This window comes from Pseudophryne corroboree, chromosome 4 (genome assembly GCF_028390025.1).
Source record: "Pseudophryne corroboree isolate aPseCor3 chromosome 4, aPseCor3.hap2, whole genome shotgun sequence".
In the NCBI taxonomy this organism is placed as follows: domain Eukaryota; kingdom Metazoa; phylum Chordata; class Amphibia; order Anura; family Myobatrachidae; genus Pseudophryne; species Pseudophryne corroboree.
The window spans coordinates 876,954,939-877,027,027 of NC_086447.1; the positions used below are offsets into that span (position 1 = coordinate 876,954,939).

Below are 72,089 nucleotides of genomic sequence, written 5' to 3' on the forward strand. Positions count from 1 at the left end.
GCACATAGGGTAACCTGGATATCCCAGGTACATGCGCATAGGGTAACCTGGATATCCCAGGTACATGCACATAGGGTAACCTGGATACCACAGGTACATGCGCATAGGGTAACCTGGATAACATAGGTACATGCACATAGGGTAACCTGGATACCACAGGTACATGCGCATAGGGTAACCTGGATACCACAGGTACATGCGCATAGGGTAACCTGGATACCACAGGTACATGCGCATAGGGTAACCTGGATACCACAGGTACATGCACATAGGGTAACCTGGATATCCCAGGTACATGCACATAGGGTAACCTGGATATCCCAGGTACATGCACATAGGACATAGGGTAACCTGGATACCACAGGTACATGCACATAGGGTAACCTGGATACCACAGGTACCTGCACAAAGGGTAACCTGGATACCACAGGTACATGCACATAGGGTAACCTGGATACCACAGGTACATGCACATAGGGTAACCTGGATACCACAGGTACATGCACATAGGGTAACCTGGATACCACAGGTACATGCACATAGGGTAACCTGGATACCACAGGTACATGCACATAGGGTAACCTGGATACCACAGGTACATGCACATAGGGTAACCTGGATATCCCAGGTACATGCACATAGGGTAACCTGGATACCACAGGTACATGCACATAGGGTAACCTGGATACCACAGGTACATGCGCATAGGGTAACCTGGATACCACAGGTACATGCGCATAGGGTAACCTGGATACCACAGGTACATGCACATAGGACATAGGGTAACCTGGATACCACAGGTACATGCACATATTGTAACCTGGATACCACAGGTACATGCACATAGGGTAACCTGGATACCACAGGTACATGCGCATAGGGTAACCTGGATACCACAGGTACATGCACATAGGGTAACCTGGATATCCCAGGTACATGCACATAGGGTAACCTGGATATCCCAGGTACATGCACATAGGGTAACCTGGATACCACAGGTACATGCACATAGGGTAACCTGGATATCCCAGGTACATGCACATAGGTTAACCTGGATACCACAGGTACATGCGCATAGGGTAACCTGGATAACATAGGTACATGCACATAGGGTAACCTGGATACCACAAGTACATGCACATAGGGTAACCTGGATACCACAGGTACATGCACATAGGGTAACCTGGATACCACAGGTACATGCACATAGGGTAACCTGGATAACATAGGTACATGCACATAGGGTAACCTGGATACCACAGGTACATGCACATAGGGTAACCTGGATACCACAGGTACATGCACATAGGGTAACCTGTATAACATAGGTACATGCACATAGGGTAACCTGGATACCACAGGTACATGCACATAGGGTAACCTGGATATCCCAGGTACATGCACATAGGGTAACCTGGATATCACAGGTACATGCACATAGGGTAACCTGGATACCACAGGTACATGCACATAAGGTAACCTGGATACCACAGGTACATGCACATAGGGTAACCTGGATACCACAGGTACATGCACATAGGGTAACCTGGATACCACAGGTACATGCACATAGGGTAACCTGGATACCACAGGTACATGCACATAGGGTAACCTGGATACCACAGGTACATACACATATGGTAACCTGGATACCACAGGTACATGCACATAGGGTAACCTGGATACCACAGGTACATGCACATAGGGTAACCTGGATACCACAGGTACATGCACATAGGGTAACCTGGATACCACAGGTACATGCACATAGGGTAACCTGGATATCCCAGGTACATGCACATAGGGTAACCTGGATACCACAGGTACATGCACATAGGGTAACCTGGATACCACAGGTACATGCGCATAGGGTAACCTGGATACCACAGGTACATGCGCATAGGGTAACCTGGATACCACAGGTACATGCACATAGGGTAACCTGGATATCCCAGGTACATGCACATAGGGTAACCTGGATAACATAGGTACATGCACATAGGGTAACCTGGATACCACAGGTACATGCACATAGGGTAACCTGGATATCCCAGGTACATGCACATAGGGTAACCTGGATAACATAGGTACATGCATATATGGTATCCAGGTTACCCTAGGTACATGCACATAGGGTAACCCGGGCACCCCAAATGCATGCACATAGGGTAACCTGGATACCCCAGGTACATGCACATAGGGTAATCCAGGCACCCCAGGTGCATGCACATAGGGTAACCCAGGCACCCCAGGTACATGCAGAGGGGCACACCAGGTACATGCAGACAGGATGACCCAGGCACCCCAGGTACATGCAGAGAGGGTGACCCGAGCACCCAAGGTACGTGCAAATGCAAAGAGGGTAACCCAGGCACCCCAGGTACGTACACAGGGTAACCCGGGCACCCCAGGTACGTGCAGATGGATTAACCCAGACACCCTAGATACCAGCAGAGAGAGGGTAACTCGGGCACCCCAGGTATGTGCACATAGGGTAACCCAGGTATGTGCAGAGGGGGTAACCCGGGAACCACAGGTACGTGCACATCAGGCACATAGGATAGCCCGGACACTCCAGGTGCATGCAGATGGGGCACCCCACGTACCTGTACAGAGAGGGTAACCAGAGCACTCCAGGTACGTGCACATATGGTAACCCGGTCACCCCAGGTGCGTGCAGAGAGGGTAACCCGGGCACCCCAGGTGCGTGCAGAGGGGGCACCCCCACGTACCTATACAGAGGGTAACCAGGGCACCCCAGGTGCGTGCAGAGAGGGTAACCCGGTCTCCCCAGATACGTGCAGAGAGGGTAACCTAGTCTCCCCAGATACGTGCAGAGAGGGTAACCCGGTCTCCCCAGGTGCATGCAGAGAGGGTAACCCGGGCACCCCAGGTGCGTGCAGAGAAGGTAACCCGGGGACCACAGGTACATGGGAGCTGCTCTCGCTACTCAGGTTTGTTGTTTAGAAACTTTTCGGAAAGTTTGGCTGAGCAGCAGCAGCGGGAGGAGGAGGAGGGCGGGGCAGAAGTCACTTTTTGTCCCCGGTGTATCGGTGCCTGGGGCGGGCCTCGCCCTCTCCCCTCCTACCCTCTCGGACTCGCCAGTCACTACATATAGGAGAAGCCCAGGAGGCGGCTGCAGTGAGTGAGTGTTCCGCAAGACACGTGTGTCCCAGCACTACCGCCACTCCGCAAAGTGCTTCAAGTCTCACCAGCAGCCGCCTAATAAATGCTGGGGAGCGTCCGGGCTGCCGAGGTGTACATGCCTGGGCCACTGAGCCAGAGGGGGCCGGTGACAGGGACCTCTCCCCAGTGACAGAGCTGTGAGAGCTTCCCATGCCAGGGCACTGTTCTGCTGCCACTCTGACCACAGCTGTGAGGCTCTGACCCAGCTGCTGCCATGGTGGACAGGGGTCCTCTCCTCACCTCTGCCATCATCTTCTACCTGTCCATAGGGGCAGCCATCTTCCAAGTCCTGGAGGAGCCCAACTGGAAAAAAGCCACTAAGGAATTTGATGAGAGCAAAAGTAAAATCCTGGACAAGTACACCTGCCTGACCCTGAGGGACCTGGAGGACATCCTGGAGGTAAGATGTTCCTCAGCGCTTGTCTTTACACTCTGGTGTTGTGACTAATAATTTAATTTCTAAGTATAATTGCAAATTCCTGGTAGAGAGCAGAGATCTGAGGTCCCTAAGTGTCTGATGCAATAATGTAAGAGGGGGCAGGTGCAGGTTGTGCTGCAGCTGTACCCCAGGCGTTGCAGGGTGAAGGTTCTGTGTGCTAAAACTGCAGCGGGTTCAAATTCAGAACATGGGAACCCCTGAGGTTGGCATAACTAAACTGCTTCAGGACATCAGTAAACTGGAATATTAAGTAAACTAATGTAACTGAAACTCCTGCTTCTTAGTAATGTAACTCCTACTGCAGTTACTTAATATTCAAAACAAGTTTACTCATGTTCTGAAGAAGTTTAGTTATGCTAATCCCTGGGGGTCCCATGCTCAGAACACAAACTGCTGTGCTGCCTGGGCAGGAGCTGTGTGTGTGCGGAAGCTGTGCCGCCTGGGCAGGAGCTGTGTGTGTGCGGAAGCTGTGCCGCCTGGGCAGGAGCTGTGTGTGTGCGGAAGCTGTGCCGCCTGGGCAGGAGCTGTGTGTGTGCGGTAGCTGTGCCGCCTGGGCAGGAGCTGTGTGCGTGCGGAAGCTGTACTGCCTGGCAGGAGCTGTGTGTGTGTGTGTGTGTGTGTGTGTGTGTGTGTGTGTGTGTGTGTGTGTGTGTGTGTGTGTGTGCGCGCGCGCAGAAGCTGTGCTGCATGGCAGGAGCTGTGCTGCCTGGGCAGGAGCTGTGTGTGTGTGTGTGTGCGCGCGGAAGCTGTGCCGCCTGGGCAGGAGTTGGTGTGTGTGTGTGTATGTGTGCGCGCGTGCGGAAGCTGTGCCACCTGGGCGGGAGCTGTGTGTGTGTGTGCGCGAGCTGTGCTGCCTGGGCAGGAGCTGTGTGCGTGCGGAAGCTGTGCCGCCTAGCAGGAGCTGCGCCACCTGGGCGGGAGCTGTGTGTGGGAGCTGCGCCACCTGGGCGGGAGCTGTGTGTGGGAGCTGCGCCACCTGGGCGGGAGCTGTGTGTGTGTGTGGAAGCTGCGCCACCTCGGCGGGAGCTGTGTGTGTGTGTGTGTGTGTGTGTGTGTGTGTGTGTGTGTGCGCGGAAGCTGCACCACCTGAGCAGGAGGGGTGTGTGTGTGTGCCGAAGCTGCTCCACCTGGGTAGGAGCTGTGTGTGTGCCGAAGCTGCTCCACCTGGGCAGGAGCTGTGTGTGTGCGGAAGCTGTGCCGCCTGGGCAGGAGCTGTGTGTGTGTGGTAGCTGTGCCGCCTGGGCAGGAGCTGTGTGCGTGCGGAAGCTGTGCTGCCTGGCAGGAGCTGTGTGTGTGTGTGTGCGCGCGCGCGCGCAGAAGCTGTGCTGCATGGCAGGAGCTGTGCTGCCTGGGCAGGAGCTGTGTGTGTGCGGAAGCTGTGCCGCCTTTCAGGAGCTGTGCTGCCTGGGCAGGAGCGGTGTGTGTGTGTGTGTGTGCGCGGAAGCTGTGCCGCCTGGGCAGGAGTTGGTGTGTGTGTGTGTGTGTGTGCGCGGAAGCTGTGCCACCTGGGCGGGAGCTGTGTGTGTGTGAGGAAGCTGCACCACCTGAGCAGGAGGTGTGTGTGTGTGTGAGCTGTGCTGCCTGGGCAGGAGCTGTGTGCGTGCGGAAGCTGTGCCGCCTAGCAGGAGCTGCGCCACTTGGGCGGGAGCTGTGTGTGGAAGCTGCGCCACCTGGGCGGGAGCTGTGTGTGCGCGGAAGCTGCGCCACCTGGGCGGGAGCTGTGTGTGTGTGGAAGCTGCGCCACCTCGGTGGGAGCTGTGTGTGTGTGTGTGTGTGTGTGTGTGTGTGTGTGTAAGCTGCACCACCTGAGCAGGAGGTGTGTGTGTGTGTGTGTGTGTGTGTGTGTGTGTGTGTGTGTGTACCGAAGCTGCTCCACCTGGGCAGGAGCTGTGTGCGGAAGCTGTGCCACCTGGGCAGGAGCTGTGTGTGTGTGCGGAAGCTGCGTTGCATGGGCAGGCGTTTTGTGTGTGCGCAAGCTGAAGATGTGCCACCTGTGTAGGTGCTGTGTGTGCGGAAGGTGCTGAAGCTGCACCCAAGCTTTGTGCTGAAGCCACACTGCAGGTACTGTGTGTGCTGAAGCTGCTCAGCAGGGCAGGTGTTGTGTGTGCAGATACTGTACCCCAGGTGCTGAAGCTGCTCAGCAGGGCAGGTGTTGTGTGTGCAGATGCTGTACCCCAGGTGCTGAAGCTGCGTTAGAGTGCACACAATCCAGCAAAATAGTGTTTTGTAATCCCAAAAGCAAACACACAGCTACTTAATGTGGATGAAATGATACTTCGTTCAGTGTTTGTGCTTACCATCAGGGTGGAGTCCCACAGGTGGTTTATAGCCGTCGTGAGGAGGGTTCTTGCCTCATTTCTTTTCTTTATAGTATTTTTATTGCATCCTATAGTGAGCACTTACATTTCCTCTGTGTGACAGGGTCTGACCAGATCTCCGCATATTCGCTAAAGGATGTTTTTATTGAGCACTTTTAGATACTTCGGACTTGCCCTTAAACTTAAGGTGGGTACACTCTATATGATATACTATGCCATCTTGGTAGTTTCCTCCAATTTGCACAACCATTGTATAGAATGTACACACAATCTACCGTTTACACACTTCGTTCATCCCCTCCTAGCCCCATCTGATGCGCTGCACGTCAGATGGGACACTGCATTGTACAATGTGGGGAGCATTGTATAGTGTGTATGAAGGACCACACAATATGTTGGACTCTGAAGTTTGGCACTGTTCTACCGCGTACTGTCTACAGGAGCAGAAATTACAGTCCCTGGACACAATATATTGGAACGACCGTCGCGTTGTTACAGTGTTCAAGTGTGTACCTACTGCAGTAGCTTTATACTTAGAAACGGTGACATTACGTTATTGCAGGTAGGTGTTGGGCTTGAAACATCCTGCGATCCCACCACTGAGTGCCGCTAGTGTCTGGTAATGGGGGCATGCTGTCCAGCTTTCCTCATAAGTGTCTGTGGGGAATATCGTCAGTATCCCGACGGCAGCATCCCGCACGCCAGAATGCCGACAGTAGGGCGATCGCTTGTCGCACTGCGGGCACTGTGGCTCGCTGTGCTCTCCACAGGATCTATTCCCGCTCTGTGGGTGTCGTGGACACCCACGAGTGGGAATAGCCCCTGTGAGCCGGTATTCCGGGTATCAACATTGTCTGCTGTTGGGATTCCGGTGTCTATATCCTGACCACGGGGATCCCGACAGCCGGCAAATTGCTTCCTGTCCGGGGATCTCTGTAAGAATATAAGTCATGTGTTCCTACTGTAATATGAATTTTCCGGACTTGTTTCAGCCTCTACAGATGTGTAGTAAGTTTGTTTGCAAATGGCTTTTTATTAATCTAAAAGCTAATTTCTGTCGCAGCTCATTTGGCGTTAGCCGCTGCACGTTCCTTAGAGGGAAAGCGAATCCAAGGATATTATAGAATTGTTTGTCCAAGTTCTAATGGTTTTTATATTCTAGACTTTATTGGCTGACTGGCCAAACGCGATTCATGCTTCCACCTAAACTATAATTTATGTCCACGTTACTTCTCTTCTAGAACCGGGTACATAGTTTCTGTAACACTTGTAATAATAAGTTTATGTCCTCTTTTCTTGGAGGGAAAGCTGTATGATGCAATGTGATGTCATACTGTGATCTAATACACTGTCTCTGCCTGTAAGTCTTCCGGATGTACCTAATTCTCTCCTTATACAGTACATGCACAATATTGGATTATGGTTACTGGAGTTGGTGAAGTCCTGTGTATGATTCTCCTACATAAAAGAGCTTATTTGAAGTCTTCCCTCCCCCACGTTTATAGGGACAATCTGTCAGCCCTTGTCTTCTAAACAATACTAAAGAAAAGTGTTCAGCTCTTTGCATACCAGACAGTAAATTTGTCCCCAGCAGAACAGAGGTTAAATCTGAGCCTGAGGCAGAGTGAGTACCCTCTGGTGTTATGTCCGGGCGCAGGAGGGGATTATATTACAACTCCGCAGAAAGGACATATTTAAAACGTCCTCCACTTTTTATTTAAAACTTTTTTCTTTTTCTTTTATGTGATTCTCCTCCTCCCTTTTATAAAGGGGTTGTCAGTAACCTTTGTTACTGGGTGGGTGGGGGTTGCTGAGTTCCCTGTAACAGTCTCCCCGCAGACTCATTTTTGAGGTGTGGTCAGTGAGATAATCTCTTGTCAGGCTGTGGGTTAGAATTGGGCTATATCTAAGGTTTTCTGCGGTCAACAGCTGACGCTTTAGTAAGACCCAGATACTGGGTGCGAAAAGTTAATGCAATCGGCAACATAACTTCAATATAATAAGTATTTTTACATGACTTGGACTTGTTACGTTGTTAGGACAGCAAGTAATAGTATACATGTTTTCCAGATGTGCGGGTCCACTCAGTGGTATCACTACCTGCATACGTATGACTGTAAGGTTCTATCAGTATGTGGTGTTGGGTGAAATTGCAGAGTGGCTGCTTTATCAGGAAGTGACACTACACATCTGTTACTCTGGTCATGTGTTCTACTTACGGGTTCTCTTGTGATTAATAACGTCCTGCAGACTCAAGATCTTTGCTACTGTTATACACCATGATATCTATATTTTAGGTACATGGAGATGCAACACAATTTATTATGTCCAGTCCTGGGAAAGTCTACAGGTCGCACACCTTGATCCTAATCTTCGCTGGTACTGGGTCTTGAGTATTGCTAGAGATTAGACTGTATTTCTGATCGCTTTCTAGTACAGCAAGTGTTTAAGAGGATTCTGTACTAGAAACTACAACTTTGTTTAAATTGATGTGTTCTGAACACCCACGGTCCTCTGTGGAGGGAGGTGATGGGTAAAGAGCTACATTTGGAAGTTACACTTTAAGATGTAACCTCCTGAGCGCCTTTACTTACGCCACACACACACACACACACAACATCCCTGTTTAACTTGTTGAAGCTGTGCACACTCATTTGTCGTTTCGTCAGTTCAGTAACTGGAAAAACTGGTTCCCCAACTTTCAGTTTATTCAGTGTCTGGATTAATAAAGAATGCGGCACTTGCTGAACAAAGTGATTTAAGTCTAGCAATGTATAGGGAGTTCTGGAATTAAATGGAGTTTGTTTTGCTGCTGTTTAAGATTTGTGTGACCGGATTAGTTCTTTCCCTTTTCATTTTACACCTGGATGGATTATGGTCTGTACTCCGTTATTTGTACCCAATAAGGAATTGCCTTTTAAAGCCAGTAATGTGGCTTATTGCAAACTACTTTATAAACTGTACCGGGGCTGGTCAGTTGGCTGTAATGTCTCCTAGATATTTTTTGTTTTGCTATAAGTTATTTAATTTTTTTTATATTGTGTTTTTGCAAGCACAAAATTGGTGTTTTCCAATAGAAAATGTTGCATTCTTGGCAATTGAGGGACCTTCATGGCCAGCATGCAGGTGATGGGATGGCTGCCTGCAACCTGACTTCAAGGTCTATGTAAGAACCTTCTCTAATCTTTCCTCAGTAACTTAAGACCCCCATCCACTAGTGCGAGGTATCGCATGCGATACCACCGCAACTCACCCGCCAGCTCCTGGGCGGCTGGCCTGCATACAATACATTGTGTGAGGTCCTTTTGCGTACACTGTGTCGTATTTGATCCCAGTCATGGCTGCGGGGTCAGACAAATCCTTGTTGCAGCCATGGCGATCTGGGTATCCGATCCGGGGAGCACGGGAACGCCTTCGGAGTCTAAAGAAAATGATCCGAATCCGAAAGCTCGGAATTGGATGAGAAGTGGCCCTATCGCACTAGTGGATGGGGGCCTTAACATCTCATCACATTATTTGCGATATGCGACAGTATCGGGACTATTAGTTTCATACCAGGACCTCTGCTCTGATAAGTAGCGGTCATGGGGAATGATGGCACAGAGTCGTTTCCTGCTGATCACAACAGGGAGAGATTCCACCACTAGGCTCTGTCTCTGATGTATTTCATAAGTCAGGTACTGTGCACCAAAAGAATTGTGGGGGGGGGGGGGGGGGGTCAGGGGATCTGAAGGGCTCCCAGTAACCCTTCTAGCTAAACTTTTAGGACCTTGGTAAATTTGACAAGAGCACCAATTCCATACAGGATTATGGGGATGGCCATATTTGGCGGTGCATGGCTTTAACACTGGTAATATCTCCTGTGTTAAATATATTTGCTACCTAAAATGTTGTTCATTTCAAATCAGCCGTTTCCGCATTAAATAGCACCATGTGTGTCTGTGAGGGATACCCAGCAAAAATGCTCTGGGGCCCGTGTCCCTGTACTGCAGTGTGCTGACGCTCTGTGGGGCCCACTTATTAAATGAGGCAGATTTATAAACCTGGATAAGGGATAAAGCACCAGCCAATCATTATGGATTTGAAAAATGACAGGAGCTGATTGGCTGGTGCATTATCACCTTGCATTTACCACTGCTTTATCACTTCTCCAGGCTTAATATATCTGCCCCAATATTTGCAGCTGTCCCCCTGGAAACGCCCGTTAAGGGATAGCTGCAAATATTTAGTATTACCCTCCATTTTCAGCAGCAGCTGCTGTTTCTATGGGCGGATGTGATGCTGTGTAGATGGTGTTAGCCCGTTGTAGCCTCTGGGCTGAACTCTGCAAAAGTAACCGGTAGAGGGTTCCACTAAAGTCTGCAACGCGTGCATGGTCGGCACACATCGCAGGGTGTCGAGTGATACATCCGAGCGGAATATTTGCATACTCCAATGCAATTTTGAACGCGAATATTGCATTGAGAATGCAATTTTTGATAAATAGACACCTGTAATGGTGTAGATTTGTCAGGAGAGCAGAGTAACCTTCCTCAGAGTTACGCTCTGTCTGTTCACCGCCAATGCAGCATTGTCTCCTTCATCACACTCCATAAAGGTGCAAGCTTAGGGAGTGCTAGTGTTCGCTGTGTTCGCATCTGTGACCTTGCCGGATTATAGCGCACCTGGTGTTCCAGCGGCTGCTGGCGGATAACCCGGAGCTGTGTCATCCTAAGACTGTCTGTTGTTCTTGGCCTGCGTCGGAAGACTTAGCAGATCGCCTTGCTCGGTGGGATTGCCAGGGCTTTGTTTCGCTCCGGCTGTGGAAGTGGAACAAGGTCAGCCTGCACTTCATGGCTGGGAGTGGCAGAACTGTCTGTGTGACCTACTTCTTGCTCTGATAGTTGTTCCAAGAGCTAATATCTGTCTCAGCGGTCTGCTAACATGACTTAATGCCACGCTGTTCATGGAGAGGCGGAACGTTGTGCTGTATTGTTATGGAGAGAGAATGTGAGTAACTGTGTGCCAGATGGGCATAAACGCAGGGTAGCGATTACATTCCAGTATGGCGATGAGTTGCAGTGTACTTGTCTCCTACACATGGCAATGGAAACGGTGGAGTGAATATTCAGGCTCTCTCTGTACCTCATGCCTCAATAACCTCCTTCATTTTTATTTTATTGATAGGGCACCCTAAGTACAACGCAACCATTCACTTCAGATTCCTGAATAGTGTCCATTTTGTCTGCGTGTATGGTTTATATCTGTCACTGCCTAATTGATTCGGAGCAGCTGCTTAACCCCCGTCCCACATATCTTCACATGCTGCAGTGTGGAAGCTGTTCAGTGTCATATGTATTCTCCCTGCTCAGTGCCAGCCCTGTGGAAGTCCTCAGATCTCTCCAGGCTTGGCTCTTCTGCAGGGTTTCTTCCACTGATGGACCCTGAGGTGTAATGTAACGTCCTCCTGGTGACAGCATCTGGTTCTCCAGCACCTGCTGCTTGAAGGGAAGTCTGTTTTGCTGACCTCCATTTGGGGTTTCCTTCCTGCTACAGATGTGCTGAGGCAGGGATGAGCTTGCACGAGTAAAAGTGACACTCAGCATCTCCACTCAAGGGGAAGCGTATCAAAGCTTGGAGAGAGATAAACCAATCGGCTCCTAACTGCCACCTTACAGGCTGTGTGTGAAAAATGGCAGTTACGAGCTGATTGGTTGGTACTTTCTCTCTTCAAGCTTTAATAAATCTTCCCCTCAGTATCATGTGGTGTGTAACCAGAGTCACGCTATAGAGAAGTGGCTTTTACAATGCCGTAACTAATGCTGGTAATGTGTTAAGAGACTGACAAAAGCCCTCTGCCCTACACGTGTGTGTGTCAGCAGGATCCTTTCTGGTGCAGTGAGTAGGCCATAAAGTGTTAAAAATAAAAGGCCCCCTTTAGGCAACTGCTCGGATTGGGTATTGGATGTCGGTCGTCAGAATACAGACCGCGCCAAACCAATGGTCCGAATCCCAACACCTTTCTGAAGGTAAGCTAATCCCTCTCCTTCGTTTCACCCCAATCCACCCTCCCTGCAGCCTAACCCTAACCCTAACCTTCTAACCCGGTCTACGTTTGCAGGACAAGAGAAGTAGTACTGTGCATCTGTCCGTGCAGAGTAGGAGCTCCTACAGCACAAAACTAGATGCTTGCAGCCAGACTACATGTACTGTGTGTTCTGGGTAGTGCTGAAGGCATGGCCCCACCCAACATACATTTTCCTTATCTAGGCGTCCAGTAACCCAGATCTAACTCTATAAAATTCCCACAGTAAACCTCAATGTGAAATGTTCATTAGAACACGCAGCGAGATAGCATGAAGTGGCCATTTATCTACAGTAAGAATCCAGTTGTTCGCCTGTTGGAGCAACTTTACTGTATACATCGCTCTTGTATCTCACAGCCACACGAGTCCAGGATATCCTGACTTCTACACACACATCCTATTCCCATGCAATGAATGTATTATGCCTTGTTTATGCCGTGTTCAGGGCTCGGTGCTCTGTGTCTCCATAGAGGAGTGCGGTCACGAGACCGCTTTCAGCTCACGACTATGGGTGACCTCGGTCATGTATGACCGTTCTCATGCGCTTACCTTTTTGGGGTTGCCCAATAATTTTCTGCTTTTAAAGCAAAAAAACAAGCCCTGCTCCTGTGCTGGGAAAAGAGCGATTTATTCTATAGATTGTAAGCTTGCGAGCAGGGCCCTCCTACCTCTGTCTGTTTTTACCCAGTTTTGTTCCATTACTGTTCTAATTGTAAAGTGCAACGGAATATGCTGCACTACATATACACTGTTAATAAATAAATTACTGCTGAAGACATGTGCCGCTATTAGAGGCAGCTAACAGACGTGGGCGCTGTTTACACAGCTGCTGCGTCTTTGAACCCAGCTGTTGTGCAAACATATGCCAATGCCACAGGAGGCACCTCTTGCCGCCTTCTCTGATCCACTGCTGTGCCTTTGGACGCAGCATTGAGTAATCTGCGAGAACGTTGGACACCATCATGCTGGCGCTTAGATGGCACTGCAACCATCGTCTCAATAATCATCGGTAACCATCGGAGATGTATGTAGGCCATCCTGTTGGTTTACATCTGAGACAGCCCCTTAGTCCTTGTCTAATGTTGGAATGAAGACTATAGGACTTGGTTAAAAGTCCACTACTTAAGATCAGCTTATTTCTCTGACCCTTTGTGGAGTTGGCTGAGACCTGACGTGACACAGATGATTCCCGTTTATTTTGGTGCTGGGAGAACATACTGAACCAGACACCCATAATCCTTTTCTCTTCACTCTGTCTTCTTTCCTTGAGTAGTAGAACCACAGGCTTGTCAAATGCTCACTGGTGATGGTAACTCTCGTTCCTTGCTGGCCAAGATAAATTAGACTTTGAGCAGGTGTATTGGATTTTACATATCTGTATTTTCAGTTCCATCCATTTAGATCCTGGTGACCGCCGGCCATCAATATCCAAGGTCTCAGTGCGACTCTCACCAGCCCTTTATATCAATGGGATTTATTAGTATTTAAGACCATTGAAGTGCAAGGAGCTCTCAAGTCATTACAGTACGAGGTGGACCTACATGCAGGACGGAACCTGTCTTGTACTGCAGGTCCTGGACGTGTAATCCACTTGTGTCTGTGTCCTTTTGTATATGCTATACTAATTTCACATACAGTGTGCCTAATTCTCACAAAAAAAAACCATCCTGACTTTGAATTGTTGTGACGTGGATGGCCTGGAATCGGAATACCGAGCTAGCTCATGACAAAGACCTATTTAGCACATACGTACATACAGAACGCCTGGCCTTGCAGTGGGTTTGGCTTGACCTGTTTGTTCCCACAGTGATGACGTGTGTCGGGGAAGAGACACATTGGATTTGAAAAGGCCCCTTTGTTGCTCAGATGTTCCAATCCTGCAGCCCTGCTCTGGGTACAGATGGAAACGGACCATAGATGAAGGCAGGGGGGTGGGAATCTCCGAACCTTTGTGATAGCTGTACCCTGTAATGTATCGCTCTCATTGTACTGTGTCTACGTTCTCAGTACACTCCTTGTAGATGGATGAGTGTGCGAGTGATTCATTGTTAATGTTCCCACACTGGGCCTGATTCTGAATTGGGAATAAAGTAAGACCGAACAAGTAACTGTGCAACTGGACAAACCATGGTGCACGTTGAAATTAAAGGGGTGCAGATGCATTTTTTGCATGCAGGGTGAATACTGGCTGCTTTTGCATGCAGCCCACACATGCTGGGCAGCTCTGGTTTTACACTGCAATTTAGATTGCAGCTAGGGCACGCCCCTCCCTCACCTAAATCTCCCTGCACATGTTACATTTGCCCCACCTGCAGTGCTGCATGGTTTTATCAAGGTCCAAAGTTACTTGTCTCCTCTTGCTGTATTCCCAACTCAGCCCCACTGACGTTACAGTTTTACCTCTGGAAGCTTTACATAAACTTCACTTCTCAAAGTGGCAGGATTGCAGGGGCGTAACCCGAGTATCTGGCTTGTGAGATAGCTGATTTATTAATGATCAATGCCTAATGTATGAACCATTAACCAGACCACAGTAGTTTCATTAGAGGACCACAGTACCCACACACTGAATTTGTATCTAAACATCTTATCACAAACACTTTCCATAGAATGATCTGTACATACGGCTATATTCAATTGATATCGGATCCTCTGATGGTGCGGATCCAACATGTCACTATTCAGTGCTGGCTGGAAACTGGCAGCATTCCGACAGTGCAGACTCGACTTGATTACAAGACAAATCTGCATCAGCGGCAAACTGTCAAACAGCCACGTTTTCAACAAACACTTGGATCTGCGATCAACTTGCCAAACCACACGTTTTCCGACAACTGCCGTTGTTTTTTATTTTTTACTGTCTGGAAAGACTGTCACGAATTGAATATACCCCATAGATGGTCTATACTGCCTACGCACAGAAAAACTATTATCTAACCCCATAGCCTTACAGTGTGATCAATGGGGCTGATTCTGAATTGGATGCAAAAATAAGGCAAGTAAGTTACTTACCTAGCAGAATCCTGACACCTGCTAGGTAAGTATTCCAACCCTCCCACTCTACTCCCCTAACCCTCCCCCTTTCATGCCTAATTGATTCAGCACTGGCAAGGCGTCGCGTGCAGTTTCATGTGGTTTACTTGAACGCATGCCAGCCTAAAACAATGGCGGGGACTGGGGAGCGTAACCAAGATACTCCCTATGCATAACAAAGGACCTGGGCCAATGCTAAAGCCATCTGCTGGCTCAGTCCTTGTTGAGCTTATCACTGCAGGCTCAGACTGGCCCACAGGTGTACATGGTAAATACCTGGTGGGCCCCATTCCCGTCCTCTAGGTGTCTGTAACTTGGTGGAGCAGGGCCATGGATGTGCTTGGTTTGTTTCTGCGGACACTACACTTTGATTAGCCCTTCTGCCAATCATAGTGGGTGGTCCTGACGCTCCCCTATCCCCTCCTTTATAAATTCACCCTCTTATGTGCATGTCCTCTCCAATGTTGGGCAAAGTCCCTCTGTAGGGGTTGGCCACTCCCCTTAAACTTGGGCCCCTACCACTGCATTCTCAGGTGGGCCCTTTATGCCCCAGTTTGCCCCGACTGCAAGAAAGGGTTTTCCGTTTCAGCACTACCAGGGGCTAAAGCATACTTGCCTACCTGACCCTCTCCATGAGGGAGAAAAGCTCTGTTCCTGGACTTTCCTGGTAATGTATGATTGCCATCACCTGTGGTGAGCTAGTTAATTGATTAGAAAGGTGTTTCACCACAGGTGATGGCAATCATACATTACCAGGAAAGTCCAGGAACAGAGCATTTTCTCCCTCATGGAGAGGGTCAGGTAGGCAAGTATGGGCTAAAGCATTCACTGGAGGATTGCTAGGTAAGTTGATGCTCCGGAATTCTGTTCTCTGGAAAAGGAAAGGCTTATTTGCTTAGTGAAAGTGTCCCTATTCGGGCACAATCCCAGCTCACTGACGTTTGGTTGCACGTAAAACATTCCGTGTATACTCTAGCTCAGAGGTTCTCAAACTCGGTCCTCGGGGGCACACACAGTGCATGTTTTGTAGGTAACCCAGCAGGTGCACAGGTGTATTAATTACTCACTGACACATTTTAAAAGGTCCACAGGTGGAGCTAATTATTTCACTTGCGAATTCTGTGAGGAGCCCTGCAAAACATGCACTGTGTGGGGTCCTGAGGACAGAGTTTGAGAACCTCTGCTCTAGCTAATAGCTGTTGTGGCATGTACGTGACACTTTATTTCTAACCTCTGACATAACCCATACACTATGCTGATGTTATCTAAACGAGGTTACGCATGGGTTCTTGTTCCAGTTTACTTTTCTTGTACATGCTCTATGAAGCATTACACTAGTTTCCAGTATTTCGGGGTCTTTTCTCCTGTCCAGACTGGTTTATCTCTGACATTATTTCCTTTTACGATCGATCATCTCGTTCCCCACTTCCCACGATGTTCATTTTCATGCGTGTCCGTAAAGCTCAGCACAGATATTCCGCTTTCATGGGATTTTCCAGACACGGGAGTGGGAGCCACCCTTAAAATGATGCATTAGGTGGACAAGTGGACACTTTCTTACATACGAAAAGTAAATGACTCAAAATCTCATACGCTTTCATTTAAGACTGGAGTGTCTTTAAACTAATAGATGTGAAATCATTAATCATTTACACAGAATAGTACAGTGCTTCACACAGATGGAAGAACCATGGGTTCCGCATCTGGACAGTGATCTGCTGAAGTGGCATTAATGGACTACAAATCCTATTTATTTATTTTTTTCCTTTGTAAATTTGTATCTCTAAATAGGTTCCACATTTACATCTTTGCTCTCTTTCTGCCAAACTAGAATTTGAATCTGTTTGCCGTTACCCAGCCCATTCTAAGTTCTTTGTGCAAGTCAGATGGCGTATGTCCAAATTCTACTTACAAAGGTCGACGTTATGTGGGATAAATGGATATTCTCTGTATGGCCTATCTTCGTTGAAACCTGCCAATACCCCCATAGTTTGCATCCGATGAGAATTTCCCGGCTCTTGTTTGCTAGTGGAAGGTGCATATATACGTGTATGATGTACGGAGCTGTCCGCGTGGCCATTGGTGCTCCGCTACCTGAATCGTAACCCAGTGACTGTCACGGTCTTCAGCTGCTGAATGTGTCACTATTCATGTAATCTACATGTCCGCAAATACTGCAGCCTTGCACGGCTTGTAACAGTCAGAATGACAGTGCAGTGTTACATTAACTGTGCTTCTGCTTTCATCTGATGTAGTATTACATTAACGACACTCCATTTTATATTAAAATATATATTTATTCACACACACTAATAATTTATTTCCTTTACTTGGAAATGGCTCCACATTGGGTACCTTTTTAAAAGCACACCTCCAATTACATAGCGTTCTCTATTAACCAGGTCAGATGTGCTACTGTGCAATACATTTATTTGTAAGAAGGGACTATTGACAAGGTGAGTGTTCACCAGGCTTGAGAGACTTCTCCATACATGGCTTGCATGACGGTCTGCAGGGTTTGCCAGGTAGCATGTTCTGCCCCAAGGAATCTTGTCTACGTTTTGGCACTTTCTATACAGCAGCCAAGCCACTGAAAAGTTGTCAAGTAGGTGGCCCGTATATGGGGAATAAGCTCCTGGACTATGTGCCGGGTGGTTGTGTTTTGGGGGAGGAGGGGGGGGGGGGGGGGGGGGTGGCGGCGCGGTTTCAGCCATAGAAAATATTTAGACTTTCCTGCAAAGCTACAATAGAAACCGCAGCTGCTGCTGTGTTTTGTGGTGATGGTCAGTAATTATATACAGATCTGAGCAATTAGCGACATAGCAGCAGAGAGATCAGTCTACAAATCTGCTGCTTGTTTGTTGGGGTTTGGGATTCCAGAGTTGTTTGTGTAGACTCAGGGGTTAGAAGCTGGATGAACATTTTAATAGTTGTGGTTAGATGCTCACTGTATCTTCCACACAAGGCCCCTCCCCCTTTTATACTTTACCCAGGTATGAAAACTTTCATTTTGCATTGGGAGTGGTTCCTAGCGAAAACTGTTATTACGCTTCTGTAACTTAACCCTCTGTGGACTTTGTAAAGGAAAGCTCATTGTTAAGCACAATGCATTTTATTTAACTGAATTCAATCTCTCAGAACAATGGCTTTTGGGGCAGCTCTATACTAGGTGATTACAGCTCTTTACAGGAACTAGTCACCAGTAGCTAATGAAATGTTTACTTTCACACTGTAAACTATGACAAAATGTAGTTAGTGGGCTACAAAAGTTGTCGCCGACTTGACTAAATTTGCAAAGAAAATCTTGATACAGGAGTGAGAAACCAGAGGCCCCCCCCAGCTGTTGCCTACCGCTGCCAGGGCAGGCATTCATATTAGCACAACAGGTGGCTGCATCCCAGTACGCCGCTTTATAGAGGAACCATAGATCTACAGATGTCCATTTGTTTGTAAAAGAGACCTTTCATTTTTCTTTATATTTCTTCTGCAAGATTCCATTCTCGGTCCCTGAATGGTCGGCGTGGAGTTGGCTTGATCAGTTCCCAATACACCCAAAGATTAAATCTTCCTCTTGACAATAAGGTCACACGAGAAGAGCCGTAATTTCCCAGGCCATTTTCCATTTCCTTTTTTATTTATTTATTTATTTTTCCATCTTCTTCAATGTTTGGTTCTTTCATGCCAAAGGCTGTAAATAGAACTGAGATTGTTACAGCGCCTTCCATCTCCGGGACAACGCTACTTTGTCATTCGGAGAAAGTTGTTCCGTGATCACACAGGCTGCTCCGTGCAAGAGCCGGTAACCTACTCTGTATGCAATCAAAATGTCAGACAATGATCTCTTTGTCCCGCACCACGTTCTTCTACACAACTGCTAGTAATCTGTTGAAGCTTGGAGAGATGGGAGAGCTGCCAGGAGGCCTTCTGTTTCGCTGACTCCCGCACCTTGTTCCTTACTGTATTATGGCGATCCCTCCCATGACTGGAACTGCAACACCCGAATACTACCCTGCCTGGTCCATAAACATCAGTGCCTCCCTGACATCAGTTGTCCCCCTTATCTCATGGATGGCACTGGCACTCTGATTCCAGTCGGTCTAATAGGATTCCTCCCAGAATCCCCCGCGGCTCGCACATGCGTTATCCGACCGCTGCACATGCACAGATACTCCCGAGTAATGATCTGGAAGTCCTGGAATCGCAAAAGAAAGCTCTATTTGGAGGAGCTGTCCGTTGAAATTGTAACCACAATTATACATGCATAGTGACGTTATTAACGCCGCTATGTATGCGGTAAGTGACGTATCAAAATGCGAAGATTGATACATCCTGTCATTTTACAGGCTCTGAGCAGGAACTGAATGGTTAGTACTTCGCTCTCTCTCTCGCTCTCTCCTTCCTAGCTTTGCTAAATCAGCCTCTAAATAGATAAGATAAATAATAAAATATATATACATATATAATTTTGAAATATAATATTTATTATTATTATTATTATTATTACATTTTTTATTATTTTCCCCCCCCCATCCCCCCTATTTGAATGAGTCTTTTACATCCCAGCTCCTTGACACGAGTGCAATCTTCTCCCTGTCTTGGACAGAAGACCCCTTTGCTCCTAAGTATTTGTGCACTGTGTTCGGCCTCTGTCTCGGCAGCTGCTGGTGGTCCGTCATAGCGTCGGCAGACAGCAGTAGGTACAAGGAGCAGTCTCCTTCTGTATTTAAACCTTCGGTTACCACAGAAGCTGCTCCTCTCCTCTCTGAATCCTTTTTCATCTTGGATTTTCCTGATTCCCGGCATCCCCGCCAAAGAATCTGCATCTGGGAGAGAAGCGGCAGAACGCTGGCTTATTGGCAAGTCAGGAGCCAACATCTGCAGATCAGATGCTCAATGTGACGAGTGACCGTCTGATTAGCTGCGATTCACCCCCAAACCTTTCACAATAGAGGACACATTTCTGTGTGCTGCTGTCACGCGTTCTGCAGACTGACATCATTCTAAAGCATACGCATAGGATGCCATGGTGTGTTCAACTATGTAAACGCTGATAACCTGTGAACTGTCTTTCCTGTCTGCCCTCCTCCTGCTGGTGTCTGTAGGAAGGAAATGCAAACTGGGTTTGCATAGGGGGAGAAAGTCGCCTTCCTCACCCCAATTGTCAGCAGTATTATGAGGGGTCTAATTAACCACATGTCTTCTAATGCTGGCTACTGTGTATGATAGGCGTTTTAGGAGAAGATAAAACAATCTTTGCGCTAAAGCGTTCCCCCTCACCTGAGCCTTCATCCTAAATCTGTGGATCAATAATCATTGATATTGGGGTCATTCAGACCTGATGATCGTAGATGTACGAAAAAACATGCGGGGGACGCCCAACACAAGGCAAATGCACCACACATGCCGGATCCAGCCCCCCTCCCTCCGCAGACATACTAAAGCATAGCACGGTGGCGATGCTTTCGCATGTTTCGAGTAGCCCTCTGCCGCCGCGCCCCGCAAAGAGTCTGGACACGCCTGCATTGTCTGGACTGTGCTTCTTCCCCCCCCCCCCCCCTCCCCCCACATCCTGCCGAAAGCTGAGTTGACGCCCTTTTAATGCAGTGACACAACGCCACATCCGGCCCCGCGAACGCCTGTCAATCAGGGAGAGGCGATCGCACAAGTAAAATGCCGTCGCATCTCCCTGTGCGCACACATCACCGAGCTTCAGCCTGCGTCCAGGTCTGAATTAGGCCCATTGCGGCCTCGTCCCCTTTATCACAATCCTTTTTAATGCGGAGCAAAACGGATTTATTTTGTAAGCCTATTTCTCTGACGTCCTAGTGGATGCTGGGTACTCCGTAAGGACCATGGGGAATAGACAGGCTCCGCAGGAAACTGGGCACTCTAAAAGAAAGATTAGGTACTATCTGGTGTGCACTGGCTCCTCCCTCTATGCCCCTCCTCCAGACCTCAGTTAGAATCTGTGCCCGGCCCGAGCTGGTTGCACACTAGGGGCTCTCCTGAGCTTCTAGTAAAGAAAGTATTTGTTAGGTTTTTTATTTTCAGTGAGATCTGCTGGCAACAGACATTAGCTCCAGAGGGATCGAACACAGGACCCGTCCTCGATCGTCCGGAGCCGCGCCGCCGTCCCCCTTGCAGAGCCAGAAGCATGAAGAACATCCTGAAAATCGTCGGCTGAAGACTCAGGTCTTCATTAAGGTAGTGCACAGCACTGCGGCTGTGCGCCATTGCTCCCTATGCACACCACATACTCCGGTCACTGATGGGTGCAGGGCGCTGGGGGGGGGGGGCGCCCTGGGCTGCAATTAGAGTACCTTACATTGGCAAACAGCACATAATATAGTCTAAAAAACTATATATGTGCAAAAATCCCCCGCCATAATATAAATATAAGAGCGGGAAAAGTCAGCCGAGAAGGGGGCGCGGCTATCTCCCTCAGCACACTGGCGCCATTTCTTCTTCACAGCTCCGCTGCAAGACAGCTCCCCAGGCTCTCCCCTGCAGTTTCCAGGCTCAAAGGGTAAAAAAGAGAGGGGGGGCACTAAATTTAGGCGCAAAACTGTATATGTAAAGCAGCTATAGGGAAAAATCACTTTGTGTTGGTGTAAATCCCTGATTATATAGCGCTCTGGTGTGTGCTGGCATACTCTCTCTCTGTCTCCCCAAAGGACTTTGTGGGGTCCTGTCCTCAGTCAGAGCATTCCCTGTGTGTGTGCGGTGTGTCGGTACGGCTGTGTCGACATGTTTGATGAGGAGGCTTATGTGGAGGCGGAGCAGGTGCCGATAAGTGTGATGTCACCCCCTGCGGGGTCGACACCAGAGTGGATGGATATGTGGAAGGTTTTACACGACAGTGTCAACTCCTTGCATAAAAGGTTCGATGACATAACAGCTGTGGGACAGCCGGCTTCTCAGCCAGTGCCTGCCCAGGCGTCTCAAAGGCCATCAGGGGCTCAAAAACGCCCGCTACCTCAGATGGCAGACACAGATGTCGACACAGAGTCTGACTCCAGTGTCGACGAGGACGAGACTAATGTACATTCCACTAGGGCCATCCGTTGCATGATTACGGCAATGAAAAATGTGTTGCACATTTCTGACATTAACCCAGGTACCACTAAAAAGGGTATTATGTTTGGGGAGAAAAAGCAACCAGTGGTTTTTCCCCCATCAGATGAGTTGAATGAAGTGTGTGAAGAAGTGTGGGCTTCCCCCGATAAGAAACTAGTGATTTCTAAAAAGTTACTGATGGCGTACCCTTTCCCGCCAGAGGACAGGTTACGTTGGGAGACATCCCCGAGGGTGGATAAGGCGCTCACATGCTTGTCAAAAAAGGTGGCACTGCCGTCTCAGGATACGGCCGCCTTAAAGGAGCCTGCGGATAGAAAGCAGGAGGCTATCCTGAAGTCTGTATATACACACTCAGGTACTATACTGAGACCTGCTATTGCTTCAGCTTGGATGTGTAGTGCTGCAGCAGCTTGGTCCGATACCCTGTCAGAAAATATTGATTCCCTCGACAGAGATACGATTTTGCTAACCATAGAGCATATTAAAGACGTCGTCTTATATATGAGAGATGCACAGAGGGATATTTGCCGGCTGGCATCTAGAATTAATGCAATGTCCATTTCTGCCAGGAGAGTATTATGGACTCGGCAGTGGACAGGTGATGCGGATTCTAAAAGGCACATGGAGGTTTTGCCTTACAAGGGTGAGGAATTGTTTGGGGATGGTCTCTCTGACCTCGTTTCCACAGCAACAGCTGGGAAGTCGACATTTTTACCTCAGGTTCCCTCACAGCCTAAGAAAGCACCGTATTATCAGGTACAGTCCTTTCGGCCCCAGAAAGGCAAGCGGGTTAAAGGCGCGTCCTATCTGCCCAGAGGCAGGGGTAGAGGGAAAAAGCTGCACCATACAGCCAGTTCCCAAGAACAAAAATCCTCCCCTGCTTCCACTAAGTCCACCGCATGACGCTGGGGCTCCACTGGTGGAGCCAGATGTGATGGGGGCCCGTCTCTGGAACTTCAGCGACCAGTGGGTTCGCTCACAGGTGGATCTCTGGGTTCTACAAGTGGTATCTCAGGGATACAAGCTGGAATTTGAGACGTCTCCCCCTCGCCGTTACCTCAAATCAGCCTTGCCAGCTACTCCCCAGGACAGGGAGGTAGTACTGGCGGCAATTCGCAAGCTGTACCTCCAGCAGGTGATAATAAAAGTTCCCCTCCTTCAACAGGGATGGGGTTACTATTCCACAATGTTTGTGGTACCGAAACCAGACGGTTCGGTGAGACCCATTCTAAATTTGAAATCCTTGAACACTTATATAAGGAAGTTCAAGTTCAAAATGGAATTGCTCAGGGCGGTTATTGCAAGCCTGGAAGAGGGGGATTACATGGTATCACTGGACATCAAGGATGCTTACCTACATGTCCCCATTTACCCACCTCACCAGGTGTACCTTCGTTTTGTGGTACAGGACTGCCATTACCAATTCCAGACGTTGCCGTTTGGTCTGTCCACGGCACCGAGGGTATTTACCAAAATAATGGCCGAAATGATGATACTCCTTCGAAAGAAGGGAGTTGTAATTATCCCGTACTTGGACGATCTCCTTATAAAGGCGAGGTCCAGGGAGCAGTTGTTGGTCGGAGTAGCACTATCTCAGGAAGTGCTACAACAGCACGGCTGGATTCTGAATATCCCGAAGTCGCAGCTGGTTCCTACAACGCGTCTGCTGTTCCTGGGTATGATTCTGGACACAGAACAGAAGAATGTGTTTCTCCCGGAGGAGAAGGCCAAGGAGTTGTCATCTCTGGTCAGAGACCTCCTAAAACCAAAACAGGTGTCGGTGCATCACTGCACGTGAGTCCTGGAAAAGATGGTAGCTTCTTACGAGGCAATTCCATTCGGCAGGTTCCAGGCACGGATCTTTCAGTGGGATCTGTTAGACAAGTGGTCCGGATCGCATCTTCAGATGCATCGGCTGATCACCCTGTCCCCGAGGGCCAGGGTGTCTCTGCTGTGGTGGCTGCAGAGTGCTCATCTTCTCGAGGGCCGCAGATTCGGCATACAGGACTGGATCCTGGTGACCACGGATGCAAGCCTCCGAGGTTGGGGGGCAGTCACTCAGGGAAGAAACTTCCAAGGACAATGGTCGAGTCAGGAAGCTTCCCTACACATAAATATTCTGGAACTAAGGGCCATTTACAATGCCCTAAGTCAGGCAAGACCCCTGCTTCAAAACCAGCCGGTGCTGATTCAGTCAGACAACATCACGGCGGTCGCCCATGTAAACCGACAGGGCGGCACAAGAAGCAGGATGGTGATGGCAGAAGCCACAAGGATTCTCCGATGGGCGGAGAATCACGTGCTAGCACTGTCAGCAGTGTTCATTCCGGGAGTGGACAACTGTGAAGCAGACTTCCTCAGCAGGCACGACCTCCACCCGGGAGAGTGGGGACTTCATCCAGAAGTCTTCCAGCTGATTGTAAATCGTTGGGAAAGACCACAGGTGGACATGATGGCGTCCCGCCTCAACAAAAAGCTAAAAAGATATTGCGCCAGGTCAAGGGACCCTCAGGTGATAGCTGTGGACGCTCTAGTGACACCGTGGGTGTACCAGTCGGTTTATGTGTTCCCTTCTCTTCCTCTCATACCAAAGGTACTGAGGATAATAAGAAAGAGAGGAGTAAGAACTATACTCATCGTTCCGGATTGGCCAAGAAGGACTTGGTACCCGGAACTACAAGAAATGATCTCAGGACCCTTGGCCTCTGCCTCTCAGACAGGACCTGCTACAACAGGGGCCCTGTCTGTTCCAAGACTTACCGCGGCTGTGTTTGACGGCATGGCGGTTGAACGCCGGATCCTGATGGAAAAGGGCATTCCGGTTGAAGTCATTCCTACGCTGATAAAAGCTAGGAAGGATGTGACGGCAAAACATTATCACCGCATATGGTGAAAATATGTTGCTTGGTGTGAGGCTATGAAGGCCCCAACAGAAGAATTTCAGCTGGGTCGGTTTCTGCACTTCCTACAGTCAGGAGTGACTATGGGCCTAAAATTGGGATCCATTAAAGTCCAGATTTCGGCCCTGTCTATTTTATTTAAAAAAGAACTGGCTTCACTGCCTGAAGTTCAGACGTTTGTTAAGGGAGTGCTGCATATTCAGCCCCCTTTTGTGCCCCCAGTGGCACCTTGGAATCTCCACGTTGTATTGGATTTCCTAAAATCACATTGGTTTGAGCCACTTCAGACCGTGGAGTTAAAATATCTCACGTGGAAAGTGGTCATGCTTTTGGCCTTGGCTTCGGCTAGGCGTGTGTCGGAATTGGCTGCTTTGTCATGTAAAAGCCCCTATCTGATCTTCCATATGGACAGGGCTGAATTGAGGACTCGTCCCCAATTTCTCCCTAAGGTGGTATCAGCGTTTCATTTGAACCAACCTATTGTGGTGCCTGCGGCTACTCGGGACTTGGAGGCTTCCAAGTTGCTGGACGTAGTCCGGACCCTGAAAATCTATGTTTCCAGGACGGCTAGAGTCAGAAAAACTGACTCGCTGTTTATCCTGCATGCACCCAACGAGCTGGGTGCTCCTGCTTCTAAGCAGACTATTGCTCGCTGGATCTGTTGCACGATTCAACTTGCACATTCTGCGGCTGGACTGCCGCATCCTAAATCAGTCAAAGCCCATTCCACGAGGAAGGTGGGCTCTTCTTGGGCGGCTGCCCGAGGGGTCTCTGCTTTACAACTTTGCCGAGCTGCTACCTGGTCGGGATCAAACACGTTTGCAAAATTCTACAAGTTTGATACCCTGGCTGAGGAGGACCTTGAGTTTGCTCATTCGGTGCTGCAGAGTCATCCGCACTCTCCCGCCCGTTTGGGAGCTTTGGTATAATCCCCATGGTCCTTACGGAGTACCCAGCATCCACTAGGACGTCAGAGAAAATAAGAATTTACTCACCGGTAATTCTATTTCTCGTAGTCCGTAGTGGATGCTGGGAGCCCGTCCCAAGTGCGGACTCTCTGCAATACGTGTATATAGTTATTGCTTAACTAAAGGGTTTTGTTATAAGCCATCTGTTTATGAGGCTCATTTGTTGTTCATACTGTTAACTGGGTATAGTTATCACAAGTTGTACGGTGTGGCTGGTATGAGTCTTACCCTGGATTCCAAATCCTTTCCTTGTAGTGTCAGCTCTTCCGGGCACAGTTTCCCTAACTGAGGTCTGGAGGAGGGGCATAGAGGGAGGAGCCAGTGCACACCAGATAGTACCTAATCTTTCTTTTAGAGTGCCCAGTCTCCTGCGGAGCCAGTCTATTCCCCATGGTCCTTACGGAGTACCCAGCATCCATTACGGACTACGAGAAATAGAATTACCGGTGAGTAAATTCTTACTTTCTTCTGTTACACTTTTTTTTTTTTTTTACATTCCGGCAACTTAGCAGAATTCTCATTCTAAAAACCCCTTCTGCACATTACAGAACCGGTACGCAATAACCCACTGTCCAGCACCCACTGCTCACTCTTCGCATTCAGAAAGCGATCTCAGCAGTGTCTGTTTTCCTGTTTTCCTGTTTTTATGTGGCTGTTTTTCAGCCCGATTCCTGTTTACTGTTTAACCAACCAAACTTTCATTTGCAAGCAAAAACATTTACTCGGCTCCTTTTGTTTTTTATCATACCAGGTGAGGACATTCAAGGCTGTTATGTTATTTATTAACCATGTCTGGGACGGTACGACAGTCTTCACCTTCTGGATTATAAAGCTGCAACACTGATGTGGCTAGTACTAAGGGGTACATTTACTAAGCAGTGATAAGAGTGGAGAAGTGAGCCAGCGGAGATATTCCCCCATCAACCAATCAGCAGCTCTGTATCATTTTATAGTATGCAAATTATAGATTTTACTTCAGTGCTGATTGGTTGATGGGGAAATATCTCCACTGGCTCACTTCTCCGCTCTTATCACTGCTTAGTAAATGTACCCCTTAGCCTTTAAAAAATGATAACCTGGAGAGTGATAAAGTACCAGCCATCCAGCTCCTAACTGCCACGTTACAGGTTGTGTTTGATAAATGACAGAGGAGTTTTTTGGCAGGTTCTCTTTTTCTCTTCTTTTTTTTTCTTTCTCTCTCTCTCTCTTTCCCCCCTCCCGCCCCCCCCCCCCCATTCTGGCCCATATGTCCACAACTGAAACATGGTCTGCTACTGTGAGCAGTCTTGACTTTAGATGTATGACTTGTGTATCTCGTGTGGGTTTTACGCGCTACTGTTCTGTTGAGCTCGAATCTGAAGTGATTGGTTAGACCATACATAGAATATATTTTCAAGTAATATGTTGGTGCTTTTTGTAAAAAAGTGGTTTGTAGAAATTCCAGGATGAGAGCCAAGGCCAATGACTAAGGAGTCTATATGTACTAAGCCTTAAGATAAAGTGGAGAGAGATTAAAGTACCAGCCAATCAACTCTTTATCAAACACAGCCTGTAACATGGCAGTAAGGTACTTTAGACACATAGGGGTAAATTTACTAAGATTCGTATTTTCCCGTTTGAGGTCAAAGTTCAATCACGAATGACATCGAAAGTGTAAATATGCAACTTTTTGAATTGATTACGACTAATTTACTAAGCTGCCGTATTCTGCATTTTCGGTTTTTCCGATGTCGATGTCATTCGTTTTTTTAGGCAGTGTTTTACGTGAGTGACTTGTAAAACACTGCCGACTTTAATACAATGAATCTTGGCCGGATCTGAGAGATCCGTGCAGGGCTTCATTGTGCACCTTGTAAAAAAAAACAAAAAAAACGTTTAAACTTAAAAAAAAAAAATTGCGTGGGGTTCCCCCTCCTAAGCCAAACCAGCCTCGGGCTCTTTGAGCCGGCCCTGGTTGCAAAAATATGGGAAAAAAATTGACAGGGGTTCCCCCATATTTAAGCAACCAGCACCGGGCTCTGCGCCTGGTCCTGGTTCCAAAAATACGGGGGACAAAAAGCGTAGGGGTCCCCCGTATTTTTAAAACCAGCACCGGGCTCCACTAGCTGGACAGATAATGCCACAGCCGGGGGTCACTTTTATACAGTGCCTTGCGGCCGTGGCATCAAATATCCAACTAGTCACCCCTGGCCGGGGTACCCTGGGGGAGTGGGGACACCTTCAATCAAGGGGTCCCCCCCCCCCCCCCAGCCACCCAAGGGCCAGGGGTGAAGCCCGAGGCTGTCCCCCCCCCCCCCCTCTCCCCCATCCAATAGGCTGCGGATGGGGGGCTGATAGCCTTTGTTCAAAGTTATGAATATTGTTTTTAGTAGCAGTACTACAAGTCCCAGCAAGCCTCCCCCGCAAGCTGGTACTTGGAGAACCACAAGTACCAGCGTGCGGTGGAAAACCGGGCCCGCTGGTACCTGTAGTAGTAGTAGTAGTAGTAGTAGTAGTAGTAGTAGTAGTAGTAGTAGTAGTACTACTACTAAAAAAATACCCCAATAAAGACTTTACACACACACCTTGAAAGTATAACTTTAATGCATACATACACACCACCATATACACATACTTACTTACCTTATGTTCACACGAGGGTCGGTCCTCTTCTCCAGTAGAATCCATGGTGTACCTGTTGAAAAAATCCTACTCACCAAATCCAGTGTAGAGGGCTCCTCGGATAATCCATTTGTAATCCACGTACTTGTAAAAATAAAAAAAACGGGACACCCGACCACGAACTGAAAGGGGACCCATGTTTTCACATGGGACCCCTTTCCCCGAATGCCAGAAACCCCCTCTGACTGATGTCTAAGTGGGTTTCTTCAGCCATTCAGGGAGTGCCACGTTGTGGCACCCTCCTGATCGGCTGTGTGCTCCTGTACTGTGACAGGCGGCACACGGCAGTGTTACAATGTAGCGCCTATGCGCTCCATTGTAACCAATGGTGGGAACTTTGTGGTCAGCGGTGAGGTCACTTTCGGTCAACCGCTGACTACAAAGTTTGCATTAAAGTTATACTTTCAAGGTGTGTGTGTAATGTCTTTATTGGGGTATTTTTTTAGTAGTAGTACTACAGGTACCAGCGGGCCCAGTTTTCCGCCGCATGCTGGTACTTGTGGTTCTCCAAGTACCAGCTTGCGGGGGAGGCTTGCTGGGACTTGTAGTACTGCTACTAAAAACAATATTCATAACTTTGAACAAAGGCTATCAGCCCCCCATCCGCAGCCTATTGGATGGGGGGGACAGCCTCGGGCTTCACCCCTGGCCCTTGGGTGGCTGGGGGGGGGGGACCCCTTGATTGAAGGGGTCCCCACTCCCCCAGGGTACCCTGGCCAGGGGTAACTAGTTGGATATTTGATGCCACGGCCGCAAGGCACTGTATAAAAGTGACCCCCGGCTGTGGCATTATCTGTCCAGCTAGTGGAGCCCGGTGCTGGTTTCAAAAATACGGGGGACCCCTACGCTTTTTGTCCCCCGTATTTTTGGAACCAGGACCAGGCGCAGAGCCCGGTGCTGGTTGCTTAAATATGGGGGAACCCCTGTCAATTTTTTTTCCCATATTTTTGCAACCAGGGCCGGCTCAAAGAGCCCGAGGCTGGTTTGGTTAAGGAGGGGGGACCCCACGCAATTTTTTTTTTTTTTTTAAATTATAACATTTCCCACCCCTTCCCACTGATAAACATGCACGGATCTCATGGATCCGTGCATGCCTATACAAACACGGGATAAAAAAAGCAGGTCTGGTTTTTTTTTTTTTTTTTTTTTTTTTAGCACTTTTTCACGATTTGTATTTCAGCACGGCAGTGTTTGGCTATTGTCGGCAGTGTTTGTGTTTTGCACTTTTTAGTAAATGACCGATTTCTAGCAAATTGCAGGCGTATTTGACCGATGGTGTATTGATTCGTGATTTTTTCCTAGGACTTCCAAAATATTACGAATGCCCTCATCACTGCCGAGATTTTTGCTTAGTAAATTACCGAGATGACACTTTGAAGAAAAAACGGCATCTCGGTCAAAATCGGGACCTTAGTAAATATACCCCATAGACCCCAAAAGTACTAAAACAACCCCACCCCCTTTAACACATCCCCTCCAATGTAATTTTTATTGAAGTCCCTGCTGGCAGTTGTGAGATAAACCCTCTGCCCTTGCAGAACGTCTCCTTTCTCCAGATCTCCTTCTGGCATCGATTTTTGACTGGGTGTAAAGTCTGACAACTGTTTTGCTTAGTGAACTTGGCAGGTCTTTCACCTTTCCTTGTGCGAGTGTGCTACGACTTGTGACTTTGAACGTGCAGGTTTGACAGTCCGTCCTAACTGCGGAGTACAGCTTATCGCCAGCCAGTGATTATTCACTTGTGAAAGCTTTGGGTCTATGAAATGGTCTATTGTACATGCTTGACTTGTTTCAGACGATGATAATGAGCAAATCTTCTTCTGTTCTGATATTTACTGACTTAAGGATCTTGTTGGGGGTTTTGTCCTGATCCTAAAGGGCTCATTACAGTTGGAATTTGCTGTTACATAAGAAGTTGCCTGAAGACAAACAGGCTTCCAGCTGCTTGCATGCCGGGGATATCAGACGTGGCCTGGTGACTGCGGATCGCTGCTCGTGTCTGCAGGCTGGGTTCCTGTTATCACGTAGAAATGTGCTAGGTAAATAAAGTCCATTCTATCAGTAGCTTGTACTGAGTGGAACTTGATTGAATCCATTGTCCGGTCTCCTTGCAGGTGGTAATCTCATAGATTCTTATCAGGTGACCTATGTCGCTCCGGCGTGCTGCTACCTATTCTCTTGATTTGTGTATTCCCCAGAATTCCGATAGTCCTGCATTGTGGATATAGAGTCCTTGAGCTGCCCTTGAGACTGATATACAGAGGTGGTGCTTTTGGATAGTGAGGTGTTTGGCGGCTGCCCCAGCATGTTGGGAGTTGTAGTTCTAGCACAGCTGGAGAGCTGGCCGTTGCCTGCTTCCCCTGTAGCATCTAATTGATTCTAGGAAACGCCTGAATATATGAATGTGGTTGCCGCGTTTACTGTCACTGAGATTAAACACTCCTGCCGGCGCGTCGGTGAACAAATGGGCTTTCAGCAGAATGTAGGCGTTCCAGTAAAACTGGCCTGGAGCGGTGATCACGTTTGGGACAGAATGTTTCTATCAGGAATTTTGAATTATGTTTCGGGTTTTTTTTATTATTCTGTTCCCCGTTGCAATATAAGAAAAATGGGGTGACCTAAAAACTTCTGACATGGAAGATGCCCACAGGTGTTGCGAGTTGAGAGAGGTTGTCAGCTGCTACACTCTCAACAGGGGTTGGGGTGGCACTACTTACAGCAGAATCCATCATTACATGGTGTTCCGTCTGTTCTTAACCTAATTTGGGAGTGAAGTGTAGGTGATGTGAACACACAGGGACTTGAGCTGTTGAAGTGTTTTCTGTAATTAGGGGGGGGGGGTCTGATACACAGCAGCACTTTGATCCTTATCCATGTGTGTAACTGCAACTCGCCTCGCACAGGGGCTCCCACACCTGCGTGTCTGAGCGGCTCACCTGTACACCGCTGCCTCCGGCCCTTTCTGTAAACCCGTTTCTGTACTTGTTTTATAGGCGTCGCATGAAAGCACAGCACTGCCAGGAGTGCTAATAAAATCAGGTTAACGGGCCGCTGCTGGTTCTCATTCATGTTAATGAACGCTGGAATTTAGGCTTTAAAGACCACACCTATTCTGCTTTCAGTACTCTGTAATGTGCAGGGTGCAACATCATGAGTGGGGGCGGGGGGGCTGTTTATTTGGTACTCGGGGATTGAAGGACTGTTCTGGTCTCCTAGCCCTAAAAACCATGATATAATAACAGTTCTGTGGTGTCATTTTGTGGTATATCCTATACATACTGGCATTTACGGTGTTTGCAGTTCTATGGGGGTCATTCCGAGTTGTTCGCTCGTTGCCGATTTTCGCTATATTGCGATTAGTCGCTTACTGCGCATACGCAAGGTTCGCAGAGCGCATGCGCTTAGTTATTTTACACAGAAGTTAGGTATTTTACTCACGGCATAACGAGGATTTTTAATCGTTCAGGTGATTGACGGGAAGTGGGTGTTTCTGGGCGGAAACTGGCCGTTTTCTGGGCGGAAACTGGCCGTTTTCTGGGCGTGTGCGAAAACGCTGGCGTTTCTGGGGAAAACGCGGGAGTGTCTGAAGAAACGGGGGAGTGTCTGGGCGAACGCTGGGTGTGTTTGTGATGTCAAACCAGGAACGAAACTGACTGAACTGATCGCAATGGCTGAGTAAGTCTGGAGCTACTCAGAAACTGCTAAGAAATTTCTATTCGCAATTCTGCTAATCTTTCGTTCGCAATTCTGATATGCTAAGATTCACTCCCAGAGGGCGGCGGCTTAGCATGTGCAATGCTGCTAAAAGCAGCTAGCGAGCGAACAACTCGGAATGAGGGCCTATGTACAGTTCCTATCAGCTGTGTGTATTACAGAATTGACAGTTTTTTTTTTTTTTCCTCTTGATGATCTGCACGACCGGTGAATAACACGTCAGACTCCACTGCTTTCCTTATTTGTGTTCTGTGGTCTTCATGATTGTGCTGGGGGAGAAGGATGACAACCATAGATGTGGAAGATAATGGGAATATATTTCCAGCGTGTTCTTGCTGGGAGACGTTCCTCCACATCTGGACTGCCCCTTTTTTTTTTTTCCATGAGGTCTAAATTGATTTTCCAGTCTCTGAATTAGGATAAAGAGGAAATGAAAAGCCTGGCTTCTAATTCCCCGTTCATATCCAGAGGCCCTCAGAGACTGTGGCAAGTGCCTGGAGGTCATTCTTGTTTGACCCCACGTGTTGTCACTGGTAACGCGCCAGTGTTTATTGAAGCAGCTGGACTTGGTGGTGAGGAGGGGGGGGGGGGGGGGGATGAGGAAGGGACGGCAGGTGACATTGGAGGCTGTTCTTGGTTTCCGGTTCTCTGCATTTGTTGTAATAGTGCCCAGTGTGTGCACCTGCCTTACGCAGAGCAGGTGTTGTTTCTACTACTGTACAGCATCATTATAGGGTGTTCAAACACAAGAAGATAGTGAGTAGCAAAGCCGATTTATTACTAGAACCCCGGATAGAACAAGATTTTCCCTCCCCATTACTGCAATCTAACAAGAGTATTGCAGCGATACTGGAGTTCACTTGATGCTTTGCAGATGTTTGCATGATGCAGATTTGGGTTTTCCAAAGTTAAAAAATAGGGAGCCTTTTATTAAAAACCTTTTTAAGATTTATTTAACAATCTTTCTGCACATTTAAAAAAAATACTTTATTAAAAGCAAAGTGTGTTTTTTATTTTTGTGTGGTTTTTTTCCATATTTGCTATCGCCGTGTTAAGATAACCATGCAGATATTTGTGGTGGCCTGTAGGTTCTAGCCGAAAGCAATCCGTTATCTATGGGGTGAAGTTAGGACATGCTCAAATGCTGGTGGAAACTCCTTTTGAGCCTGATCAAAGCAAACGCCTCTAAATAGTAACTAGGTTTTGTGAATAGAACTCTAAGCCGCCACCCCCCCCCCCCCCATAATTTTTTAGATTCAATTTAGCATCTGTCACTTGAGTCACAGCTGGCTCCCGGGAATGCCGGTCAAAGTGCCCTTATTTGCTTGAACACTGATGTAGGTGAGTAAAGGAATTAGTGAGTGCCCTGTACAGATCTACTAGCATACAAAGCCATGAATAACAAGTCAGTATGGTATGTTACATCGTTCCATGCACTGGGATCGGTGGGGCCTGGTGGTTTGTGGCAGCAAGGGGTCTTAGAGGCATCAGGACATGCTGTGACTTGTAGTTCCAACCACTTGATCAAAAAGTTACTCATTGCTGTCGTCCTAGAAAATGGTATTTGATGTGTTGGAATTAATCTACCTCTGCTTTGCTGAGCAGCTATTTATCAAGAAAAAGCCCACCAAAAGGTATCTACAATAAGACTTGAACCCTACATGATAATAGAAAATTCAGAGATCTTGGTTGCATATATTTGCAAAGATACTATATAGTTACTTTACAGAGAACACTATTTTAATGGAAATTTTGTACACTTGTTGCAGGGGTAACCTGACCGAATTGGTGTTGGTTGTTTATGTATCAAAGTTTAGAGAGATAAAGTGGAAACGTCGATTCTGTCAGGTTACAGGCTGTGCTAGATAAGGTAATCCTACGGCTTTATCTTCCTCGCATGGAGTGGCAATGAATGTGCTTAGCATGTAGCCCCAGCAGGGAGTGTCGGTGATTACAGAAGGATTTTGGCACCTTCTAGCTGAATAACTGTTCCCTGTATTCTCTCCCGAGCTGCAGACTCCCGGAGATAGCTGGAAAAGGGATACAAACTTCTAATAACAAATGAGTCAAACACAAAATGGTACAAGGCCGACAGCTGGGTTCTTATATTTTTATTGTCTGGTTTTCCCCTTCTCCATTATCTCTGAAGATTAGGGCTTTACAATGAGAGAGCGTATCTAAACTTTGTGGCACCCGCCCGTTACTTCTCTCTGCAGATTTTGCTTTTCATAAAGATGAATTGCACCCTATTAAACATTTTACTTATTTATTTATTAATTAAGTTTCTTATATAGCGCAGCATATTCCATTGCGCTTGTACAATTAGAACAACAATAATAGAACAAAACTGGGTAAAAAACAGACAGACCTAGAGGTAAGAAGGCCCTGCTCGCAAGCTTACAATCTAAACATCCCTCACCTGCTCCATGCAGACACATTTCCCATGGCTCCCGTAAATTATGTCCGCCCTGGAGAGAAAGCAGGATGCATTGCGCTGCAAGGCAGATGGACCAATCGGATGCTGTACGAGACTCTGGTCTGACTGGCTCTTCTGCTCTCAACGCCTCCTTGCGGCCTCTCTTCTGCAAATGCCTGAGATGTATACCTACAAGCGGATTGGTCACTATGATCAACTTCCCCTCTTGTACTAACTATGTAGAAGAGGACATCTTCTCCACCCCCCCCCCCCCCCCCCCCCCACCTCCCTCTTTAACTATCGGATTGTTTAAAAAGAATGTAATACCTTTTCTCTATCGTCCTAGTGGATGCTGGGGTTCCTGAAAGGACCATGGGGAATAGCGGCTCCGCAGGAGACAGGGCACAAAAAGTAAAGCTTTTTCAGATCAGGTGGTGTGCACTGGCTCCTCCCCCTATGACCCTCCTCCAGACTCCAGTTAGATTTTTGTGCCCGGCCGAGAAGGGTGCAATCTAGGTGGCTCTCCTAAAGAGCTGCTTAGAAAAAGTTTAGCTAGGTTTTTTATTTTACAGTGATTCCTGCTGGCAACAGGATCACTGCAGCGAGGGACTGAGGGGAGAAGGAGTCAACTCACCTGCGTGCAGGATGGATTGGCTTCTTGGCTACTGGACATCAAGCTCCAGAGGGACGATCACAGGTACAGCCTGGATGGTCACCGGAGCCGCGCCGCCGGCCCCCTTGCAGATGCTGAAGTCAGAAGAGGTCCAGAATCGGCGGCTGAAGACTCCTGCAGTCTTCTAAAGGTAGCGCACAGCACTGCAGCTGTGCGCCATTTTCCTCTCAGCACACTTCACACGGCAGTCACTGAGGGTGCAGGGCGCTGGGAGGGGGGCGCCCTGGGAGGCAAATGAATACCTATAAAGGCTAAAAATACCTCACATATAGCCCCTAGAGGCTATATGGAGATATTTAACCCCTGCCTGATTTTTCTAAATAGCGGGAGACGAGCCCGCCAGAAAAGGGGCGGGGCCTATCTCCTCAGCACACGGCGCCATTTCCTCTCACAGCTCCGCTGGTCAGGACGGCTCCCAAGTCTCTCCCCTGCACTGCACTACAGAAACAGGGTAAAACAGAGAGGGGGGGGCAAATTTATGGCGATATTTTGATATAACAAAGCAGCTATAAGGGAGCACTTATTATAAGGCTATCCCTGATATATATATATATAGCGCTTTTGGTGTGTGCTGGCAAACTCTCCCTCTGTCTCCACAAAGGGCTAGTGGGTCCTGTCTTCGTTAGGAGCATTCCCTGTGTGTCTGCTGTGTGTCGGTACGTGTGTGTCGACATGTATGAGGACGATATTGGTGTGGAGGCGGAGCAATTGCCAAATATGAGGATGTCACCCCCTAGGGAGTCGACACCAGAATGGATGCCTTTATTTATGGAACTACGGGATAGTGTCAACACGCTAAAGCAGTCGTTTGACGACATGAGGCGGCCGGACAATCAATTAGTGCCTGTCCAGGCGACTCAAACACCGTCAGGGGCTGTGAAACGCCCTTTGCCTCAGTCGGTCGACACAGACCCAGACGCAGGCACTGACTCCAGTGGTGACGGTGACGATTCAACCGTATTTTCCAGTAGGGCCACACGTTATATGATTTTGGCAATGAAGGAGGCGTTACATTTAGCTGATACTACAGGTACCACTAAACAGGGTATTATGTGGGGTATGAAAAAACTACCTATAGTTTTTCCTGAATCAGAAGAATTAAATGACGTGTGTAATGAAGCGTGGGTTGCCCCTGATAAAAAGCTGATAATTTCAAAGAAATTATTGGCATTATACCCTTTCCCGCCAGAGGTTAGGGAGCGCTGGGAAACACCTCCTAGGGTGGACAAGGCGCTAACACGCTTATCTAAACAAGTGGCGTTACCCTCTCCTGAGACGGCCGCACTTAAAGATCCATCAGATAGGAGGATGGAAAATATCCAAAAAAGTATATACACACATGCAGGTGTTATACTACGACCAGCTGTAGCGACTGCCTGGATGGGCAGTGCTGGGGTAGTTTGGTCAGAGTCCCTGATTGAAAATATTGATACCCTGGACAGGGACAATATTTTACTGTCGTTAGAACAAATAAAGGATGCATTTCTTTATATGCGTGATGCACAGAGGGATATCTGCACACTGGCATCACGGGTAAGTGCTATGTCCATTTCGGCCAGAAGAGCTTTGTGGACGCGACAGTGGACAGGCGATGCGGATTCAAAACGGCATATGGAAGTTTTGCCGTATAAAGGGGAGGAGTTATTTGGAGTCGGTCTATCAGATTTGGTGGCCACGGCTACAGCCGGGAAATCCACCTTTCTACCTCAAGTCACTCCCCAACAGAAAAAGGCACCGACTTTTCAACCGCAGCCCTTTCGTTCCTTTAAAAATAAGAGAGCAAAGGGCTATTCATATCTGCCACGAGGCAGAGGTCGAGGGAAGAGACAGCAACACGCAGCTCCTTCCCAGGAACAGAAGCCCTCCCCGGCTTCTACAAAAGCCTCAGCATGACGCTGGGGCTTCTCAAGCGGACTCGGGGACGGTGGGCGGTCGTCTCAAAAATTACAGCGCGCAGTGGGCTCACTCGCAGGTAGATCCCTGGATCCTGCAGATAATATCTCAAGGGTACAGGTTGGAATTAGAGACAGATCCACCTCGCCGTTTCCTGAAGTCTGCTTTACCAACGTCCCCCTCCGAAAGGGAGACGGTTTTGGAAGCCATTCACAAGCTGTACTCTCAGCAGGTGATAGTCAAGGTACCTCTTCTACAACAAGGGAAGGGGTATTATTCCACTCTTTTTGTGGTACCGAAGCCGGATGGCTCGGTAAGGCCTATTCTAAATCTGAAGTCCTTGAACCTGTACATAAAGAAGTTCAAGTTCAAGATGGAGTCACTCAGAGCAGTGATAGCGAACCTGGAAGAGGGGGACTTTATGGTATCCTTGGACATCAAGGATGCGTATCTCCACGTTCCAATTTACCCCTCACACCAGGGGTACCTCAGGTTCGTTGTACAAAACTGTCACTATCAGTTTCAGACGCTGCCGTTCGGATTGTCCACGGCACCTCGGATCTTTACAAAGGTAATGGCCGAGATGATGATTCTTCTTCGAAGAAAAGGCATATTAATTATCCCATACTTGGACGATCTCCTAATAAGGGCGAGGTCCAGAGAACACCTAGAGATGGGATTAGCACTGTCTCAAGAAGTGCTAAAACAGCACGGGTGGATTCTGAATATTCCAAAATCCCAGTTAATGCCGACAACTCGTCTGCTGTTCCTAGGGATGATTCTGGACACGGTTCAGAAAAAGGTTTTTCTCCCGGAGGAAAAAGCCAAGGAGTTATCCGAGCTTGTCAGGAACCTCCTAAAACCAGGAAAGGTGTCTGTACATCAATGCACAAGAGTCCTGGGAAAAATGGTGGCTTCTTACGAAGCAATTCCATTCGGCAGATTCCACGCAAGAATTTTCCAAAGGGATCTGTTGGACAAATGGTCAGGGTCGCATCTTCAGATGCACCTACGGATAACCCTGTCTCCAAGGACAAGGGTGTCTCTTCTGTGGTGGTTGCAGAGTCCTCATCTATTGGAGGGCCGCAGATTCGGCATACAGGATTGGATCCTGGTGACCACGGACGCCAGCCTGAGAGGCTGGGGAGCAGTCACACAAGGAAGAAACTTCCAGGGAGTATGGACGAGCCTGGAAACGTCTCTTCACATAAACATTCTGGAACTAAGAGCAATATACAATGCTCTAAGCCAGGCAGAACCTCTGCTTCAGGGAAAACCGGTGTTGATCCAGTCGGACAACATCACGGCAGTCGCCCATGTGAACAGACAGGGCGGCACAAGAAGCAGGAGTGCAATGGCAGAAGCTGCAAGGATTCTTCGCTGGGCAGAGAATCATGTGATAGCACTGTCGTCAGTGTTCATCCCGGGAGTGGACAACTGGGAAGCAGACTTCCTCAGCAGACACGATCTTCACCCGGGAGAGTGGGGACTTCATCCAGAAGTCTTCCACATGCTGGTAACCCGTTGGGAAAGACCAATGGTGGACATGATGGCGTCTCGCCTCAACAAAAAACTGGACAGGTATTGCGCCAGGTCAAGAGATCCGCAGGCAATAGCTGTGGACGCGCTGGTAACGCCTTGGGTGTACCAGTCGGTGTATGTGTTTCCTCCTCTGCCTCTCATACCAAAAGTATTGAGAATTATACGGCAAAGAGGCGTAAGAACGATACTAGTGGTTCCGGATTGGCCAAGAAGGACTTGGTACCCGGAACTTCAAGAGATGATCACGGAAGATCCGTGGCCTCTACCTCTAAGGAGGGACTTGCTTCAGCAGGGTCCCTGTCTGTTTCAAGACTTACCGCGGCTGCGTTTGACGGCATGGCGGTTGAACGCCGGATCCTAAAGGAAAAAGGCATGCCGGAAGAAGTCATTCCTACTTTGATTAAAGCAAGGAAGGAAGTAACCGTGCAACATTATCACCGAATTTGGCGAAAATATGTTGCGTGGTGCGAAGATCGGAGTGCTCCGACGGAGGAATTTCAACTGGGTCGATTCCTACATTTCCTGCAATCAGGATTGTCTATGGGTCTCAAATTGGGATCTATTAAGGTTCAAATTTCGGCCCTGTCGATTTTCTTTCAAAAAGAATTGGCTTCAGTCCCTGAAGTCCAGACCTTTGTTAAGGGAGTGCTGCATATACAGCCTCCTGTGGTGCCTCCAGTGGCACCGTGGGATCTCAATGTGGTTTTGGACTTTCTAAAATCTCATTGGTTTGAACCACTAAATAAGGTGGATTTGAAATATCTCACTTGGAAAGTGACCATGCTTCTAGCCCTGGCTTCTGCCAGGAGAGTATCAGAATTGGCAGCTTTATCTTACAAAAGCCCATATCTGATTTTCCATTCGGACAGGGCAGAACTGCGGACTCGTCCGCATTTTCTCCCTAAGGTGGTGTCAGCATTTCATCTGAACCAGCCTATTGTAGTGCCTGCGGCTACAAGTGACTTGGAGGACTCCAAGTTACTGGACGTTGTCAGAGCATTAAAAATATATATTGCAAGGACAGCTGGAGTCAGAAAATCTGACTCGTTGTTTATATTGTATGCACCCAACAAGATGGGTGCTCCTGCGTCTAAGCAGACGATTGCTCGTTGGATCTGTAGCACAATCCAACTTGCACATTCTGTGGCAGGCCTGCCACAGCCTAAATCTGTAAAGGCCCACTCCACAAGGAAGGTGGGCTCATCTTGGGCGGCTGCCCGAGGGGTCTCGGCATTACAACTTTGCCGAGCAGCTACGTGGTCAGGGGAGAACACGTTTGTAAAATTTTACAAATTTGATACTCTGGCTAAGGAGGACCTGGAGTTCTCTCATTCGGTGCTGCAGAGTCATCCGCACTCTCCCGCCCGTTTGGGAGCTTTGGTATAATCCCCATGGTCCTTTCAGGAACCCCAGCATCCACTAGGACGATAGAGAAAATAAGATTTTACTTACCGATAAATCTATTTCTCGGAGTCCGTAGTGGATGCTGGGCGCCCATCCCAAGTGCGGATTATCTGCATAAATTGTACATAGTTATTGTTAACTAATTCGGGTTATTGTTGAAGGAAGCCATCTTTCAGAGGCTCCGCTGTTATCATACTGTTAACTGGGTTTAGATCACAGGTTGTACGGTGTGATTGGTGTGGCTGGTATGAGTCTTACCCGGGATTCAAAATCCTCCCTTATTGTGTACGCTCGTCCGGGCACAGTACCTAACTGGAGTCTGGAGGAGGGTCATAGGGGGAGGAGCCAGTGCACACCACCTGATCTGAAAAAGCTTTACTTTTTGTGCCCTGTCTCCTGCGGAGCCGCTATTCCCCATGGTCCTTTCAGGAACCCCAGCATCCACTACGGACTCCGAGAAATAGATTTATCGGTAAGTAAAATCTTATTTTTTTACTACATAATGTTTACTGTACAGTCTATAATTTTTAGAATGATTTTATTATGTAACAGGTATATTGAAAGGTGTTTCTAGAACTCTTGAGTCCTGTATGTTTGGTACAGTGCAACCCTATGATTATTCAGTCAATAGGGGGCACTGTTTCATTTGGGGATATGGCTATAAAATATTCTATAAAACTGGGACATGAAAAATTAAGGTGCGTGTGGTTTATATATTTTATTTTTATTTATTTTTAATCCCAGATGAGATTGTTCTTTACTGTAGTGAATTGCAGTTCTTGCATTATTTATACCCACAGGCGGTGTCCAATTCAGCTGGTCAGGGGGTCACCATCACCGGAAATGCTACCTTCAACAACTGGAACTGGCCTAATGCAGTCATCTTTGCCGCAACGGTTATTACCACCATCGGTGAGTACTGAGCGCTTCCCTGCGGGCTCAGTGAGTGCAGAAATGTGGGACCTACATTGTACCCCGCTGCCACCTTCATGCTGAATGGTGGAGGGGAGTTAGCGGTTCTGTGGATAGTGTCCTAAACGGCATAAAACTTTACTAATGAAGGGAAGCTCCCACATGTTTGACCACAATAGGGTCATTTGATAGTGTTTTTTTTATTTTATTTTACATTTTGTATAATTTTTCTTGTTCTTTTTAGGTTATGGAAATATAGCCCCTAAGACGTCTCCTGGGCGCCTGTTCTGTATATTCTACGGCCTGTTCGGGGTTCCGCTCTGCTTGACTTGGATCAGCGCACTAGGAAAGTTTTTTGGAGGGCGAGCCAAAAGACTGGGACAGTTTCTCACCAAGAGAGGCGTTACACTGGTAAGAGGTGTTATTTGAGGAGTCCTTTTACTCTGGGAAGAATGTGGTGTACCTATGATGGGTGCACTCGGGTCCCTGGTAGGTCCCACACTGAACACCCTCAACCCATATGCTATAGCCCCTCTCCAGAGTCCCGCAACGGCTCTGCACAGATCACTGGGAAAATGGTGCGGTGGCCATGTTTCTGGAGATGTGTATATCTGCAGTAAAGAAACTACTGAGAACGTGGAGCAGGCACCATGTTCCCGCAGACCTGTGCCGTAGACTCTGGCACAGTGCCCTGGCCTGTTCAGCTGGGCCACCCTACGAGAGGAGGGGGGATAACCGAACTGAGACTACACACTGTCCTCCTCTCAAGCCTCCCCTGGGAAAAATGCTTGTGCTATAGATTCCTCTTTCTTATGAGTAAACCCTAGAGGTGGGATCGTCATGACCGCACCAACACAGCGATGCAATCCATAATGCACAGGAAGGAGAGGGACACAATGTCTGCGCCTAGGCGGTGGTCTCTCACATTGGGTGAAGGTCACGAATAGGGTGCCTGTGTTTAGTGGAGTTGAGGGTGTACAGCAGGATGAACCCGTTATGAATGATGTACAGTAGTGTAATGGAAAACTTTCTTTAAACACTTTTCTAAATCCTGGAAAAATGTACTTGAGACAGAACAGGTGACTGCTCCTAGTTCTATAGATTTCTCCAGCAGTTTTGGAACACATGGCAATTTTCACGCTAGACCATCGTCTGCTACCCATCTGCATCTGAGCTCATTTCTGGTGTTCAGCTGAATCACAGGCTACAGAAACTGAGATCAGATCTGTGTCATCCGGCATCTGCTCCCTTTTTTTTAATTTGCGTGTCTCCCCTACAGCCAATGTGGGTCGATTCAGGAAAGTTCATGCAAAGTTGAAAGTGGTTTTATGGCTTCCACTTTGCAGTTATTGAGCATCCAGATTTATTTTCTATTAATATATCATAAAAAAACAGTTCTTAAAATTACACCTCTCTGATCTAAAACGTTACCCATAGCAGACAAGCTGCCGTGGAGATGCTTTATAATAGAATATTGCTATTAAATGCATATATCAACTTTTAGAGCTTATAGCTTTTGTGTCCTCCTAATGGGACGGTCTCCCTCGTAAATTTAATGTATCTAAAGCTTGTTATTCCGAGTTCTCGAAAGTCCTGCTTCTAGTAACAGTCTCCCAGTCGTCACTTATCACCGTCATCTATAGTTCTGAAATCTGAATGTTCCCAATAGTGATTGTTAGATGATTTTTGTACTTTGATTTGATTTTAGTTCTACGTAAAGGATTGCATTTCCTTACACACTGGTGAGGCAGGCGTTTTCTGGGAGATGGTGCTTTCCTACTGGGTCACCCAGAAATTGTCAGCCTCCTGTGTCTGCAGCTGTTGGGCCATCACCTAACAAACTAACTCTGGTTTTCTGTTTTGCTACAGAGAAAAGCTCAGATCACTTGCACGGCTATCTTCATCTTCTGGGGGGTACTGGTCCACTTGGTGATCCCTCCGTTTATCTTCATGAAAACCGAAGGCTGGAGCTATATTGAGGGCCTCTATTTCTCCTTTGTTACGATCACCACTATTGGCTTCGGGGACTATGTGGCAGGTATGTCATTGCTTTCTTGAAGCAAGTTAAGATGTACAAGGGTTTCTACCCTTATTCAAACCCTTTCCTGTATAGCGCTGTGTGTGGCTTGGTCCAGAATGCTGAAGAACTTTTGGGTCGCTGTATATCTGCGCCACATCAGGTAGGGTGGCGACTGCATCAGATAGGTGGGCTACCCTTGTATTCTTAAGGACTAAGGGAGATATGTACTAAGCAGTGAAAAGAGCGGATAAGTGAGCCAGTGGAGAGGTTTCCCATGGCAACCAATCGGCATTGAAGTAACAGTTATAATTTGGATACTTTCAAATTATACAGAGCAGCTGATTGGTTGCCATGGAAAATTTCTGCACGCTCATCACTGCTTAATGTTTCCCTCTAAAACTTCCCTGTTTGTACATTGCTGGCAAGGTTGGCTTAGTGATCCTTTTTTTATCTGGTTCTCTTCCACCAGAATGTAAAAATGAGTGTTTACCCTATATGCGAGAGTTGTTACAGCCCTTGTATAAAACCGGAATCCCATAGAACAGTGGTTCTCAAACTCTGTCCTCCGGACCCCACACGGTTCACGTTTTCCATGTCACCCAGCAGCTGCACTGTGTATCACCAACTGTCACATTTTGAAAATCTACAGGTGACCTGCAAAACATGGACCGTGTGGGGTCCTGAGGACCGAGTTTGTGAACCTGTGCCATAGAAGAGCACTATGATGATAGATAGGATATGATGTTGGTTTATATGCTGGCTACATCTTCAAGTCCTGTCTTTGAGCATTTGAAGATAAAGGGGAATATTTAATAAGATCGGAGTTTGCCGGAGGTGTGGGGTGCCAAGCAATCTCACACATTTGTCTTTTTAAAGCGTCAATCACTTACAAGGCATGGTTTTGCCTTGTACATAATTGCCGCTTTAAAAAAAAAAGTCCAATATAGCCGGAGGTGCAGTATGCTGGCCAAACTCTGAACTCTATTACATATGACTCCAGGGGCCAAATGTAATAGTGAGAGATTTGGTAAGGTTTTGCAGGGTTTTATTTTTTTAAAGTGGCAATCCTTTACACATCAAGATCAACCTGATTTCTCTTACGTCCTAGAGGATGCTGGGGTCCATATTAGTACCATGGGGTACAGACGGGTCCACCAGGAGCCATTGGCACTTTAAGAGTGAGAGTGTGGGCTGGCTTCTCCCTCTATGCCCCTCCTACCAGACTCTGTTTAGAAAATGTGCCCGGAGGAGCCGGTCACAGCTAGGGGAGCTCTACAGAGCTTCTTTAGTAAAAGTTTTTTTTCGAGTTTGTTATTTTACAGGGAGGCTGCTGGCAACAGCCTCCCTGCATCTAGGGACTGAGGGGGGGAACAGTGTCCGCCCTGGGGGCTCTGAGCCACTGTCTCCGCTGACTGGTCACTGAGCTCCCCGCCACAGGGGAACGCTCACCCCGGCAGCATGCCGCCAACCCCTTACAGAGCTGAAGTGTGGCGAGTGAGTCATCAGCTCCCTGGCAATTGGGGAGCCTATGTGAAGATGGCGGCTACAGGGTACTGACTGCGCTCTGGGGGCTCAGCAATACATGGTGCTGCGCTGTGAGTGGCGCCCTGAGCCGGCACCTTAACCCTACACTGACCAGAAACCCTGTCTGGGGTCCTCAGATCTCAGCCAGCACAAAGAGAGAGTCTGCCCTGTACCCTGTGTGTATGTGGGTGTGCGAGCAACCATGTCTAGGGACTGTCTCATATGCTGCAGAAGATATATCTTCTCGGGAAGATCCCATCCCATGTAATCAGGATTGCACTGTTGTAGCGCAGATCCAGGCTAGGGAACCGTAGTGGTTAACCTTTCTTAGGTGGGCTAATTCTCAGGTTTCTGAAAGGGTTGCAAGGACTGAGCATGCAACTCGGGTATTGCAGTCCTCTATGGCAGTATGGTCCGATACTGTTCCCCCGGGGCCCCCTGCGGTACATTCTCACAAACGTGCTCTTGGTCATTGTTCCAGTGCCACCTCATCAGTTGAGCAAAGGTTACTATTCTAACCTTTTTGTGGTACCGAAGCCGGATGGTTCGTTCAGGCCAATTCTGAACTTGAAATCATTGAACCCTTATCTCTGGGACTTCAAATTCAAAATGGAGTCTCTGCGAGCGGTTATCTCAGGACCGACGGAGGGGGAGTTCCTGGTGTCCCTGGACATCAAGGATGCGTACCTCCACATTCCTATTTGGTTGCCGCATCAGGCTTATCTCAGGTTTGCACTGTTAGACGATCACTATCAGTTTCAGGCACTGCCATTCGACCTCTCCATCAGAGGATCTTCACCAAGGCGATGGCAGAGATGATGGTTCTCCTCCGCAAGCAGGGGGTGAACATAATTCCGTATCTGGACGACCTGCTGATCAAGGCATCGTCCAGGGAGAGGTTGTTAAGATCCATTGCTCTCACGACACATCTGCTCAAGGAGCTCGGTTGGATCCTGAACCTTCCAAAGTCTCATCTGGAGCCAATAAGGAGGCTGTCTTTCCTGGGGATGATCCTTGACACGGAGGTGCAGAGGGTGTTTCTACCGGTGGAGAAAGCGTTGGTGATTCAAACAATGGTCTGGGATGTCTTGAAGCCGGCCCGGGTATCTGTTCATCAGTGCATCCGCCTTCTGGGGAAGATGGTTGCCTCCTACGAGTCTCTGCAGTATGGAAGGTTTCATGCTCGGTCTTTCAACTGGATCTCTTGGACCAGTGGTCGGGATCTCACCTACATATGCACCAGAGGATACGTCTGTTGCCGAAAGCAAGGATTTCGCTCTTCTGGTGGCTGCAACTACCTCACCACCTGGAGGGCCGAAAGTTCGGAGTTCAGGACTGGATCCTTCTAACTACGGATGCAAGTCTAAGAGGTTGGGGAGCAGTCGCTCAAGTGGAAACCTTCCAAGGAAGGTGGTCAAGTCGGGAATCCCTTCTTCCGATAAACATCCTGGAGCCAAGAGCCGTGTACAACTGCCTTCTTCAAGCGGCACACCTTCTACAGGATCTGGCTGTTCAGGTGCAGTCGGACAACATGACCACAGTGGCCTACATAAACCGACAAGGCGGAACGAAGAGCAGGGCTGTAATGTCAGGTGACAAGAATCCTCCGCTGGGCAGAAAGGCACGCTGTAGCAATGTCAGCAGTCTTCGTTCCGGGAGTAGACAACTGGGAAGCGGAATTCCTCAGCAGACACGATCTCCATCCAGGAGAGAGGGGCCTCAACCCGGAGGTGTTCGAGGAGGTAACCGGTTGGTGGAGGGTTCCTCACATAGACATGTTGAGGCGGGAGGCCATCAAGAAGATGCAGAGGTACTGTTCCAGGTCGAGAGACCCAAAAGCAGTGGCAGTGGACGCACTGGTAAAACAGTGGGTGTTCCCGTCAGTGTATGTGTTCCCTCCACTTCCTCTCATTTGAAGAGTTCTACAGCTTGTAAAAAGAACAAAGGTTCTGGCAATCCTCATTGCTCCGGACTGGCCAAGGAGGGTTTGGTACATGGATCTACTGGATCTCCTACTGGAAGATCCAAGGCCTCTGCCTCATCGGGAGGATCTTCTACTACAGGGGCCGTTCGCTTATAAAGACTTACCACGGCTACGTTTGGCGGTTGAGCGCCATATCTTGGCTCGGAAGGGGATTCCGAGCGAGGTTATTTCTACCCTGATACAAGCTAGGAAGGGGGTAACGTCTAAACATTACCATTGAATTTGGAAAAAGTATGTCATGGTGTGAATCCAAGAATTTTCCTGTGGTGGAGTTTCAACTTGGACGGTTTCTCCTTTTCCTGCAAGCAGGGTTGGATTTGGGCCCGAGATTGGGCTCCATCAAGGTCCGGATTTCTGCCTTATCCATTTTCTTCCAGAAAAAATTGGATGTCCTGCCTGAGGTTCAGACCTTTTTGAAAGGGGTTCTGCACATCCAGTCCCCTTTTGTGGCGCCAGCTGCACCATGGGATCTCGATGTGGTGTTACAGTTCCTGCAATCGGATTGGTTTGAGCCTCTACAGGAGGCTGAAATCCAGTTTCTCACATGGAAGGCGGTAACTTTGTTGGCCTTGGCTTCTACTCGACATGTGTCGGAATTGGGGGGCTTTGTTCTGTAAGTCCCTATCTGGTCTTCCATGAAGATAGGGCAGAACTCAGGACTCGTCCACAGTCCTTTTCTAAGGTTGTTTCAGCTTTTCATGTCAACCAACCTATTGTGGTGCCAGTGGCTACTGACTCCTCTATTTGCTTCAAAGGCCTTTGATGTTGTGAGGACTTTGAAGATTTATGTGAAGAGGACTGCTCGTCACAGAAAATCTGACTGTTTGTCCTCTATAATCCCAAGAAAATTGGGTGTCCTGCTTCTAAGCAGTCGATTTCTCGCTGGATCAGACTCGCCATCCAGTATGCCTATTCTACGGCAGGATTGCCATGTCCAAAATCGGTTAAGGCCCACTCTACTCGTACAGTGGGTTCTTCCTGGGCGGCTGCCCGGGGTGTCTCGGCCTTACAGCTTTGCTGAGCAGCTACTTGGTCTGGTTCGAACACGTTTGCTAAGTTTTACAAGTTCGATACTTTGGCCGCTGATGACCTCAACTTTGGTCAAGCAGTTCTGCAGGAGCCTCCGCGCTCTCCCTCCCGTTCTGGGAGCTTTGGTACATCCCCATGGTACTAATATGGACCCCAGCATCTTCTAGGACGTAAGAGAAAATAGTATTTTAATTACCTACCAGTAAATCCTTTTCTCGTAGTCTGTAGAGGATGCTGGGCGCCCGCTTGGTGCTTCGTTATCCTGCAGTAGTTATTTGGTTCAGTACTATCTGGTTCCTAGGTAAGTTCTGTGTTCGTTCCTGTTTCAGTACTGTTTCAGCTGTTGCTGAGTTTTCCAGCCTGTTGGCCGGATTTGCCTTGTGTGAGCTGGTATGAATTTCGCCACGATCTGTGCATTTCCTTCTCTCGAAGTATGTCGTCTCCTCGGGCACAGTTTCTAAACTGAGTCTGGTAGGAGGGGCATAGAGGGAGGAGCCAGCCCACACTGTTAAACTCTTAAAGTGCCAATGGCTCCTGGTGGACCCGTCTATACCCCATGGTATTAATATTGACCCCAGCATCCTCTACGACTACGAGAAAAGGATTTACCGGTAGGTAATTAAAATCCTATTTTTGCAGTGTAAATAATTGCCATTTAAAAAAAACAAACTGAAAAACCTTACCAAATCTCTCACTTTCTGAAACTCTCACTCTATTACATTTGGCCCCAAGTATCTGTTCTGAAAAGTCTGTGTGCTTAAAGTTATTCATAGTCCCCCAAAGTCACGTGGGTTAGCGTTCCACTTAAAAGCTTGTTATGCAAGTCTGATTCAGTTCTGCATTTACTACGGACATAAGAGAATGGTAAGACAGGAAATGGAGTCTGAAAATACAATTTTATGTTTGGGAAAAAAAAATATATCTATTTTATTTTTTTTATTTTTTTGTTCAATTGGGTTTTTGAGTTGGCAAATCACTAACTACTATTTCTATGCTAGGTGTGAATCCGAAGGTAAATTACAGTGTCCTGTACAGATATTTTGTGGAAATTTGGATTTACCTTGGACTTGCCTGGTTATCCTTATTTGTGAACTGGAAGGTTAGCATGTTCGTGGAGGTACACAAGGCCATTAAAAAGCGCCGCAAAAAACGGAAAGAGTCCTTTGAAAAAGACCCTCGCCACAAAAAGAACAAGCAAATTCCAATGGCGAATCCAAAGGACATCAACATTCTAAGCTTCCTTTCTAGAAAGGAGGAAACGTACAATGATCTGATTAAGCAGATTGGCAAAAATGGTTTAAAGACTGGCAACGAGCGAATACTTAACGGCGAACATCCCAACCATGCACAAAACAAGAGCAAAGAGATGATGGTGATGTACAGTAAAAGCAATGGGCTGGGATATGATTCCGTAACCTTCTCAAATGGTCTACAGAGAGACCATGGCACAAGGCGCCTCCAGGACAAGGAAGCCACAATCTTCATCAATCAGTTAGACCGGATAAGTGAGGAAGAAGGCGAGCCATGGGAGACCAAAGATTACAAGCCTTTCATTTTCCAGAATGCCAACATTACTTTTGTTAACGAGGAGTATGAGGAAGAGTGTGACCTCTCTGAGGACGAGGAAAAATCTAAATCTTCCATAGAGGAAAATAATGAGGACCCTGAGACTCCCACTCGTCTTGATGAGTTTACTTGTCTAGATGAGTCTTCTTTTTCCAGCAATGATACAGAGGTGTGTGTGCCGTATACACAACTTCTGAATGACTACAATACAATTCATAATAAAGGAGACACGTGATCCAGATTAAATGGACAATACGAGGACTTGCTCTTCTTTTAAAGAACAGCCTAAACTTTTTTTACTTTTTTTTTTTTTTTTTTTTTTTTAATTCTTGAGAATAGCCATTGGACATACTTGATTTGCAGATGGTCAATATTTAAGCCCATGATTACAAAAACATTGAGTTCTTTGTGTATGGCAGGGACTTCCAGAAGGTTCTGCAATGACTAGCAGAAACCATTAGTGTTTGAGTGTTGGTACATTCTTACACTGGACTGATTGCTGTAGGAAGACGCCCTGTTTGATTGCTTTCTCTTAAGGCCATGATGTGGATTGAAATCTCCATCCACAAAAAGACTATGTAGGCTAATATGACGCTCTACACTCCTGCCTTAAGGGTCCATGTTATTTCTCATATAACAATACTTGAATTTATTATGATTGTTTTAAGACTTCTGTAAATATGTAGGGTTTTTTTTGTTGTTATTTAGTCGTATGGTCTTCTGACAAAAATATCAATGTATACTGTTTATGTACTGGGATGTCTATATATTGAGTCTTTGGTAGCTCTAATTTATTTAAAGGGACATGGTCACCTAGGAGGTCTTTTCAAATATCATGTATTCGTAGATGGTTATTGCACCCGTACACTTCATAAATCATGGCTTGCCGTGAAACCTGCACTAGATCAGTTTTGGGACCAACCATGTGGTAATTTTTTGCTTATCCACTAATGGTGACTACTCAGACGTGGCCACAAATCCATCCGTGGAGCTGGTTGATGACTGTTGTTGAGTTTTATAGTCAACAGAAAGATTATTGTTGCTGCTCACTTGGGAATACATGATGTCTCATTCATTTTACTTGATCCCCTTTTTCTACCGGACTACTAAACCAAAATTCAAGTTTCTTTATATGAAAGAGCTGCTTATAGTGTTCTCTAATAAATATGTGAAACTTTCCATACAGGGGGATATCATGGGGGTATGGGCGGTGGAAGAGCTGATCCAAGACAAATGCCTTTGTACGTGAGGCTACAAAATGTGACTTATGGGGGAACAGCGCTTTCACTGCAGGTTTGACTATAATGTGAACTGGAATCTTTATGTACTGAATGTTGAGTGACTTGCATTTGGCATCAATTTTAGTTAAGGGTCCTATGAGCTCCCCAGCTTGGCCTTTTGCTTGGGTCTTTTTTTTTTTTTTTGGTTTGCACAGTTGGGTACTGTATATTAAACTTGAAGATAAATTAGAACCAACACCTGTTTAAGGGACAGAAAGGAGTCGGGAGTTTCCTCCTCATAAATTCATTTAATAAATGAAACCACTGTTCCTATCTCCAGTACGTTCTGTGAATCTGTACGTATATTTATATGCATCCAATTATCATCCATTCCATTTCTGTTAAAAAGGAATGTTTTATATTTGTTAAAAAAAAAATGATTTTTTTTTCTAGATTTTTAGAAATTCCAGATAAAATTCTACGTTGCTATTTTCATACTCTCTTTTGCCACACTCCGAACCAAAGCTAATACAGGTTGAGTATCCCTTATCCAAAATGCTTGGGACCAGAGGTATTTTGGATATCGGATTTTTCCGTATTTTGGAATAATTGCATACCATAATGAGATATCATGGCGATGGGACCTAAATCTAAGCACAGAATGCATTTATGTTTTATATGCACCTTATACACACAGCCTGAAGGTAATTTTAGCCAATATTTTTTTATAACTTTGTGCATTAAACAAAGTGTGTCTACATTTACACAATTCATTTGTTTCATATACACCTTATATACACAGTCTGAAGGTCATTTAATACAATATTTTTAATAACTGTGTATTAAACAAAGTTTGTGTATATTGAGCCATCAGAAAACAAAAGTTTCACTATCTCACTCTCGCTCAAAAAAGTCCGTATTTCGGAATATTCCGTATTTCGGATATTTGGATATGGGATAGTTTAACCTGTATAGGTCAACCTGATGTTTGTAGGTTTCTGACAATTTTTGGTTGAGCTGGTGTTCCCCATATCTACATAAAGTGTCATTCATATGCTCATGTTCTTGACCCACATGCCTAGAGGACATGGCATGTTTTACTTATAAGGATATTATTTGTCAGAAGTTGACTGTTTTATTGATAATCTGTAGAAGAATGTATGGTGTTGGAAATGTTGATGGAAATTCACAACAAACTATCAGGAGTTAACCTATATTCTCCATTCTCGTCCACCGGTTTTCCCAAAACCTCATATTTTGGATGTTTTCCCTTAATCGTGGATAAGAATTAATCAATCTCATCCAGTTGATTATATCCCACACAGCCTCAAATACTAGTATTTTTAGAACCCGTCTTAATTTATAGAGAAAGATTTTGATTACGAGGAAGCCTGGCATGACCATTGGGGTTTGTAATTTAATTTTTTTTTTATTTTTTATATTTTTTTGAGAAGGTATTGGAATTGACTTGATCAATTATAGAGAAGTATTTTAATTTTTTTTTTTTTCTTCTAGACTCTATCTGGTATGAGGTTAAATTGAAATTGAACCTGCCACAGGGGGCACTGTTGACTCATCACTGTCAAAAGCCCCTTGGTATTCTTGGTTCAGTGTTCTTGGTCAGCCATAAATGAATGCATCTTGACATTTAGAGAACTAAAAAGCTTTTATGAACTATAGGTGTGTTTTTTAATAAAAGTATGTAGCTTGATCACTATGACCTGCTGCTACCGCCATTTGTACTTTTTTGTTTTGTAAACTCCTTTTTTTGTATTTGTGTGTATGTATGTATATGTGTGTGTGTATGTGTATGTATATGTATGTGTGTGTATATATATATATATATATATATATATATATATATATATATATATATATAAATAAAATTTCTTGCTGTCATTTTGATCAGTCGTTCTGCAACATGCAAATGTTGCTATAAATGTGAATGGTTGTTGAGTACGACTACTAACCTCTTATCAGAGATGGGAGCCGCATCGTACTGTGGCAAAGGAACTTGGGAGACATATCTAGCCTAAAGAGGATGGATTATAGCCATCATTATTGTTTGATGTATTAGCAAATGATAGCTAGAATCTGATTGGCTGCTATGGGCAACCCATCTACTTTTCCTCTTTGAAATGTTTGCTGGGTGTGGTATAGACAAGTTAAAAGATAGTCATTAGGTTGACACCATACATTCCACAGGGTCAAAAAAAAAAAAAAAAAGTTGCCTTTTTTCTTTTTTTTTAACCCAAGTTTGTTGAAATGCATCCCCTTGCGGGCTCGGTTTGCTCTCCATGCTTCGGGCTTGGTTACTAGAGGTCGATCATATGGTGTCCGACCTAATGACTGTCTTTCTTTTCACTGTCAGTCTATACATTGGACCCATGTTTGCTGAATTTCCCACCTTAATGGGCTGTGTGGTGGTCTTGTATCACTATTGCGATCCCCTGCCCCTGAATTTTAACGTGGCCTCTCTGTTTTCAAAGCTCCTAGATGGTTGACGGATTGCAGTGGTGTATAATAGAGGTCCAGGATAGTTAATGTAGCGATAGGCTCTAACTGGATGCAAGTGATATTGCGCGTAATCTACTTAGGAGTATATTTACTAAAATGTGGATTTACAGAAGTGGAGATTCAGCAACCAATCAGATTCTACGTAGAAGATAATAGCTGGAATCTGGTTACTACGGGGCAACAACTCCTCTTCTGTAAACCCACACTTTAGTAAATATAACCTTTAGTAGGGGAGGGTGTTCTATAGATGACGAGTCTGTCTGATTATTAAGGTCCTGGTTCGGCTTCAACCAGCAGATACTTGCCGTATAGGACCCCAATGACTGTGGGGAGGTGATCGGCTTACGAACGAACAGTAAAGATCAAAACCTTAGCTATTGCTATTAAGTTTATGTTGAAATTAGCAATTCATTCTACATATATAAAGCATTTTGAAAAGAATTGGAAATAGGTCTTCCCACTTTAATCTGCACTCTATGCGATGCTGCATTTTGAATCGTCCCAGGGAAACAATTGAACAATGCAGCCAATAGGGTTACACTAGAGGGCTGAGCCGCTGGCTGATGCAGTACTGGGTGGGGGGGGGGACACACAGGGGACAGGTTAGTTTAAACTGTGTTGTTTAATGCCAACAATGAAATTTGCAACCGTGTGATACAGCTAGTCTCTTCCCGCTGATGCTCTGTGATCAGCATGGGAAATGTAAGTGTCAGGACTGCTTGCCAAATGATCTTCAATGGTTTGCAAACCCTGCTATGAGGTACTACTTTTATTGCTATTTTATAATATTGTCAGGTTTTCAGTAAGTCTACTGAACTGGTGGGATCATTAAAATTATAACTGTGTATATACAATGTTTTTTTTCCCCATCTGTTTTGGACCATTAACTCCTCCTTTTTCTTTTATTTTTTTATTTATTTTTATTTTGATCCACTGCTACAGGACCTCCTTGCTGTACTTTGTGAACTACACCACTTTGTACAGCGGCCAGACATGGTTTTTATAGAATTGATCTGCTCTTTACCTGACCCCAGTATAAATACTTTCTCAAGTGGTTTGTAGTCTTTGACCATATTCTCCTTTGATGTATGTTCTTTGTATCACTGGACTCACTGTAATGTAAATATCTGCTACTGCATTGTAAAAAAGTGTAATTTATTTGACCGTTTTTCAATAAAATAAAATATTTTTACAAAATTCTTTTTGTCTTAGTCCCTGTCATGGTGTGTGTGTGTGTGTGTGTGTGTGTGTGTGTGTGTGTGTGTGTGTGTGTGTGTGTGTGTGTTTGCTGGTGAAAATTCTCTGACTTCTGTGTTTTTTAAAGGTCCGTATATGAACCACTAAAGTGAGAGGCAGTTCAGAGAACATATGGAAGTGTAAACTTTTTTTTTTTCTTTTTTCTCATACGTCCTAGAGGATGCTGGGGTCCACATTAGTACCATGGGGTATAGATGGGTCCACCAGGAGCCATTGGTACTTTAAGAGTTTGAGAGTGTGGGCTGGCTCCTCCCTCTATGCCCCTCCTACCAGACTCAGTTTAGAAAATGTGCCCAGTGGAGCCGGTCACAGCTAGGGGAGCTCCATAGGAGTTTTCTAGTTTTATTGGCGTTTAGGCACAGGGAGGCTGCTGGCAAAAGCTTCCCTGCTTCGTGAGACTTGGGATGGGAAGGGGGGGGGGGAAGTAGTTTCCGCCCTTAGGGGGTCTGAGCCACTATCTCGGCTGACAGGACACTGAGCTCCTGAGGGTGATGATCATTAGCCACACCAGGCGACCGCTCACTCCCGCAGCATGCCGCCACCCCCAAACAGGGCCAGAAGATAGACGGTGGTGAGTTATGGCGGCACAAGGGTAGGAGCACAGCTCTGAACGGCTGTGCTTCGGGGAAGGCTCAGCGGCACACGGTGTTGGCGCTATGAGGGCGTCCTGAGCCAGCATCTAAATACCCTAAACTGGTCACAGCCGCTAACCGGAGACTGAATCCCCCGGCTAGTGACGGAATCCTCAGGCCAGTATAAAGAAATTGTGCGGAAAGACGTGCCATCTTCAGGGGGCGGAGCTTCTCCTCAGAGTGGACCCAGCAGCGTTCAGCGCCATTTTCCTGCCTGCAGCTCCTATTCCACAGACGCTGACAGGGAGAGCTGGCCCTCCAAGCAACTCCAGCTATCCTGTGCGGTACCAGGGGGTTGTAGAAGGGGGGGAGGCTGTGTAAAGTCTGTGTAGTCTATTAAGGTACACAGATAGCGCTGATAGTTTTATTAGTTCTACCTCAGATAGCGCTGTGTGTGGGTTTGCTCCAATCTGTGTCTCTCTGTGGCATACTTGTTTGGGGAGGGGGGGGGGGGTTGGCTTTGGGGACTGTGTCTGACATTTCCCGGTGTGGGTGTTTAATATCTCCCCATAGTCATGTCTAGGGACTCTGTCATATGCTGCAGAAGATGTTTCCTCTCAGGAGGAATCCATTCCATGTACACAGGAATGTAATGCCTTGTCTCAGGTCCCTATTGTTGAGCCTGAGTGGTTAACTTCTATCAAAGGAATGATTTCTCGGATCTCTACTAGGTTAGCCAATAATGAGACAAACTCAGGTGTTAAAGACATCTATGGCAGTTTGGTCAGGCTCTGTTCCCACAGAAACATGCACTTGCCCAAATTATGCAAGATGACACTGATACCGACTGATACTGCAGACGGTGATGGGGGCGGCATCCCTTGCAAAGGGGGTGCAGCTCATGATTGAGGCCATTAGAGATGTTAAACATTACTGACACGCCACCTGAGCAGGTTGAGGAGGCTTGCTTCACTGACAATAAGAAAGCCTCGCTAACCTTCCCTGCGTCTAAAGAATTAAACGCTATATTTGAAAAATCCTGGGAAAAACCGGAGAAAAAATTTCCGGTCCTAAAGAGGGTTCTGGTTGCTTTTCCCTTCCCTGAGGAGGATAGGGAAAAAATGGGAAAACCCACCCATGGTTGACTCATCTGTCTCCAGACTGTCTAAAATGGTGGTTTTACCTGTCCCTGGATCTACCACGTTAAAGAACCGGCTGATCGTAAGATTGACACTATGCTCAAATCCATTTACACTGCTTCAGGAGTGGCATTAAGGCCCACTATTGCCTGTGCATGGATTTTTAAAGCCATAGTAAAGTGGTCAGGCATATTACTAGAGGATTTGGATACAATGGATAGAAGTGACATTGAATTGTTTTTACGTAACATACAGGATTCTGCGGGGTTAATGGTGGAATCCATGAAGGACCTGGGTACGCTGACTGCACGGATTTCTTCCATGTCTGTATCAGCTCGCAGGGGACTCTGGCTACGCCAATGGTCTGCAGATGTGGCGTCCAGGAGAAGTGTGGAGAACCTACCCTATACAGGTCAGGCTCTGTCTGGGGAAGCATTGGATGCGTGGATTTCCACGGCAACTGCCGGTAAGTTACCTTTCCTTCCCTCTGCTACGCCTCCTACACAGAAACCATTTTCTACGGACCGCTAAGGCAAAGAAGTCAAAGCCTCGTACCACCTTCTTTAGAGGTGGTCGGGCGAAATCCAAAAAGCCTGCTCCCAGGACCAGAAACCTGCTTCTGGTTCATGAAAATCCTCAGCATGACGGTGGACCTCACAGCCTGGAGGAAGCGTTGGTGGGTGCGAGACTCAGGCGTTTCAGCCACGTCTGGGTGTCGTCAGGCCTGGGTCCATGGGTACAGGATATTGTGTCCCAGGGGTACAGACTGGAGTTTTAAACACTCCTGCCTCACTGATTCTTCAAATCAGGCTTGCCAGCCTTGCTGACAGACAGGGCTATCCTACAGGAAGCCATTCTAAAATTGTAAAAAGTCATGGGTTATTGTTCCAGTTCCACCTCATATGCAAAACAAGGATTCTTATTCGAACCTTTTCGGGGTACCGAAACCGGTTGGTTCGGTCAGACCAATTTTGAACTTGAAATCGGTGAACCCTTATTTGAAGGTGTTCAAATTCAAAATGGAGTCTCTCAGGGCAGTTATCTCAGGTCTGGAGGAGGGAGAGTTTCTGGTATCCCTGGATATCAAGGATGCGTACCTCCACATCCCGATTTGGCTGTCACACCAGGCTTATCTCAGATTTGCACTGTTAGTCACTATCAATTTCAGGTGCTGCGATTCGGCCTCTCCACAGCACCGAGGGTGTTCACCAAGGGGATGGCAGAGATGATGGTTCTCCGCAGCAGTCAAGGGGTGAACATAATCCCATATCTGGACGATCTGCTGATAAAGGCATCGTGCAGGGAGACGTTGTTGCAGTTCATTGTTCTTAAGACTCATCTGCTCAGGGAACACGGATCCTGAACCTTCTATAATCACATTTGGAGCCAACAAGGAGATTGTCTTTTCTGGGAATGATCCTCGAAATGTAAGTGCAGCGGGTTTTTCTGCCAGAGGAGAAAGCGTTGATGATTCAAACAATGGTCCTGGAAGTTCTGAAGCCAGCCCAGGTATCGGTTCATCAGTGCATTTGCCTTCTGGGGAAGATGGTTGCCTCTTACGAGGCTCTACAGTATGGAAGGTTTCATGCTCTGTCCTTCCAACTGGATCTCCTGGACAAGTGGTTGGAATCTCATCTGCATATGCACCCCGAGGATATGTTTGTCGCCGAAAGCTAGGATTTCACTCCTCTGGTGGCTGCAAATACCTCACCTTCTAAAGGGCCGCAGATTCAGGACTGGATCCTCCTAACCACGAATGCGAGTCTCCGGGGCTGGGGCTCAGTCACTCAGGGGGAAACCTTCCTAGGAAGGTGGTCAAGCCTGGAATCCAGTCTTTCAATAAACATTCTAGAACTAAGATCCGTCTACAATGGTCTTCTCCAAGCAGCTCATCTTCTGCGAGAGCGAGCCATTCAAGTACAGTCGGACAATGTAACGACTGTGGCCTACATAAACCGACAGGGTGGAACGAAGAGCAGAGCTGCAATGTCAGAGGTAACAAGAATCGTCCTCTGGGCAGAACAGCACGCGTTGGCGCTATCAGCGATCTTCATTCCGGGAGTAGACAACTGGAAAAGCGGACTTCCTCAGCAGACACGATCTCCATCCAGGAGAGTGGGGCTTCCATCTGGAGGTATTCACGGAGGTGACAGATCTTTGGGGTGTATCTCAAATAGACATGATTGCCTCCTGTCTCAACAAAAAGCTTTGGAGGTATTGTTCCAGGTCAAAGGACCCGCAAGCCGTGGCAGTGGACGCGCTAGTGTCTCCGTGGGTGTTCCGGTCAGTGTACGTGTTTCCTCCACTTCCACTTATTCCAAGAGTTCTACAACTCATAAGGAGAACTAGAGTCCCAGGCAGTCCTCATTGCTCCGGACTTGCCAAGAAGGGCTTGGTACGCGGATATTCTGGGTCTTCTGGTGGAAGATCCGAGGCCTCTTCCTCTTCGGGAGGACCTACTGCAACAGGGGCCGTTCGCTTATCAAGACTTTTACCACAGCTACGTTTGACGGCATGGAGGTTGAACGCCAGATTTTAGCTCGGAAGGGCATTCCGAACAAGGGTATTCCTACCCTGATACAGGCTTGGAAAGGAGTAACGTCTAAACATTACCATCGCATTTGGAAAAAGTATGTCTCTTGGTGTGAATCCAAGAAGTTTCCTACGGTGGAGTTTCAACTGGGACGGTTTCTCCTCTTCCTGCAAGCAGGTGTGGATATGGGCCTGAGGTTGGGATCCGTTGAGGTCCAGATTTTGGCCCTATCCATTTTCTTCCAGAAACAACTGGCTTCCCTCCTTGAAGTTCAGACTTTCTTGAAAGGGGTTCTCTATATCCAGCCTCCCTTTGTGCCACCTACGGCACCCTGGGATCTTAACATGGTGCTACAGTTCCTCCAATCTGATTGGTTTGAGCCTCTACAGGAGGTTGAGGTCAAGTTTCTCACGTGGAAGGCTGTCACTTTGTTGGCCTTGGCTTCTGCTAGATGCGTGTCGGAGTTGGGGGCTTTGTCTTGTAAGAGCCCCTACTTGATCCATGAAGATAGAGCTGAGCTCGAGACACGTCAGCAGTTTCTTCCTAAGGTTCTGTCGGCTTTTCATATCAATCAACCTATTGTGGTGCCAGTTGCTACTGACTCCTCAATTACTTCAAAGTCCTTGGATGTTGTAAGGGCTCTGAAAATCTATGTGAAGAGGACTGCTCTCTGTCTGTTCTGTATGATCCCAAGAAAATTGGGTGTCCTGCTTCTAAGCAGACAATATCTCGCTGGATCAGGTGCACTGTCCAGCATGCGAATTCTGCGGCAGGATTGCAGTGTCCAAAATCTGTTAAGGCCCACTCTACTCGTAAGGTGGGGTCTTCCTGGGCGGCTGCCCGGGGTGTCTCGGCTTTACAGCTTTGCCGAGCGGCTACTTGGTCAGGGTCGGACACCTTTGCTAAGTTCTACAAGTTCGATACTTTTGCCTCTGAGGACCTAAAGTTCGGTCAATCAGTTCTGCAGGAGCCTCCGCGCTCTCCCTCCCGTTCTGGGAGCTTTGGTACATCCCCATGATACTAATGTGGACTCCAGCATCCTCTAGGACGTAAGAGAAAATAGGATTTTAATTACCTATCTGTGAATCCTTTTCTCGTAGTCCGTAGAGGATGCTGGGCACCCGCCCAGCGCTTCGTTATCCTGCAGTGGTTATCTGGTTCAGTACGACTTCTTAGTTAATTAATGCCTTGTTACTTGGTTAAGTAATGTTTTTCAGCTGTTGCTGAGTTTCAAGCTTGTTAGCTTGATGTGCCTTGTATGTGTGAGCTGGTGTGAATCTCGCCACTATCTGTGTATAATCCTTCTCTCGAAGATGTCCGTCTCCTCGGGCACAGTTTCTAGACTGAGTCTGGTAGGAGGGGCATAGAGGGAGGAGCCAGCCCACACTCTCACTCTTAAAGTGCCAATGGCTCCTGGTGGACTGTCTATACCCCATGGTACTAATGTGGACCCCAGCATCCTCTACGGACTACGAGAAAATGAGTTACCGATAGGTAATTAAAATCCTATTTTTTATTATTTTTTTAAATCAAAATGGAAGTTTTTTTTTTTAAATAATTACTGGCTGTCATTTACAGAGTACATTCTGAACAATGATAGCTAGGATCTGATTAGCTGCTGTGGGCAACACCTCCACTTTGGTAAACCTGCTCTTTAGCTATAAGAGACCACTATGTAGAAATATCCTTGGAATTTGTTTAATGAAAGTACAAATCTATGCAGTGTGGCAAGAATTCTTCTTTTTGGGTGAGCTGGTCCGGAATGAAGAGAAACTTAAAGGTGCCCATTTGGACTGAAAAAAATTGTAATCTCCGTTCCTTAGCCTCTAAAAGTGTATAGCTAATTTTCTGGCACGACAAAGTGCTGGACTGTGCGCACGCAGTCTTATCACAGTGCACACGTGTTACAGTCAAGCTGATAGTGATTCAGATTTCAAGGACACCTGAGAGTGTGGCCAAAGAGAATGTTCTGACCAGGGGCCAAATGTAATACAGTGAGAGTTTCAGAAAGTGAGAGATTTGGTAAGGTTTTTAAGTTTGTTTTGCTTTTTTAAAGTGGCAATCATTTACACTGCAAAACCAGGTTGATCTTGCTGTGTAAATGATCGCTACTTTAAAAAAACTGCAAAATCTTACCAAATCTCTTACTCTATTATATTATTTTGACCCTATGGGGTATATTCAATTAAAGTCGGATCCATTCCGACATGTATTTGTCGGAATGGATCCGACAACCCCTATTCAATCCCTATCTAAATTCGACTTTTTCAAGTCGAATTTAGATGGGATGCAGAGGAGGAGAGGGGGAAGGGGGGGGCGAGCCACGGGGGAGGGGACAGCCGGCGGGCACACAGGAGAGATCAGCACTACAGTAGCGCTGCAGCTGGATGTCACTCAGCCGCCCGACCTCACGGCAGCTTCCACCCGGCTCCAGCAGCGTGCTGGAGCCGGGTGGAAGCTGCCGTGAGGTCGGGCGGCTGAGTGACATCCAGCTGCAGCGCTACTGTAGTGCTGATCTCTCCTGTGTGCCTGCCGGCTGTCCCCCCCGTCTCCCCCCCCCCGCCTCATCCGGGTCCGCATCTCAGTCCGACATCATTTTGATGTCAGACTGAGATGGTCGAAAAGGGGGCCAAAACCTGTCGGATTTAGCCCCGTTTTTGACTTAAACACGTGGATCAGCAGCTATTCCGCCAATCCACGTGCTTTTCGACAAGTCGAATTTATCGACTTGTCGAAAAATTTAACAAAATATTGAATATGTCGAATCAGGATTCGACCGAAAAAAGTTGAAAACTGCCGTCTTTTGCTTAACATGGAGAACGGTTCTCTATATGCAAGTGCATGCAAAGAGGATTGAAGCATTCAGTATTTAAGAATTGTGGTTTGTGTTGCGTCCCAAAACTCCCAGCTAGAAAATTGGGACAAATTAAAGCTTCATACCAGATCCACCTTATCCATGTCATCTTCAAGAACCACCCACATTTCAGTAGAGATGAGCGCCTGAAATTTTTCGGGTTTTGTGTTTTGGTTTTGGGTTCGGTTCCGCGGCCGTGTTTTGGGTTCGACCGCGTTTTGGCAAAACCTCACCGAATTTTTTTTGTCGGATTCGGGTGTGTTTTGGATTCGGGTGTTTTTTTTAAAAAACACTAAAAAACAGCTTAAATCATAGAATTTGGGGGTCATTTTGATCCCATATTATTAACCTCAAAAACCATAATTTCCACTCATTTTCAGTCTATTCTGAATACCTCACACCTCACAATATTATTTTTAGTCCTAAAATTTGCACCAAGGTCGCTGGATGACTAAGCTAAGCGACACTAGTGGCCGACACAAACACCTGGCCCATCTAGGAGTGGCACTGCAGTGTCACGCAGGATGTCCCTTCCAAAAAACCCTCCCCAATCAGCACATGATGCAAAGAAAAAAAGAGGCGCAATGAGGTAGCTGACTGTGTGAGTAAGATTAGCGACCCTAGTGGCCGACACAAACACCGGGCCCATTTAGGAGTGGCACTGCAGTGTCACGCAGGATGTCCCTTCCAAAAAACCCTCCCCAATCAGCACATGACGCAAAGAAAAAAAGAGGCGCAATGAGGTAGCTGACTGTGTGAGTAAGATTAGCGACCCTAGTGGCCGACACAAACACCGGGCCCATTTAGGAGTGGCACTGCAGTGTCACGCAGGATGTCCCTTCCAAAAAACCCTCCCCAATCAGCACATGACGCAAAGAAAAAAAGAGGCGCAATGAGGTAGCTGACTGTGTGAGTAAGATTAGCGACCCTAGTGGCCGACACAAACACCGGGCCCATTTAGGAGTGGCACTGCAGTGTCACGCAGGATGTCCCTTCCAAAAAACCCTCCCCAAACAGCACATGACGCAAAGAAAAATAAAAGAAAAAAGAGGTGCAAGATGGAATTGTCCTTGGGCCCTCCCACCCACCCTTATGTTGTATAAACAAAACAGGACATGCACACTTTAACCAACCCATCATTTCAGTGACAGGGTCTGCCACACGACTGTGACTGATATGACGGGTTGGTTTGGACCCCCCCCAAAAAAGAAGCAATTAATCTCTCCTTGCACAAACTGGCTTTACAGAGGCAAGATGTCCACCTCATCATCACCCTCCGATATATCACCGTGTACATCCCCCTCCTCACAGATTATCAATTCGTCCCCACTGGAATCCACCATCTCAGCTCCCTGTGTACTTTGTGGAGGCAATTGCTGCTGGTCAATGTCTCCGCGGAGGAATTGATTATAATTCATTTTAATGAACATCATCTTCTCCACATTTTCTGGATGTAACCTCGTACGCCGATTGCTGACAAGGTGAGCGGCGGCACTAAACACTCTTTCGGAGTACACACTTGTGGGAGGGCAACTTAGGTAGAATAAAGCCAGTTTGTGCAATGGCCTCCAAATTGCCTCTTTTTCCTGCCAGTATAAGTATGGACTGTGTGACGTGCCTACTTGGATGCGGTCACTCATATAATCCTCCACCATTCTTTCAATGGTGAGAGAATCATATGCAGTGACAGTAGACGACATGTCCGTAATCGTTGTCAGGTCCTTCAGTCCGGACCAGATGTCAGCATCAGCAGTCGCTCCAGACTGCCCTGCATCACCGCCAGCGGGTGGGCTCGGAATTCTGAGCCTTTTCCTCGCACCCCCAGTTGCGGGAGAATGTGAAGGAGGAGATGTTGACAGGTCGCGTTCCGCTTGACTTGACAATTTTCTCACCAGCAGGTCTTTCAACCCCAGCAGACTTGTGTCTGCCGGAAAGAGAGATCCAAGGTAGGCTTTAAATCTAGGATCGAGCACGGTGGCCAAAATGTAGTGCTCTGATTTCAACAGATTGACCACCCGTGAATCCTTGTTAAGCGAATTAAGGGCTCCATCCACAAGTCCCACATGCCTAGCGGAATCGCTCCGTGTTAGCTCCTCCTTCAATGTCTCCAGCTTCTTCTGCAAAAGCCTGATGAGGGGAATGACCTGACTCAGGCTGGCAGTGTCTGAACTGACTTCACGTGTGGCAAGTTCAAAGGGCATCAGAACCTTGCACAACGTTGAAATCATTCTCCACTGCGCTTGAGACAGGTGCATTCCACCTCCTATATCGTGCTCAATTGTATAGGCTTGAATGGCCTTTTGCTGCTCCTCCAACCTCTGAAGCATATAGAGGGTTGAATTCCACCTCGTTACCACTTCTTGCTTCAGATGATGGCAGGGCAGGTTCAGTAGTTTTTGGTGGTGCTCCAGTCTTCTGTACGTGGTGCCTGTACGCCGAAAGTGTCCCGCAATTTTTCTGGCCACCGACAGCATCTCTTGCACGCCCCTCTCGTTTTTTAAATAATTCTGCACCACCAAATTCAAGGTATGTGCAAAACATGGGACGTGCTGGAATTTGCCCATATTTAATGCACACACAATATTGCTGGCGTTGTCCGATGCCACAAATCCACAGGAGAGTCCAATTGGGGTAAGCCATTCCGCGATGATCTTCCTCAGTTGCCGTAAGAGGTTTTCAGCTGTGTGCGTATTCTGGAAACCGGTGATACAAAGCGTAGCCTGCCTAGGAAAGAGTTGGCGTTTGCGAGATGCTGCTACTGGTGCCGCCGCTGCTGTTCTTGCGGCGGGAGTCCATACATCTACCCAGTGGGCTGTCACAGTCATATAGTCCTGACCCTGCCCTGCTCCACTTGTCCACATGTCCGTGGTTAAGTGGACATTGGGTACAGCTGCATTTTTTAGGACACTGGTGACTCTTTTTCTGAGGTCTGTGTAAATTTTCGGTATCGCCTGCCTAGAGAAATGGAACCTAGATGGTATTTGGTACCGGGGACACAGTACCTCCATCAAGTCTCTAGTTGGCTCTGCAGTAATGATGGATACCGGAACCACGGTTCTCACCACCCAGGATGCCAAGGCCTCAGTTATCCGCTTTGCAGTAGGATGACTGCTGTGATATTTCATCTTCCTCGCAAAGGACTGTTGGACAGTCAATTGCTTGGTGGAAGTAGTAAAAGTGGTCTTACGACTTCCCCTCTGGGATGACCATCGACTCCCAGCAGCAACAACAGCAGCGCCAGCAGCAGTAGGCGTTACACGCAAGGATGCATCGGAGGAATCCCAGGCAGGAGAGGACTCGTCAGAATTGCCAGTGACATTGCCTGCAGGACTATTGGCATTCCTGGGGAAGGAGGAAATTGACACTGAGGGAGTTGGTGGGGTGGTTTGCGTGAGCTTGGTTACAAGAGGAAGGGATTTACTGGTCAGTGGACTGCTTCCGCTGTCACCCAAAGTTTTTGAACTGGTCACTGACTTATTATGAATGCGCTGCAGGTGACGTATAAGGGAGGATGTTCCGAGGTGGTTAACGTCCTTACCCCTACTTATTACAGCTTGACAAAGGGAACACACGGCTTGACACCTGTTGTCCGCATTTCTGTTGAAATAGTTCCACACCGAAGAGCTGATTTTTTTGGTATTTTCACCAGGCATGTCAACGGCCATATTCCTCCCACGGACAACAGGTGTCTCCCCGGGTGCCTGACTTAAACAAACCACCTCACCATCAGAATCCTCCTGGTCAATTTCCTCCCCAGCGCCAGCAACACCCATATCCTCCTCATCCTGGTGTACTTCAACACTGACATCTTCAATCTGACTATCAGGAACTGGACTGCGGGTGCTCCTTCCAGCACTTGCAGGGGGCGTGCAAATGGTGGAAGGCGCATGCTCTTCACGTCCAGTGTTGGGAAGGTCAGGCATCGCAACCGACACAATTGGACTCTCCTTGTGGATTTGGGATTTCGAAGAACGCACAGTTCTTTGCGGTGCTACTGCTTTTGCCAGCTTGAGTCTTTTCATTTTTCTAGCGAGAGGCTGAGTGCCTCCATCCTCATGTGAAGCTGAACCACTAGCCATGAACATAGGCCAGGGCCTCAGCCGTTCCTTGCCACTCCGTGTGGTAAATGGCATATTGGCAAGTTTACGCTTCTCCTCCGACAATTTTATTTTAGGTTTTGGAGTCCTTTTTTTACTGATATTTGGTGTTTTGGATTTGACATGCTCTGTACTATGACATTGGGCATCGGCCTTGGCAGACGACGTTGCTGGCATTTCATCGTCTCGGCCATGACTAGTGGCAGCAGCTTCAGCACGAGGTGGAAGTGGATCTTGATCTTTCCCTAATTTTGGAACCTCAACATTTTTGTTCTCCATATTTTAATAGGCACAACTAAAAGGCACCTCAGGTAAACAATGGAGATGGATGGATACTAGTATACAATTATGGACGGACTGCCGAGTGCCGACACAGAGGTAGCTACAGCCGTGAACTACCGTACTGTGTCTGCTGCTAATATAGACTGGTTGATAAAGAGATGTAGTAGTATGTATGTATAAAGAAGAAAGAAAAAAAAACCACGGGTAGGTGGTATACAATTATGGACGGACTGCCGAGTGCCGACACAGAGGTAGCCACAGCCGTGAACTACCGTACTGTACTGTGTCTGCTGCTAATATAGACTGGTTGATAAAGAGATGTCGTAGTATGTATGTATGAAGAAGAAAGAAAAAAAACCACGGTTAGGTGGTATACAATTATGGACGGACTGCCGAGTGCCGACACAGAGGTAGCCACAGCCGTGAACTACCGTACTGTACTGTGTCTGCTGCTAATATAGACTGGTTGATAAAGAGATGTCGTAGTATGTATGTATAAAGAAGAAAGAAAAAAAAACCACGGTTAGGTGGTATACAATTATGGACGGACTGCCGAGTGCCGACACAGAGGTAGCCACAGCCGTGAACTACCGTACTGTACTGTGTCTGCTGCTAATATAGACTGGTTGATAAAGAGATGTCGTAGTATGTATGTATGAAGAAGAAAGAAAAAAAAACCACGGTTAGGTGGTATACAATTATGGACGGACTGCCGAGTGCCGACACAGAGGTAGCCACAGCCGTGAACTACCGTACTGTACTGTGTCTGCTGCTAATATAGACTGGTTGATAAAGAGATGTCGTATTATGTATGTATAAAGAAGAAAGAAAAAAAAACCACGGTTAGGTGGTATACAATTATGGACGGACTGCCGAGTGCCGACACAGAGGTAGCCACAGCCGTGAACTACCGTACTGTACTGTGTCTGCTGCTAATATAGACTGGTTGATAAAGAGATGTAGTAGTATGTATGTATAAAGAAGAAAGAAAAAAAAAACCACGGGTAGGTGGTATACAATTATGGATGGACTGCCGAGTGCCGACACAGAGGTAGCTACAGCCGTGAACTACCGTACTGTGTCTGCTGCGACTGGATGATAAATAATGATATAAAAAATATATATATATCACTACTGCAGCCGGACAGGTATATATATTATATAATGACGGACCTGCTGGACACTGTCTGTCAGCAGAATGAGTTTTTTATAGAATAAAAAAAAAAAACACCACACAAGTGAAGTCACACGACGAGTGTTTAACTTTTTCAGGCAATCACAATATAGTATACTACTAACTATACTGGTGGTCAGTGTGGTCAGGTCACTGGTCAGTCACACTGGCAGTGGCACTCCTGCAGCAAAAGTGTGCACTGTTTAATTTTAATATAATATGTACTCCTGGCTCCTGCTATAACCTATAACTGGCACTGCAGTGCTCCCCAGTCTCCCCCACAATTATAAGCTGTGTGAGCTGAGCACAGTCAGATATATAATATATACATAGATGATGCAGCACACTGGGCTGAGCAGTGCACACAGATATGGTATGTGACTGTCTTGTACTCCTGGCTCCTGCTATAACCTATAACTGGCACTGCAGTGCTCCCCAGTCTCCCCCACAATTATAAGCTGTGTGAGCTGAGCACAGTCAGATATATAATATATACATAGATGATGCAGGCATGCAGCACACTGGGCTGAGCAGTGCACACAGATATGGTATGTGACTGAGTCACTGTGTGTACCGTTTTTTTCAGGCAGAGAACGGATATATTAAATAAAACAACTGCACTGCTGGTGGTCACTGTGGTCAGTCACTAAACTCTGCACTCTCTTCTACAGTATCAGCCTCAGGTCAATCTCTCTCTCTCTCTCCTAATCTAAATGGAGAGGACGCCAGCCACGTCCTCTCCCTATCAATCTCAATGCACGTGTGAAAATGGCGGCGACGCGCGGCTCCTTATATAGAATCCGAGTCTCGCGAGAATCCGACAGCGTCATGATGACGTTCGGGCGCGCTCGGGTTAACCGAGCAAGGCGGGAAGATCCGAGTCGCTCGGACCCGTGAAAAAAAACATGAAGTTCGTGCGGGTTCGGATTCAGAGAAACCGAACCCGCTCATCTCTACATTTCAGTGAAACCTTTGAATCCTATGCCAGCTGGCTCACCAACCATTTGACCACTGGAAAGAAGAATGATTTGCAGTTTAGAATTGGTTTAGCAAAAATGATTCTGTCCATTCTAGTATCTAGTTCTAGTATCCTACTTGTGTACTACTCTCTACAGTTCTGAGCACTGAGCATAGCAGAGAACTTGGGCTATGTTATAAAGAAAAGATTAAAATGATGGAGTCTCTTCTTTGATTTGGAGCTGTTCTTCCATTCTACTGTATAGCTTTCTCTATACTTGTCTCTTTTGGGCCGCTTCAATTGTTTTACTGCGTGGCTGCCACTAGGGGGCACAAAACAGAGCAATTAAATTGTTGCTCCATTTAGATGCCCGGTTGCCACTGGAATTACATTTCTTCTCGCAGCTTTGGATGTCCGAATTGGTGTTTGGACGCCCAAAGCATGACTTTAGACGGGTTTAGCCATTTTACAGCTAAACCCTGTCTGTTCGGGCACGATATGCATGGTCCATTTAGGCGGAATCTAAAGGCCCATACACATTAGACGATGTCGCTCTGTGAGCGACATTGTCTAATGTTTCCCGGGCCGGCCGGTCAGTGGCCGACTGTACACACTGAGCGATATAACCGCTCATATCGCTCAGTGACGTCACGGCTCCGCCATCCCCGCATGAAGGTCGTGGACGACAATCCACATCCTTCATGCATGCCCTACCGACAGCGACGATCGTTGCCGACCCGCGGGGCCGCGCATCGGTCGTCGCTGGCGGCATACACACTTGACGATAAAATGAGTGACTTCGCTCAAGGAGGGGGAAAATGAGCGACGTCGCTCATTTTATCGTTAAGCGTGTATGGACCTTTAGATGCCCAAACAATTGAAATGGCCCAAGTCCTATTTTTATAATTTACAGTAAATATTTTGCTTTTTTTTTTTTTCTCTTTTATGACTATTATATAGGTGCATACACACGGAGAGATTTTGACTATGAGAGATTTTGACTAACTTTTCCCTTGAACTGGCAGTAGGAGATTTTGACTAACTTTACCAGAGATTTTGTCTAACTATGCAAGAGATTTTGGCTATGGGAGATTTTGGCTATGGGAGATTTTGACTATCTCATTTAAATAAGGGGATGAGTGTCATATATAGGACGATTTTACAGGGTGGCTGGTATTTAAATAGCTAAAAGTTAAAAAAAATAATTTGCGTGGGGTCCCCCCTCCTATGTAAAACCAGCCTCGGGCTCTTTGAGCCAGTCCTGGTTGTTAAAATACAGAGGAAAAAATGAGTAGGGTTCCCCCATATTTAGACAACCAGCACCGGGCTCTGCGTCCGGTCCTGGTTTAAAAAATATGGGGGACAAAAGACATAGGGGTCCCCCGTATTTTTTAAACCAGCACCGGGCTCCACTAGCCAGGGAGATAATGCCACAGCCGGGGGACACTTTTATATTGGTCCCTGCGGCCGTGCCATTACCCCCCCAACTAGTCACCCCTGGCCGGGGTACACTGGAGGAGTGAGGACCCCTTAAATCAAGGGGTCCCCCCTCCAGCCACCCAAGGGCCAGGGGTGAAGCCCGAGGCTGTCCCCCCCATCCGTGGGCGGTGGATGGGAGGCTGATAGCCTTTCAATAGTAATATTGTTCTTTACAGGTGGCCTACAGGTCCCAGCAAGCCTGCCCCAGCATGCTGGCACTTGGAGAACCACAAGTGCCAGCATGCCCGGACATAAAGGGCCCGCTGGCACCTGTAGTCCACCTGTAAAGAAAATATTGGAAAAAAACCACGACACATTCTTTAAAAAATCCTTTATTAAACTGGGTCTTCACCTGGGGGCGGCGGCCTTTAAGCTCTTTTGCATGGCCGCCGCCTTCCCAGGGCTTCCGGCGTCTTCACCTGGGGGGGCGCCACCTCCCCAGGGCTTCTGGGGTCTTGCTCCGGCGTCTTCACCTGGTGGGCGGCGGCTGCTAAGCTTTTTTGCATAGCCGCCGCCCATCCAGGACTTCCACGGCGTCTTCAGTCTTCAGGAGCTCTTCTCCGCTCCTCCTCCGCCGTCGGACTGAAAGCCGCTGCCTCGCGCTGACTTATATAAGTCAGCGGGAGGGGGCGGGGCAATGACGCGGCGAGCCGTGATTGGCTCGCGGCGGCCATCTTGAATTTCAAAAATGACGCTGAGGCGCCATTTTTGAAACTGGTACCGCTCCGCTGCCAAACTCTGCAAGATAAAGGTAAATTTCCCCCTCCCGCACCGCCGCCGCCCGCACCGCCGCCGCCCACACCGCAACCCGCTGCCGCCCGCACCGCCGCCGCAACCCGCCGTCGCCCACACCGCCACCGCAACCCGCCGCCGCCCGCACCGCCGCCACAACCCGCCGCCGCCCGCACCACCGCCGCCTGCAACATCGCTATCGCTGGGAAAAATCGCTGGCCTCTTAAAGTATTAGCGATTTTGACTAACTTTTGCAGCGACATAGCCAAAATTGACTTGCCTGCACTGACTCTTTTTCCCAGCGATAGCGACCTAGCGGGGACGCGCATCGCCATCGCTGCCTGTATACACACGGAGCGATCTGCACTAACTTTCTGAGCGATTTTGACTATATAGTCAAAATCGCTCAGTTATATCGCTCCGTGTGTATGCACCTATGGATTGATTTGCGGTTGGCAGTTATAGCGGAATATACGTATACTATTGAGAGGCAATTTTACACCTTACCTAGAGTGTTCATTCTGTCTGTTCTATATGAAAATACTGTACTCCTTTTTTGAGAAACAATTAGGGAAACTGGTGATGGATCAACTTCCCAAACACACCTACAGTATGTGACAGTTGCTCCTTGTTCTAGAACTAACTTTGTGTGAATTATACGGGTTATACGAATTGCGCAATGTGTCTGTCTGTCTATCTATCTATCCTATATAATATCCCAGATCTGTGACTCCGTGCCTGTGTGTATAACGCTGGGCGTGGCTAGGAGCTCTCATTGGGTTAGCAGCAGGTCTATCACACCCAGTCCACAGCTGATTGGGCGAGAAACGCCCTCCCACACTGGTTACATCCAATGGGAGGCTCTGCCCTTTGGCTGCTGTGTGTTCCCAGAGCAGGATTAACAATGGGGCTGATGGAGCTGCAGCTCCAGGTCCACACCCCAAAATAGGCCCACTGCATCTGCAGCAACATACCCTCCAACAATTTACAAATAAAAATCGATACAAATTCAAAAAGGGGGCATAGCCATGGGTGAAGTGGTGTGGCCACGCTCCTTTCCCTATATTTTCAATGGAAGTTTGGAGAGCCAAAAATCGGTACAGACCATAAAAAAAGGTACTGTACCTGCCAAAAAGGTGCAGCTGGAGGGTATGCCACTGCATCTGCAGCAAGTCTCTGTGCTGTAGATAGGGGGGAAAATCCTTTTACTGCAGCGTCCGATGTCCTGCTGCCAGTCCGCCTCCCCCTACCGGCATCAACAATCCCCACTCCCTAGTCGCGGCGCACGTGGAACAAAAGCTGATGTCACAGAAGTGCCTCCCCTCCACAGGCGCCCCCTTTTCGAATTTGTATCAATTTTTCTCTAACGTCCTAGTGGATGCTGGGGACTCCGTAAGGACCATGGGGATAGACGGGCTCCGCTGGAGACATGGGCACTTTAAGAAAGAATTTAGGTTCGGGGGGGGGGGGCGCCCTGGGCAGCATTTGGGACCTCTTTTGGCAAAGTTAAGCATATATACAGCTGGGCACTGTATATATGTATGAGCCCCTGCCAAAAAATTGCATATTTAAGCGGGACAGAAGCCCGCCGTCGAGGGGGCGGGGCTTCTTCCTCAGCACTCACCAGCGCCATTTTTTCTCCACAGCTCCGCTGAGAGGAAGCTCCCCAGGCTCTACCCTGCAGATACACGGTAGAAGAGGGTAAAAAAAGAGGGGGGGCACATAATTAGGCGCAAAAAGCAATATAACAGCAGCTACTGGGTTAACATTAAGTTACTGTGTTATTCCTGGGTTTATAGCGCTGGGGTGTGTGCTGGCATACTCTCTCTCTGTCTCTCCAAAGGGCCTTGTGGGGAAACTGTCTTCAGAGAGGGCATTCCCTGTGTGTGTGGTGTGTCGGTACGCTTGTGTCGACATGTCTGATGAGGAAGGCTATGTGGAAGCAGAGCGG

The 72,089-nt window shown here is 47.3% G+C and overlaps 1 protein-coding gene across 1 annotated transcript; it reads left to right on the plus strand.

The window, feature by feature from the left end:
- The first annotated feature begins 3,121 nt into the window (after positions 1-3,121).
- Positions 3,122-54,222, plus strand: KCNK5 (potassium two pore domain channel subfamily K member 5). The gene is made up of 5 exons (XM_063918844.1): positions 3,122-3,586; positions 41,090-41,201; positions 41,446-41,612; positions 43,071-43,239; positions 48,757-54,222. The coding sequence occupies exons 1-5, from the start codon at positions 3,401-3,403 to the stop codon at positions 49,557-49,559; spliced, it is 1,437 nt and encodes a 478-aa protein (XP_063774914.1). The 5' UTR covers positions 3,122-3,400; the 3' UTR covers positions 49,560-54,222.
- The last annotated feature ends 17,867 nt before the right edge of the window (positions 54,223-72,089 follow it).

What these genes read in the sequence shown, in the direction of transcription:
- KCNK5 (XM_063918844.1), top strand. Translation starts at nt 3,401, where the DNA reads ATGGTGGACAGGGGTCCTCTCCTCACCTCTGCCATCATCTTCTACCTG. An exon ending in AACGGTTATTACCACCATCG is followed by an intron (nt 41,202 to 41,445) that starts GTGAGTACTGAG and finishes TGTTCTTTTTAG; the next exon opens with GTTATGGAAATATAGCCCCT. An exon ending in CCAAGAGAGGCGTTACACTG is followed by an intron (nt 41,613 to 43,070) that starts GTAAGAGGTGTT and finishes GTTTTGCTACAG; the next exon opens with AGAAAAGCTCAGATCACTTG.